Source organism: Miscanthus floridulus, chromosome 8 (genome assembly GCF_019320115.1).
Source record: "Miscanthus floridulus cultivar M001 chromosome 8, ASM1932011v1, whole genome shotgun sequence".
NCBI lineage: Eukaryota > Viridiplantae > Streptophyta > Magnoliopsida > Poales > Poaceae > Miscanthus > Miscanthus floridulus.
This window is the reverse complement of record NC_089587.1, coordinates 146,848,807-146,920,895: the sequence shown is the minus strand read 5'-3', so window position 1 is coordinate 146,920,895 and position 72,089 is coordinate 146,848,807. Positions and strand designations below refer to the sequence as shown.

General features: G+C 44.2%; 1 protein-coding gene and 1 non-coding gene across 14 annotated transcripts; one reads left to right on the top strand and one right to left on the bottom strand.

Moving 5' to 3' along the window:
* Nucleotides 1-28,638: 28,638 nt before the first annotated feature.
* Nucleotides 28,639-32,853, top strand: LOC136473632 (wings apart-like protein 1). Of its 13 annotated transcripts, none has more exons than XM_066471293.1 (11): nucleotides 28,639-28,914; nucleotides 29,014-29,057; nucleotides 29,156-29,208; nucleotides 29,777-29,856; nucleotides 30,320-30,348; nucleotides 30,778-30,869; nucleotides 30,955-31,022; nucleotides 31,089-31,196; nucleotides 31,286-31,445; nucleotides 32,328-32,362; nucleotides 32,455-32,853. In XM_066471293.1, the coding sequence occupies exons 1-6, from the start codon at nucleotides 28,728-28,730 to the stop codon at nucleotides 30,823-30,825; spliced, it is 441 nt and encodes a 146-aa protein (XP_066327390.1). In that variant the 5' UTR covers nucleotides 28,639-28,727; the 3' UTR covers nucleotides 30,826-30,869; nucleotides 30,955-31,022; nucleotides 31,089-31,196; nucleotides 31,286-31,445; nucleotides 32,328-32,362; nucleotides 32,455-32,853. The 13 variants fall into 13 exon arrangements, with proteins under 13 accessions (XP_066327390.1, XP_066327388.1, XP_066327381.1 ...); XM_066471291.1 differs by having other exon boundaries at nucleotides 30,952-31,022; XM_066471284.1 differs by having other exon boundaries at nucleotides 30,249-30,348.
* A 5,525-nt stretch (nucleotides 32,854-38,378) lies between these two features.
* On the bottom strand, nucleotides 38,379-38,485 carry LOC136478623 (small nucleolar RNA R71). The gene has a single exon (XR_010764344.1). It is a non-coding gene; the product is annotated as a small nucleolar RNA R71 (small nucleolar RNA).
* Between the last annotated feature and the right edge of the window lie 33,604 nt (nucleotides 38,486-72,089).

Genomic DNA, 72,089 nt, shown 5'->3' with positions numbered 1-72,089 from the left:
CTCTTTTAGATCTTTTTTATTAGCTTCTTAAACATGCACACCGTAGTCGGAAGATGGATATAAATTACGGCGCGGCACACCTACATGACAATATTAAAGCTCCATGCTACATTTCTATCTTTAACCCTATAATATGTAGCAGAACCGTCTAAAATAACACACTTATAGAGGCGCTTGTCTTTCACTAGACACTGAGCACTCCGAAGGTGAGCTACAGCAGGCAGTTCTGTCGAGCACACCCCATGGAAGAACTCAAAAATTCACATTTTTTCAACAGGATCATAAATGGGAGAATAAAGCTTACAATATTTTAGCCATTTCTTACATCACTTTCTATGCAACACCAGAGTATAATATTTATTGTTTATAACAGCAGAATATAACCATGTTATTAGAGTTTTAGCGAAAATAAAATCATTTAATGACAAGTTAAACATTAACATGAAGATCTGTTATATATACCATAACAGGTTATAAATTTTTCCATTATAAAACATTTTGGGTGGAAGTTTCAAATAAACTCTGCCCGCAATATTAAGGAAATCCTCGCTGAGCCCGCCAGGAGGTTTCCACACATAAGTGTCAGCTCCACAAGGTCCTGGCACCTGCAACAGGGTAGAACAAACCCTGAGTACTCAATTATACTCCGCAAGACTGACCCGTTAGGAGGAAAGAAAAGACTCCAAGGATATACAAGGCTATCTGGCTTATGGTTATTGCATCTGCAGGAAGCATTACTAAACGTGCGTCCTTATATTCAATTTCATTAGCAGTCATCATTAGTTCATTAACTAACCATTTTATATAAGCACATGTGCTACTTTCAAGCAGGTAGTAAGCAATCAGAATCATTTTTTCATCTTTCATATTCCAGTTCTTACTACGGTGCTAGATCGTAGCCAAGTCGTACCGTATTATACAATGATTCATGAACCAATGTATCATAGCTGGGTAACTTGAAACACACACCCCATTTGTACCCCAAGCACAAGCAAGACCACCCACCACTCTCTTGTCAAGGGATCCAGGTCCTCGTCAAAACTTAGACTCCAAGCCCCCACACCTGAGTCCCGGACTTAGTGTGGTGCTTAGACCCTCACCATCCCCGTCTCCAATTAGTCGATCCGAAAAGAGCCAAAACCCACGACAAGAGAGCAATGAGCCTTCCCGCTCCCATAAGCAAGTATGTGCTCAGAATAATAAGTTTGTGACCTAACTAGAATCTACAGCAACGGATGGTCCTCAATCAACACAGGCGGAACAAGTGCAATCCGAGCCTCGCTCGAATGCCTAACCAAGTCTAGATCCAAATTACCATTCCGCCCGGTCTCTAATTATCATTCATATATATTCCATTTGATAGTAATATAATAACAACAATAATATCTTTTTTATCTCTCACAAGTGATAGGTAATCGCTCGACTTCTACCGCATCATATAGCATAGCAATCTACATGATCCTATCATACTAGTAAAACTCATAGAAAAAGGATACATATATGCGAGTGGGTTTCATTTAACTTCTTAAACTTAAAGCACAAGCATAAAATTAAAGTGCAGAATAATAGGGGTTATGCACCGGGGCTTGCCTGAGTAAAATATAACCAAGTTAGCTTTTCATCATGGTGGCATAATCATCAAGTCACCATCTACTTCTGCTACTCCAGACAACTCCGCAATCCAATATCGCTCCTATCATGAAATACATGGATGCAACGTCGGGACGTAAATAATCAACGACAACCGCAACTCTAAAATACGATTACGTCTCACAAGCTAACGAGCTAGCTCTAATGACTAACATACTAAGTCATGTATCCACATTGTCAAGTGTGGCTCGTTTCCGGAAAATGTTTTCGTTCTACAAACACCCAATTATTTTGATATTTGATTGATTAAATATATATTTTTGTAGTAGGGGTTATTTAGTCATCTTAACAAACTAATTCCTATGGAGCTACAAAAATTACAGTTAGCACCTAATAATGTTAGAAATCTTCTGTAAAAATTTTAGAGCCAACACTACTACCAATTTATCACAACAATTCTTATAAGTTTATATTTCATAATATTAGGCATCCCAAATTAATTAGATAACTCTTGGAAATATTACAAAACTATGTAAAAAATATACTAGCAGATAGATCATGACTTTAGGAACCTAACAAAATTGGTTTCACAATTTTTAGTTAACTACACAATTTTATATTGAATTTACAAATTTACCTTAGAAGCTAAATTAGAAAATGTTTAGAAAAGAAAAAGGGCCGGTGGCGACCATTTTGGCCCGGCAGCCCAGCGCGGCACAGCTGCGCGCGCATCGCGGTGGCCCAGCAAAGGCCTAAGGCCGGGGCACCCGCGCGCGTTCGCGTTTTGCAAAAGAGGGCTCAGGCTTTTGGATAATCATGAGGAGCAACGGAACACTATTACTATAAACTCACGCTTTGTATTAAAGACCCTAGAATGTGTTGCCTTGGCAACGGGCGGTCCTCGGCAACTAGGCTCGCTACGACGGAAGTAAGGGGCCAACCACTATATATAGCTAATCGCGCAAGGATGGGCGGCGGTTAGGAAATCAGAGACGCGCTGGCGTGAGCTGCAGCGGCGAGCGGCTATCTACGGTAGCGGCGCGACTGTTCCGGCGAGCCTACACCCTCATGGCAAGGTAGAGATGGCAGAGAAGCATCCATAACTCACCGTGGTGTATGCACTACTGACAGTTGAAGCTATGAAGCACCGTGGTGGTCTGGCCATGTGCGACCGAGCGGGGCAGCGACGCTCTACGATGGACACCGGTGCGTCACCATGTCGTCGACGAGTTCCCTAGCTAAAATAGTGTGAGCACCGGATAGAGTTAGTCAAGGCGAGCTCAGGGTTACATGCCTCACCCCTAACCCTCTGGTCACGACAGTGCACATGACCGGCAGTGAGGAGAAACCCAAATTGATTGGAAACGGAGCTTGGATGAGGCTTGGGGCGGGTGGCTAAGCTAAATAACTCTATGGTGGAGCTATAAGTGTGATGAATCGAGCTCTAATGAACTAAGGCGCACGCATTTTGAATCCTTTATGGGAGGGGACGTCGGCCTGTTATCCATGATGGCGGTGATGGCTTGCGACGAGTCCCATCGATGCGGTGGTCTCAATAAATGGGCACATAGGGAGGGCAGAGCGCTGGTAGGGAAACATGTTTAATGCTCATGTGAAGCCCTTGGGGTACCTGTGCAGCCATGCATACGCTATAGCGCAATGTCACAATGCGGTAGGAGGCGGCATGAGCAGGAGCGGGGTTGGTGAGGTAAGCGGCTGCGAACATGTGCTATAGGGCGAGGCAAGGTGATAGAGAAGGCAGAGTGCAGTCCTATGTGTGACTTCGCTGTATGTGCACGTGGCACGGAGCAGTGGCGGCCAAGCTTGGTCTGGCATACAGTCGGTGGCCACACGCTGGCTACTGACGTGATCCGCATGCCATAGTGCCATAAATGGCAAGGCAACGGCAACATGGCCTCATGAACATGGCATCAAAGCGGGCCAATGAAGCAGCGTGGTGTAGCGGCAGGCGCGGAGCATGGTGATGCGATGGTAGCAGTAGCGGCATCGATGTGGCGTGGGCGTGGAGGCAGCAGCAGTGCCAATGGCACGGCAGCTGAGCGATGCACGCGATGAATAGTGTAGGCTACGACAAAGGGAGGGAGGGAGAGAGAGAGAGCAATGCAGCAGTGGCGACAACAGTAGCGGCACAGAGCATTGCAGCGTGGCAACAGCAGCGGCGGTCAGCCGGGCTAGAGCCGGCCAACGCCATGGCACGACGACCAGGCTGGCCAAGCACGACAGTGCACGTGCGCACGCAAAGCGCACCAATGCCACGACGGTGCGCCCCCGTGGCCTGGTGACCGTACCCAGCCTAGAGGGCTAGCCCGAGATCTTAAAGCAACGACTACCACTAAACCATTGCCTTTAAACCAAAACTAACTTCTCTACAATCAAACTGATACATGAGGATGCTCAGCTAAGCTAAAACACCGCATCACCCTCTAACCCAATCTCTCTAAATAAATTGCTAAACTTGGTAATGTCCAGTTGTACACAAGCTTGAAATTTTTCTAAGTTTTTTTGAGTTGAACTCTATTTCAAATTGCATTTTTAAGCTATTGAAAATATTACGAAGCAATATTATTTTTCAAAGTATTTCATTGTCATCTACAAAGTTCGCACTTCTAATTTTATTTAAGTATCACACACATATTCTATAGTATTTTTTCTTGATAAAAATTGGTTTTAAACCCTACTTGATATACATGAGTTATTGCATCAACATTGATTTAACATTTTTATTGATTATTTTAGGCTACAATAAATTTATCAACACCTTCTATCACATGCATTATTACATAAACACGATGCTCATGACATAATTTAGTAGTTGGTTTAGGGCGTAACACCGAGGGTGTTACAGTTCTACCCCCATTAAACAAAATCTCATCCTGAGATTTTGAAACACGAATCATAAGGGAAAAAATACGATTACACTTCACAGATATGAAATTACATGAAAGATCACAATATGTCGAACACTAAACTATACAGGGATTTAGAGATACACGGTTAAGAGCAACCTAGTACAACCAAGGCTTAATCCAGAAGTTGAGATAGACGAGGACAACGGAGAAACAACAAGAAAATGATTATCCAAAACATGGCATATGTCCAACAGATCTAGAAATAGGAGACTGAGAACTCAAACATCATGAACCCTAAGACCAAACTAACCAAAAGTAGACTTGAACTTCTTTGACATAAACCAGAGCCCTTCTTCTTCTCAAATCACATAGTCACCTCTGACCGATGAACCTAGTTCTTTGAATGACGACTAGATCTTGTAGCTCTGCTTTGATTGCAAGGGGGATGGGGATGAAGAAGGAGAGCAAGGACACCTTATAATGGCAAACGAAGGTGAGGCGTAATGCATCAAAAGTGGAGATGGCGCGGATGGGAGACACTAATGGTTCATGCTATGGGGATAAAGTCAGCTATGGTGCGCTCCCTGTGCAAGCTCGAGCGGAGGGAGGATAAGGGAGAGGGGAGGGGATTTGCTTGCTGGGGGAGGCGTGCGAGCGGCCGTGTCCCCAACAAGAAGAAAAGGATTGAAGAGGGGGAAGGGGTCCGGTACGGAGATGAGGGCATAGGATCGAGAACCGATAGGGTGTCAAGAAAAAGGAGAAACACATAGTACACGAGGATGGCGAGTGCGGCACGATGTCGTGGCCACGCGATAACGGGGTGCTAATGGGCCCGACACAGACGACGTCTGTAGGGCACGCAGTGAAATGACACGACATGCATAGTGCGGTCAAGCTAGATGCAGGGCTTGGGATATGACGTCCACTTAAGCTTTTCTAATCACTCTGAGTACACGAGGACTAACTCTTCTGTTTTGCTCTTCTTTTTCTTTCCCTTCTTTGACCTTAATAGGCGCTAGTCTTTTGTGTGAACTGAGATCACGACATACATGCTTTCTCCAAAATCACATTCTCTTATTTTCTTTAGGTGAACACTATTTCATCAACCCGTTGTGGATTTCCTGTTTGAACACCAGAACATTTTCTAAGGAGAACAATTTATAGCAAGAGTGGTATAGTGGTGTAACTTGGCAAAGGTACTGGTTAACAACCTCGATACCAACGCGTGCTAAGCAACGTCACCCTATGGCAGCTATTCTACTGGGGCCCTTGGTTTCATCGTGACACCATAAGCTATTAACCAGGCCACTTTACCAACTTACACATAGTGAAAAACAGTGGGGTCGTTGACCATAGAAATAAAGGAGTATTGCAGGGGAAGATTTAGACAACAAGGGTTCCTTTCACTACAAGGGACAAGGAATTCAAATCCAACAACAGATTTGATTTAAAAATATTCAAGTGTTCTACTGGGACATCCATAATTAGTCAATACAGTGTCCTATGTTATTCAATCACGGCTGGTCTGCTAGCATCTGAATGGTAACTTCTCTTGTAACCCACTTAACATCACCCTTGAAAACCCTAAGCACATCTAACGAGACTTAAGGATAGATGGACGCAATAAACACAGAGAAATAAATAAAATGCACATTCCAAACGTCCTTATGTCGGTACAACATACAGGCACTCACTCTCCCATTCTCGACACATCATTCACCTTCCCTATGATAGGACGACCTCAACAACTATGGACAAAATACAACAGAAAGATTATAATACTAGAGGACAACGACGAAAGACACTACTAACTATAGGTACATCATCCCAAGGCAATTAATATACTTTGTTAGACCACGCATCTCCATTCCTGGGCTCGGTGAATTCTTCTACCGCCCTGGCTATGGATCTGCCTCTACTCTGGGCAGTGGCTGAGTGAGGAGAAGCAATGGTTCTACTTCTGACACTTTCGATGGTGGAGGTGCTGGCGGTATTACAACACTAGTTCTCCTTCTTCCCGGTGGGTGGACAGGGATTCCTTCCACGATCAAGGGATCCTGCCATTCAGCAGCCAACGTCCTCCACTTGGCCCTAGTGACAAGGTAGGCCTCTCCCAACTGATGGACATGTTGATCTTTAGCCTTCTTCAGAGCTTCTGATATGGCAGTCTCCCGACTCTCTACGGCTGTCGCACTAGCATGCACTTCAGCAAGCTACACCTAGAGCATCCTAGAGAAGATCTCAGCTTCCTTGGCTCGCTAGAGGCACTTCCTCAGCTCCAAGGCTTGCCGATCATACTGCTCATCCAGATCAAGCAGGTACGTGGTCAAATGCACCATGGTTGGACTATCTTCTTACACATCCCGCCCTTGCAAAGCCTCCATGCGAGCCCTCCATGCCCGTTGATTCTTTTCCAAAGGTGGAAAGAACCTTATGGGGGTATGAGCAATGGGCTCTTCATAGATCTAGCAAAGATACCACAAGGCTTTACGGGCCACAACTTGGTAGGTGTCGACGAAGAGTGTAACACCTTTGTGTTAAGCATCACAATTTGCACTTGCATTTCATGAGCATAAGTATCATCCAAGCATTCATGAACATGAGCATATAAAATTTCATCTCATTCTTATACTTTGTCACATGAAATGTTGATTCATATATATATGCTAATGCTTACATATGCTAGGATTTACATGTGACCAATATATAAAATGTTTGTGGGACCTTAGGAGTACCTTAAATATGTTTAGAATATCACATGGAACAACTTTGGTATTCATGACTTTGACCCATTTGGCCTCTAAGTCATGGTTATAGTGTAGGCTTTCATTTTCAAGTTGTATATTTGACCTAAGTTGAACTATAGCATAGAGTGTCTGCATGGCAGTGCACCCTTAAGGAAAGTTGTAGTACTTGACTAGGGTAACAACTTTTATTTTTGGGTCAAGGTCTAATTCAGTGCATAGCATGCTCAAAAGCAGCTCACAAGTTTCAACAAATGTTGTTTTGGACTTGCAAAATTTTTCTGTCTAAAATGAGGATTTTAGTTTTAAGTGCAGCACTTTAGGGCTTTGTAGATTTCAAAGTATTGAGAATTTGGGGATTCTTCCTAAATAAAAGTTAGAGATCTCATGTATCTCTACAACTTTCATTAAGGAAGTTTTTGCTAATTTGCAACAGCACCAATTCACACTATCATTCGACAAAGGCAGCGCCAGAACCGCGCCCGCGCACCCGACAGTGGCCGACCGGCCACAGGCCACGACCGCCACCGTTGGCCTAGCTGATTAAGCCAACATGCACCCTTAAGTACCACACACCCACCACACTCATTCACTCTCGCTCTCTCGCCCTCTCTGTGCCTCGCCTTCGCCGTGCCCATGCGGAACTGTAGTGCCGCCATCGCCACCGAGCTCGCGTGCCACCGCCACCACACCACCATCCAATCCATCTCACTCATAGCTCTAACACCACCTCCTCCACCTTGCTGACCCACTTGCACCACCATTCGAGCAAGGGTAAGGCCGCATTTCACCTCACCGTAGCCGCCATTGTCATAGTAGCGCCGCTGCGCTCATGGCTCATCGTGGCTCCGTCGTTCGGTAGCACCACATGCCTTCATTTTCTTTGGTCCAGCACCGTGCTAGAGTCTAGCAGCTTAGGTCAGAGTTAGGGATGATGCTACCACATGATGGCGCCAGAACGAGTCACCGCCCCATGTGCGCCCGCCATGGCTGCCGTGGCGCTTGAGCTCACCGCCATCGAGTTGGTTCACCGTCTCCCTTCTTTCTCGTGCACCTTAGGTCGAGTAACCCTAGGCCTCGCTAGTGGCATGACAAAGACCCACCTTTCATCGATGTTTAGTCAAAATAACATGAGCACTGCCGTGCTCCATGCACCGCCGCACGACCATGCATGTGGCCGAGCTCACCGGTGCCACCTCATGCCCTCACCTGCACCGTGTAGCTTTGCTAGGTCACCAGGATGGAGTAGCCATCCTCGCCTGAGTGTGCCATAGCTGGAGATGGCTGGCGTACCACCGTTGAGCTCTACCGTCCACCATGGCCGCCATCAAGCTTACTTCAGTGAGTCTCTGGACCAACTAAGTGCACCCATCGATGTGGGACGTCGAGGTGAAGCCATCGGTGGTGACCTCACCGCTGGTGACCTCGCCGGTGATGAGTAGTGGCTGGCCAATCATCGTGCTCTGCTCTGTGTGACTATCATGTGGGGCCAGATTGACTCAGGGTCGCGCTGTCAGCCTCTGGGTACACTGGAGTCAGGTGCGTCTAGCATTTAGGATTAGTTTGATTTTTTTATTTCTTTCACAGATTTGAATGCATGTTTTGAAAATTCATATCCCAAGCTAGGTGTGTCCAATTTTGGTGAACCTAATTTTCTTAGTTTCATATTGAAGTGTACTATTTGATAAAAATATGAGATATACTATTTATGGTATTTTCCTAGGAGAATAAAATGTAGCTAGATAAATGTTTTTTTAATTTTTTCTATCTTGTAAATTGCATAACTTGAGCTAAAAAAATGATAAAATTGTGATTCCAATTTTGCTAGTATTTTGTTGGCATGCTCTAGCTAGGAAAAATATTAAACCTACAGTAAACATATTTTAATATGGTCTTCATATTTAATCCTAATTAATTGCTAGTTTTTAGTGAAATTAATTGAGGTAAAGATAAATAACATATGATCATGCAAAATTTTACACAGTATTCTTATGCTTGGAGAAATGTAAGAAAAATATTAAATCTATTATTTGACATTTTCACTATGCTAAACTATTTTTGCTAAAATTAGCCTATGTAACTTGTCATTTTTGTAGAGGTAGTTGTACTTATCCAAATGATATGAAATTTATACAGTGGACTATTGAGGTCATTTTTAGGCTACTATAAGTTTATTAGAATTTATTAAGCAATGGAATTATTTATCCTTTAAATCACCCTATTATTTAAGGAAAATAATAAATGGATTTAAATAAGTTAGTTATGTTTGACCATGATGTTTTCTAGGGTACTTGTGATACATATGATCTGTATATTATTAATAAGGCTTAAAAGCAATTGGTTGTATGCAACTAGTTAATTATTGCTTTATAATTCAACTAGATGGCTGCCTGTATAGTTTTGGTTGAGTTGATAATTACATACTTCTAATTGTCTTTTCTATAAAACTTGTTAATAACAAAGTTGTAGATAACTTTCTGATCTACCTTGTGTTTAATTTTCATAGTCATTGGCCTTATGGTTTAAGAATTATGGCTGTTAGAAATCTGTTGTCAGAAATGCTTGCTCTCTATATAGATTTGAATGATTGAATTGTTTGACCTAGATAACTGCTGAATCATATTAAGATGATTAAAAGAAAGTTGTTGGAAATTTTGTAGTCTTTCCATAATGTCCACAACCATATTATTTTGATGTGTATAACTCTAGTTATGGTCAAAACAAGTGGCTGCTGTGTTGTAGTCTAGAAAATGATTTACATAAGTGTTTACTTAAGTAGTAGAGAAAAGATATGCGCCTACTCAGTAAAATAAGATACAACTTGTTATTACTTTAATGCAATGCTATTGAAAACACTTATGAGGATGCATTCATCACATGATATCATTTTATACATGTCATTATATATGCATTCGTAATATCTTGTTCCATGCTCATGCATATAGGATTGTCCGAAGAGATAACTCTCCTAGAGTTCAACGAGAAAGCAGAGGAGGATTAGCAGGAGACGTCTTAGGCCACAGCTCTAGGAGAAGAGGAGCAGACTCTTGAAGATCTTCCTGAGTGCTTGGATCACCGACCAACCTCTTTTCTCAAAGGCAAGCCCTAGAGCATTCTAAGTCTCCCATGTTTTACCAAATATTACTTGAGTCCTTTATGTTTGATGCATTAGGTTATAAGAGTTGATTAGAAACACTTGATGCATAGAACTACCTTGTCCAATTACATATACCTTTAACCCTATGTAGGTCCAGGAACGAATATATGCTTAGCCATGCTTAGACTGGTAGAAGTCGGGTGATTTCCTGTCACCTACGAGATATAGGTGGATACTAAAGCATGATTGACTATATTTGCTATCGTGGAAAAAAACTATGAGGTAATGAAAATGGAGGCCAGGCATAGTCTATTTTGTAGGTGGACTCATGTGATTCCATCTGCGCCGATTAAGGTCCGTACTGTTGTTGGCACTTCTGACAAGATTAAACACATGCCTCTCACTTAGCTGGCCGAATAACTCGTTTTGACCATGAAGCTGAGTAGCTCAACTCAGGCCAGGCCCCACTCTATTAGAGTGCGCACTCTGGATGGTAGTAAGGATGTACGGGGATCCAGCCATGAGCCCAAGGGCAGGGTAGTCCTAATCATCCTAGCAGCTAGTTGTCTCTAATTGTGCGGCACTAGGAGAAACCCATGAAATGTGTACCTAAGTTGTACCAAAGGTGACCTATGGTGACCGTTGATCTGGTCTGCCTGGGTTTGTGTTTGGAATAAATTCCCAGCTAGTTGAAATCGATTCGAATCGCCGTCTCTCCTAGATAGTGAAAAACTTGGCTTGCCCCAACATCGTAGTAATTGTGTTATGTAATGTGATGGTTCGGTTGGACATGGAATTACTACACTAGCTATGGTTACTATTGTATGCTACTAAATGATATACTACATGTTTGACACAGGTTAGTCGCTAATCTAGAGATACTTGATGACCAAATTATAATTGTACCATTGAGTTAGTCGCTTTTTATGCACATTGTTGTCAAGCTACCACCACTTATAAAGCCTTGCATAATCCTTGGAGTCACCTTATTTTTGGTTTATGATGGGTAAGTCTAGCTGAGTACCTTCTCATACTCAGGGTTTTATTCCCATTATTGTAGATGGTATAGTTTTATCACGACTATTGCATGAACTGCTTCTGTCCCATTGTGGACGAGGAGTGAGCTCTGGGCGGGCATCTCTTATTAATCCTTCTTATATGCTTTTTTGGGAGTTTGATCATGAATTGACACTATGTATTTGAACAATGTTGGTAGATGTTAGTTTCAAATTTTAATTTGCTTCCGCTAGTATTTACTAAACTTGGTTTGTAATAACCTTAATTCATACTCTGATGAATGAACTGTATTTATGAACTTTATGTAACATATGACATGTATGTTGAATCATATACGATCTTGGTTGTATGTAGATGGTTAATCGAGACCTGTTGTGGTACTCGATGGACTACTAGGTTTATATGGGCTCAAGTATGACAGTATGACCGCTTGCGGACTACCATTGTACTTGTGCTCTTATAAATTGGTTGGTTCTGCTACAGCTGGTATCAGAGCAAAATTTAACATTAATTGCCACATGTGTATTTAAAACAAAGGTTTTGTTTTCCAAAACTAGTTTCAAGAAACTAATAGCTATATATAGGTGTTTAAAACCTAGAGTTTGAATCTAAAGTGTGCCATGATCACTTCCTTTATACCCAGTTAAGGACTTCAGGTGGCTAATTAAGTACTAACTTAGGGGTTTTCATTTTTGTCGTTCATACGGCGTGCTATTGTTTGGATGCCATTCACTTGAGTAGTAATGTATGGATCAAATGCCTTTACGCCCAAGGTAAGGTGCCAATCATCATCATAGTGGCATGACCGTAAGTTGTGAGCATGCGGTCTAATGGGAAGAGTTAGCTTTGATGCTAAAGTATATATATGCCTCATATATATGTGGAGGTATTTAATTGTGGGTTAGCTTTGATACGACTGTGTATGCATATTTATATGTATATATAGGACGTATTTACTTTCGGGTAGTTTTGATATGGAAGTATATATATATGGGTATATATATATGAAAGTATTTAGATTGCAACTTAGAGCCCATATTTACATTCTGCATATATAATTGTGGGGTTGGGCTGAAATAAAATTCTTGTACAGGTATACTAATAGTGAAATGTGTAGCCTAACTAGTTATGCTATATGTGAGAGAACGTATGTATGCTACCGTGTATGCCGTAGAAGTTTTATTTTTTCTAAGTTTGTGAGAATGTATGAAACATGCATGCATCATGATAAATCATTATTTCATACTTGCATTGTTCCTCCCCTTATAAATCTCTTACTTAGTTATGTAACTCTTATCCATTATGACTTTGTCTCATGAGAGTTACACACGTTGTTGGTACAGATGGCAGCACCAGTTAGAAGTGAGAATTTCCTATTGATGTTTGGAACTCCTACCCTACTTTGGAGAGTCTTGCATTATGCGGGGTGTTATGAACCGCCCCTCTATTACTAGAATGAAGTATACCTAGAGGGACAACCATGGTATGAAGTACAACTAACCATACTAGCTCGTAACCAAGCACCCTTTTGGCAGGAATGCAAGGTGGAATTCAAGGAAGAACTCCTTGGGAGGCTACCCAAGTAGTAGCCTTTAAGGTACTGAGTTAGATTTGTTAGTAGCACGGGGATGAGCTTACCGGTAGTGCCACTAGTACTTTTTCTCAGGTGGATCCATCCACAATAGTATGGGCACAGCACAACAGCAATGCATTGATCTAAGATCAGGATGAGTGGGCAAACAGTTCAAGTCCCGCCATGAGCGTCATGTTTGTAGTAATGAAGATGTTCTACACTCATCGGGACACCAGGGACTTCTGGCAGGAGTCCTATACCACTTGCATGGATAAGCTCAAGAGAGCCTAAGCTGCACAATGTAAGCTAAAGAAGCATGTGCGCAAGCACAAAAAAGGCAGCAAGTGAGGCTCGATGGGAAACTAATCAAGCTTATGTAGCTTTGGGAAATCTCCACACCCAAATGGAGCAAGTTGATCAACAGTGAGCTACTGCCCAAGAGGCAAGAGCAGATGATCAGACAGTGTTAGTAGGACTACAGGAGTAGCTAGAGGCAGCTCGTGCGAGGCGTTCATAGCTACGCACCAGTAGATCCTAGCAAACAACCGTGTAGCTATGGCAGAAGCAAAATGAGACAGGACCCAAGCCTTGAGTGTACAACAAGACTATGTCGAGAGGGACTGGCATCAGTAAATTACACAGACCTAGAACATGGTGGTTGATCTTCAGCTTGAGGTGCATTTCTTGAACAACCAACTGCACCCAATCCTTAATGAGGAAGAAGAAGATCTAGAGATGTTGATCGAGGATGATGGTTGGGAGGAAGAGGAAGTAGAGCTAGATGGTGAGGATGATCCTATCTCTGACATCGACAACAAGCACATGGAAGATTAGCATCGCCTAGTGACTAGTTAAAGCGCTAGATGTATTCCTATTATTTGTGTAATGGACTTGCAGCTTGGAGTTTGGTATCCGTGATTTGACTTCTGTGTAATATTAGCACTCTGCATGTTTTTTTGCCATGGGTTGAACTTTAATGAAATTCTAGTTTCGTTTTACTAGTGATTATGACATGCATGTCAATGCGCTATGAGCCCGATAAGTGATCAAATTGGTGATGTCATGTTGTGAGAATGAATTATTATGCCTCTATTTTATTGTGTGAATTTAAGATTCTCTCCAGTAATTTTAGTTTAGCATGATTATATAATTCATCTGCAATCTCCTGATATCATCCAATAATCACTTATTGTTGCAACTTTGTAGATGACTCGCACTCGTGTCGGAGCCAACAATAGCCAAGGTGGCAACGACGATGACTTATCACCACCACCACCACCATCTATGAATGAATTCTTTGCATAGTTCTTGGGTAGTCAGAGAACAATGGAGGAAACCTTGCACCTCATTGCGTAGAATACTGCTCGCGCTCGTCAGCAACAACAGGGGCCTAAGCCAAATCAATACAGCTCTTTTAAGGATTTCCTAGTCACCAAGCCTCCTATCTTCAAGGTGGCTGAAGAACCACTTCAGGCAGATGAATGTCTTGACACAATTGAGCAAAAGTTCTGTCTATTGAGAGTTACGGAGCATCAGAAAGGCAGAATATGCGTCCCATCAGCTATAGGGATCGGTCAGGATATGGTGGACCCATTTCCTATCCTCTTTACCTGCCAACGCATAGGTCACATGGAGCAATTTAAGTTAGACTTTAGGGGACATCACATTCCCTTGGGGCTAATGCGCATGAAAGCAGCCGAGTTCAAGCGACTCACACAAGGGACCAAGACCCTTATGGAGTACATGCATGGATTCAACAATTTATCTCATTATGCCCTAGGGTTCGTCGATACAGAAGAAAAGAAGATTGAAAGCTTCAAGAGAGGCCTTAGCACAAAGCTAATGAAAACGATGGCCAACTCGAGGTGCACCACATACAATGAGTTCATCAGTGATGCCTTAACTCAAGAGAACCAGAACAATCTGCATGCGGCAGTAAAAGGCCACAAGAGAGCAGCTGAGGCAAGCGCCTTTGGGTCTTCCTAGTCCAGAGCTCCAATGGCGGCTAGGCCACAGTTTCGACCACCAGCGCCCAAATTCAGGCCTCTCCCACCAAAAGCCTAGGCCAACTGACCTCAGAAGGTGTTTCATAAGGCATTCACCATTGCCCTACCTATGGGAAACGGAGGGCAAGGAAGCTCAGTAGGACCCAGGAGCAATCAGCCATGCTTCAACTATAATCAGTTGGGCCATTGGTCCAAAGAGTGCCCCCATCCTAAGAAGAACAACAATCAAAACTAGGGAAATCAGAGGTAGGCAAATCCTAAAGCATGTCCTAGATCCATGCATTACACCGCTGTTGAAGAAGTTCCTACAGGAGAGGTTATCACAGCTGGTATGTTTCTTGTTAACAAACATCCCACCTTTGTTTTATTTGATTCTGGAGCTTCTCATTCATTTATGAGCCAAGCATTTGCATCTAAGTATGGTTAGAAAGTAATTGAGGTAAATAAGGGTGGTTATAATATAAGTTTGGCTGGGGCTACTATCTCTATAAAGAAGATAGTCAAAGATGTGCTCATCTCTATCCAAGAGAGGGAGTATATGATGGATCTAATAGTATTGCCCAAATTAGCCATAGATGTGATCTTAGGCATGAGTTGGATGAGTGACCATGGTGTTCTCATTGACACCTCCACTCGGACAATTATGTTGAGAGAACCAAAGGGAGGTAATGCTTTTCTAGTACCACTTTCTTAAATTTTTTATCTCCAAAACTTGTCTTGTGCTATCCAAGCCACTACCCTTTGTGATATTCTAGTGGTTTGTGACTTTCCTAATGTATTTCTAGATGAGTTATCAGGTTTACCGCCTAATAGGGATGTTGAATTTAAGATTGAGTTAGTGCCAGGTATGACACCTATCTCAAGAAGACCCTGTAGCATGCCACCAAATGAGTTAGCTGAACTTAAAATTTAGTTACAAGAACTATTGGACAAAGGTCTCATTCAACCTAGTTCATCTCCATGGGGATGTCTAGCTTTGTTTGTAAAGAAGAAGGACAAGTCTTTGAGAATGTGTGTGGATTATAGGACACTTAATGCTGTGACCATTAAGAACAAGTATCCTTTGCCTCGTATCGATATCTTGTTCGATCATTTGGCAAAAGCAAAGGTATTCTCCAAGATCGACTTGAGGTCAGGCTATCATCAGATTAAGATCAGGCCAGAGGATATACCTAAAACAACATTCTCCACTAGGTATGGCTTGTATGAGTATTTGGTCATGTCTTTTGGATTGACGAATGCTCCTGCCTACTTCAGGTACTTAATGAATTCGGTATTCATGCCCGAGCTTAACAAGTTTGTGGTTGTGTTTATCGATGATATTTTAATTTATTTGGAGAATGAGGCAGATCATGTAGAGCATCTAAGAATTGTTTTGTCCACATTGAGAGAACATAAGTTATATGCCAAGTTTAGCAAGTGTGAATTCTGGTTGAGCAAAGTACCTTTCTTGGGTCACATTTTATCTAGAGATGTTATATCTATAGACCCATATAAAGTACAAGAGGTCATGGATTAGAAGGCCCCGAGTTTGGTTCATGAAGTTCGGAGTTTTCTAGGGTTTACAGGCTACTATCACTGTTTCATTCCTGATTTCTCCAAGATAGCTAAACCCATGACTAGACTACTTCAGAAAGATGAAAAGTTTAGTTGGACGCTAGAGTGTGAAGCAGCTTTTCACACCCTACGGACCTTATTAACTACAACTCCTATGCTAGCAGAACCAGACATTAAAAAGCCTTTCGATGTGTTCTATGATGCATTAGGTATAGGTTTGGGGTGTGTGCTCATGCAAGAAGGAAGAGTTATTGCCTATGCTTCTCGGTAGTTGAGAAAGCATGAAGTCAATTACCCTATGCATGATTTAGAGCTTGCAGTAGTTGTTCATGCGTTGAAGATATGGAGACACTACTTGTTGGGAAAAGTATGCCACATATATACTGACCACACAAGTCTCAAATATATCTTCACTCAACCTGAGCTGAACATGAGGCAGCGAAGATGGTTAGAGCTGGTCAAGGACTACAATTTGGAAGTGAACTATCATCCAGGAAAAGCCAATATTGTAGCAGATGCACTTAGTCAGAAATCTCATTGCAACACTTTGGAAGCATTGTTGGAAGATGGATTTAATTTGTTACATCCTGTTGTGCTGCACAATATCACTGTCAGTTGCTCACTTGAGAGCAAAATCATAGAAATAGAAACCAAGCATTTTAGGTTAGATGAAAGAGGGGTGCTATGGTTTGACGACCGACTTGTGGTATCGAAAGACCGTGAGCTTAGAAATTAAATTTTAGATGAAGCTCATTCATCCAAGTTGTCTATCCACCCGGGTAGTAGCAAAATGTATCAAGATTTGAAAACCTATTTTTGGTGGACCAAGATGAAGAAAGAGATCGCTGCCTATGTCGCTAGATATGATAATTACAGTAGAGTAAAGGCCGTTCATTTGAAATCTGCTAGATTACTTCAGCCTTTGCCTATTCCAGGCTAGAAATGGGAGGAAATAAGTATGGACTTTATTACAAGCCTTTCGATGACACAATAAGGTCATGATTCCATATGGGTCATTATAGATCGTCTCACCAAGTCAGCACATTTTATACCATTGAACGCAAGGTATCACGTGGGGAAGTACGCTGAGCTGTACGTTTCTCAGATAGTGAGGCTACATGGAGTACCTAGGACGATAATCTCAGATCGGGGACCATAGTTTATAGCTCGTTTATGGGAACACTTGCACCAACCTTTGGGAACTAAATTGATCAGAAGTTCAGCATACTATCCATAAACTTCTAGATAGACCGAGCGAGTAAACCAGATCTTAGAAGATATGTTGAGAGCCTATGTTATATCTTCTAAGGGTTCATGGGAGAAATGGCTACCTTTAGCCGAGTTCTCCTACAACAACAGTTATCAAGCGAGCATCAAGATGGCTCCTTTTGAAGCCTTGTATGGTTGGAAATGTAGAACTCCTTTGAATTAGATTGAGCCCGATGAAAGAAGATACTTTGGCATTGACTTTGTCACTGAAGCTGAAGAGCAGGTACGCATTATCCAACAACATATGAAAGCAGCTCAATCAAGACAAAAGAGTTATGCTGATAAAAGAAGACCACTAACTTTTGAAGTGGGAGACTATGTATACTTAAAAGTGTCACCCATGAAAGGAGTATAGAGGTTTGGAGTAAAAAGAAAGCTTGCGCCTAGATATGTAGGGCCATACAAGATTATTGAACGAAAAGGAAATGTTGCTTACTAGTTACAACTTCCTCTAGAGATGAGTGCTATATTCGATGTCTTCCATGTTTCTCAGTTAAAAAGATGTCTTTGTATACCTGAGGAAGCCATTGCGCCCACCAACATTAAGCCCCAATCGGATTTGACGTATGAAGAGAAACCAATCTATGTGCTAGAAGGAATGGAAAGAGTGACACGGAGCAAGGTCATTAAGTTGTACAAGGTGGTGTGGAATAACCATAGTGAATAAGATGCCATGTGGGAACGGGAGGATTACTTACGTGAGGTTTATCCCACGTTTTACGAAGAATGGTAGGTCTTTCAAATCTCAGGATGAGATTTCTATAAGAGGGAGGGGTTGTAACACCTCTGTGTTAAGCATCACAATTTGCACTTGCATTTCATGAGAATAAGCATCATCCAAGCATTCATGAACATGAGCATATGAAATTTCATCTCATTCTTATACTTTGTCACATGAAATCTTGATTCATATGTATATGCTAATGCTTACATATGCTAGGATTTACATGTGACCAATGTATAAAATGTTTGTGGGACCTTAGGAATACCTAAAACATGTTCAGAATATCACATGAAACAACTTTAGTATTCATGACTTGGACCCATTTGGCCTCTAAGTCATGGTTATGGTGTAGGCTTTCATTTTCAAGTTCTATGTTTGACCTAAGTTGAACTATAGCATAGACTATTTGTATGGCAGTGCACCCTTAAGCAATGTTGTAGTACTTGACTAGGGTAACAACTTTTATTTTTGGGTCAAGGTCTAATTCAGTGCATAGCATGCTAAAAAATAGCTCACAAGTTTCAACAAAATGCTGTTCCGGACCTGCAATTTTTTTCTGTCTAAAACAAGGATTTTAGTTTTAAGTGCAGCACATTAGGGCTTTATAGATTTCAAACTATTGATAATTTGGGGATTCTTCATAAAGCAAAGTTGGAGATCTCATGTAGATCTACAACTTTCATTAAGGAAGTTTTTGCTAATTTACAACGGATTAGGAGTAATTGGATCACCAATTTACGCTGTGAGTCGGTGAAGGCAGCGCCTAAACCATGCCCGCGCGCCCGGCAGTGGCCGACTAGCCATAGGCTGTGGCCGCTGCGTGGCGGCCATATGTAGGCATTGGCCTGGTCGATCAGGTCAACACGCGCCCTTAAGTGTCGCGCACCCACCGTGCTCATTCACTCTTGCTTTCTCGACCTCTCTATGCCTCGCCTTTGCCACGCCCGTGCGGAATCACAGCACCACCATCACCACCGCACCTCCACCGAGCTCGTGCGCAACCTCCACCGCACCACCATCCAATCCATCTTGCTCACAGCTCTACCACCACCTCCTCCACCTTGCCGACCCACTTGCTCCACCATTCGATCAAGGGTAAGGCCGCATTTTGCCTCACCACAGCCACCATTGTCACCGGAGCACCGCTGCGCTCGTGGCTCATCGTGGCTCTGCCGTTCTGCTGCACCGCATGCCTTTGTTTTCTTTCATCTAGCACCATGCTAGAGTCTAGTAGCTTAGGCTGGAGTTAGGGATGATGTTACCGTGTGATGGCGTCGAAATGAGCTCACCGCCGTCGAGTTGGTTCACCATCTCCCTCGTTTCTCATGCACCTTAGGTCGAGTAACCCTAGGCCTCGCTAATGGCATGACAGAGACGCACCTTTTGCCCCTATTTAGCTAGAATAGCGTGAGCACCGCCATGCTCCGTGCACCGCCGCACGGCCATGCACGTGGCCGAGCTCACCAGAGCCACCTCGTGCCCTCACCTGCACCATGTAGCTTTGCTAGGTCACCAGGATGGAGTAGCCATCCTCGCCTAAGTGTGCCATAGCCAGAGATGGTCGATGTACCACTGCTGACCTTCGCCATCTGCCATGACCACCGTCGAGCTTACTTCGGCGTGTCTCTAGACCAACCAAGTGCATCCATCGATGTAGGACGTCGAGGCGAAGCCGTCGGTGGTGACCTCACCGCTGGTGACCTCACCAACGACGAGCAATGGCTGGGCAATCACTGTGCTCTACTATGTGTGACTAACATGTGGGGCTAGATTCACTCAGGGTCCCGCTGTCAGCCTCTGGGTACACTGGAGTCGGGTGTGTCTAGCATTTAGGTTTAGTTTGATTTTTGATTTGTTTCATAGATTGGAATGCATGTTTCAAAAATTCATATCTCAAGCTAGGAGTCTCCAATTTTGATGAACCAAATTTTGTTAATTTCATATTGAAGTGTAGTATTTGATAAAAATATGAGATGCACTATTTCTGGTATGTTCCTAGGAGAATAAAATGTAGCTATATAAATGCTTTTTAAATGGTTTCTATTTTGTAAATTGCATAACTTGAGCTAGAAAAGTGATAAACTTGTGATTCTAATTTTGCTGGTCTTTTGTTGGCATGCTCTAGCTAGGAAAAATATTAAACCTATAGTAAACATACTTTTAATATGGTCTTCATATTTAATCCTAATTAATTGCTAGTTTCTAGTGAAATTAATTGAGGTAAAATACATAACATATGATCATGCAAATTTTTACACAATATTCTTATGCTTGGAGGAATGTAAGAAAAATATTAAATCTATTGTTTAAAACCTTTCACTATGCTAAACTATTTTTGCTAAAATCAGCCTATGTAGCTTGTCATTTTTGTAGAGTTAGTTGTACTTATCCAAATGGCATGAAATTGCTACAGTGGACTATTGAGATCATTTGTAGGCTACTGTAATTTTATTAGAATTTATTAAGCACTAGAATTATTTATTCTTTAAATCACCCTATTATTTAAGGAAAATAATAAATGGATATAAATAAGTTAGTTATGTTTGACCATGATGTTTTCTAGGGTACTTGTGATACATATGAGTTGTTTATATTATTAATAAGGCTTAAAAGCAATTGGTTGCATGCAACTAGTTAATTATTGCTTTATAATTCAACTAGATGGTTGCATGTATAGTTTTAGTTGAGTTGATAATTTCATGCTGATAATGGTCTTTTCTGTAAAACTTGTTAATAATAAATTTGTAGATAAATTACTTATCTACCTTGTGTTTAATTTTCATAGTCATAGGCCTTATGGTTTAAGAATTATGGCTGTTAGAAGTCTGTTGTTAGAAATGCTTGCTCTTTGTGCAGATTTGAATGATCAAATTGTTTGACCTAGGTAACTACTAAATCACATTAATATTATTAAAATAAAGTTGTAGGAAATTTTATAAGCTTTCCATAATGTCCACAACCATATTATTTTGATATGTATAACACCAGTTATGGTCCAAACAAGTGGTGGCTGTCTTGTAGTCCAGAAAATAATTTACATAAGTGTTTGCTTAAGTAGTAGAGAAAAGATATGCGCCTACTCAGTAAAATAAGATACAACTTGTTATTACTTTAATGCAATGCTGTGGAAAACACTTATGAAGATGCATTCATCACATCATATCATATTATACATGTCATTATATATGCATTCGTAATATCTTATTCCATGCTCATGCATATAGGATCGTCCGAAGAGATAACTCTCCTAGAGTTCAACGAGGAAGTAGAGGAGAATCAGCAGGAGACATCATAGGCCATAGCTCTAGGAGAAGAGGAGCAGACTCTTGAAGATCTCCTTAAGTGCCCGGATCACCGGCCAACCTCTTTCCTCAAAGGCAAGCCCTGGTGCATTCTAAGTCTCCCATATTTTACAAAATATTACTTGAGTTCTTTATGTTTGATGCATTAGGTTATAAGAGTTGATTGGAAACACTTGATGCATAGAACTACCTTGTCCAGTTACATATACCTTTAACCCTGTGTAGGTCCAGGATTGAATATATGCTTAGCCATGCTTAGACCGGTAGAAATCGGGTGATTTCTTGTCCGTGCGAGATATAGGTGGATACCAAAGTACGGTTGTCTATATTTACTATCATGGAAAAGAACCATGAGGTAATGAAAATGGAGGTCGGGCAGAGTCTATGTGTAGGTGGACTCATGTGATTCCATCTATGCCAATTAAGGACCATACTGTTGTTGGCACTTCTGACAAGATTAAACGCATGCCTCTCACTTAGCTGGCCAGATAACTCATTCTCACTGTAAAGCTGAGTAGCTCAACTCAGTCCAGGCCCTGCTCTATCAGAGTGTACACTTTGGATGGTAGTAAGGATGTGTGGGGAGCCAGCCATGAGGCCAAGGGCAGGGTAGTCCTGATCATCCTAGCAGCTGGTTGTCTCTGATTGTGCGGCGCTGGGCAAACCCATGAAATGTGTACCTGAGTTGTACCAAAGGTGACCTAAGGTGACCGTTGATCTGGTCTGCTTGGGTTTGTGTTAGGAATAAATTCCCAGCTGGTTAAAATCGATTCTAATCACCGTCTTTCCTAGACAGTGAGAAGCTTGGCTAGCCCCAACATCATAGTAATTATATTATGAAATATGATGGTTCGGATGGACATGGAATTACTAAACTGGCTATGGTTACTATTGTATGCTACTAAATGATATACTACATGTTTGGCATAGGTTAGTCGCTAATCTAGAGATGAATAGCTATAATTAACATGATGACAGAATTATAATTGTACCATTGAGTTAGTCGCTTTTTATGCACATTGTTGTCAAGCTACCTCCACTTATAAAGCGTTGCATAATCCTTAGAGTCACCTTATTTTTGGTTTATGACAGGTAAGTCTAGCTGAGTACCTTCTCGTACTCAGGGTTTTATTCCCATTGTTGCAGATGATATAGTTTATCACGGCTATTGCAAGAATAGCTTCTGTCCCACCATGGACGAGGAGTGAGCCCTTGGCAGGCATCTCTTATTAATCCTTCTTATATGCTTTTGTGGGAGTTTGATCATGAACTGACACTATGTATTTGAACTATGTTGGCAGATGTTAGTTCGAAACTTTAATTTGCTTCTGCTAGTATTTACTGAACTTGGTTTGTAATAACCTTAATTCGTACTCTGATGAATGAACTGTATTTGTGAACTTTATGTAACATATGTCATGTATATTGAATCATGTACGATCTTGGTTGTATGTTGATAGTTAATCTAGACCCGTCGTGGTACTCGATGGACTACCGGGTTTATATGGGCTAAAGTATGATAGTGCGACTGCTTACGGGCTGCCATTGTACTTGTGCTCTTATAAATTGGTTGGTTCTGCTACAAAGCAAAACTCATTTGTGGTCACATTCTAGACTTCTGTGATGTCAAGAAACTCCTCACTCTTCCCAATGTAGATGGTAACTTCACACTGCTCAGTGCTTTTTTTTCATACTCATGACCCTCATACTCGGGACAATCTTTGACTCTGAGCTTTTGTAGGGTGGCATACAAGATTTTGGGAAAACCCTCAATATTCAGGCAGTAACTACTAACCTAGGCTCCTGCCATTCCGAGTGGGTGGTTGCAAGAAATGTTTGAGCATAAAGCTTGCTCAAAAGGAAAAGCTAGGCGAGCAGGAGTGCACCGGGTAGTGGTGCCAATGGCTAGGCTCGGCCCTGCTTATAATGGCAGAGCGGTCAGTGGTCCTAGCATGGTCCACCAGGGTTCCTACGCGGCATCACTACAAATGAGTCGACCAATTTTTTCGCGTGTTCAAGGCGAGCGATGTCCGAGGCCATTACTGACTAGTACAATTGCAGGGAAAGGGTGCAACAAGAGCATAGAAAAGAGTACAAGGAGACATGGGTCATGATAGGCGTGAACCACAGGCGAACACAGAGCACGAAGCCATAATTCAGTAGTAACTCCTGAATAGGGACGAGTTAGTCGTGCACAATACGACACGCGTGGCATCTATGAAGGGCACATCTACCAGCCATACAGTGACGATGACTAAGGCAGTACTAGCATGACTGACTTGAAGATTGTATACTACGTGAGAGTTAGTCCACCAGAGAGAACCTAGTTAAACCTATTCCGGATACTTAACAATAACAATAGGGCTACTTATATACTTCGTATGCAAATGCCCTAACTTTCCACAAAATAGGTTATCAAATTTTAGTTTAGAAAAGGGTTTCGAAGCTTTATTTCCTCATTTATGCTCTGATACCACCTATGGTAGAACCGCCCAAAATAACATACTTATGGAGGCGCTTGTTTTCCACTAGACATTACGCACCTTGAAGGTGAGCTACATCAGACAGTTCTGTCGAGCAGACCCCATGGGAGAACACAAAAATCCACATTTTCAATAGGATCATAAATGGGAGAATAAAGCTTACAACATTTTAGCCATTTCTTACATCACATTCCATGCAACACTAGAGTATAATATTTATTATTTATAATAGCGAAATATAACCATGTTATCAGAGTTTTAGCGGAAATGAAATCATTTAATGACAAGTTAAGCATTAACATGATGATCTGTTATATACATCATAACAGGTTATAAGTTTTTCCATTGTAAAACATTTTGGGTGGAAGTTTTAAATAAACTCTATGCCCTCAACATTAAGGAAATTATCGCTGAGCCCACGAGGAGGTTTCCACACACAAGTGTCAGCTCCACAAGTTCTTGGCACCTACAAGGTAGAACAAACCCTGAGTACTCAATTGTACTCCGTAAGACTTACCCGTTAGGAGAAAAAAAAGACTCTAAGGATATACAAGGCTATCTGGCTTGTGATTATTGCATCTACAGGAAGCATTACTAAATGTGCATCCTTATATTCAATTTCATTAGTAGTCATCATTAGTTCATTAACTAACCATTCTATGTAAGCACCTGTGCCACTTTCAAGCAGGTGGTAAGCAATCAGAATTATTTTTCCATCTTTTATATTCCAGTTCTTACTACGGTGCTAGATCATAGCCAAGCCATATCGTATTACACGACAATTCGCAAACCAATGTATCCTAGCTGGGTACCCCAAAACACATGCACCGCTTGTACCGTAGACACAAGCAGGACCAACCCACCACTCTCCTGTCAAGGGATCTAGGTCCCCATCCAAACTTGGACTGCAAGCCCCCACACTTGAGTCCTAGACTTAGTGTGGTGCTTAGACCTCCACCATCCCCGCCTCCAATCAGTCGGTCCAGAAAGAGCCGAAACCCACGACAAGAGAGCAACGAGCCTTTCGGCTCCCATAAGCAAGTATGCTCTCAGGATAATAAGTCTATGACCTAACTAGAATCCACAGCAATAGACGGTCCTCAATCGACATAGGTGGAACAAGTGCAATTTGAGCCTCCCTCGAATGCCTAACCAAATCTAGATCCAAAGTACCATTCCGCCTGGTCTTCAATTATCATTCATATATATTCCATGTGATAGTAATATAATAACAACAATAATATCTTTCCTATCTCTCGCGAGTGATAGGTAATCGCTCAACTTCTACCGCATCCTATAGCATAGCAATCTACACGATCCTGTCATACTAGTAAGACTCATAGGAAAAGGATACATATATGTGAGTGGGTTTCATTCAACTCCTTAAACTTAATGCCCAAGTGTAAAATTAAAGTGTAGAATAATAGGGGTTATGTACCGGGGCTTGCCTGGGTAAAATATAACTAAGTTAGCTTTTTATCATGGTGGCATGATCATCAAGTCACCATCTACTTCCGCTACTCCAGACGACTCCGCAATCCAACATCGCTCCTATCATGAAATACGTGGATGCAACGTAGGGACGTAAATAATCAATGACAACCGCAACTCTAAAATACGATTACATCTCACAAGCTAACGAGCTAGCTCTAATAACTAACATACTAAGTCATGTATCCACATTGTCAAGTGAGGCTCGTTTTCAGAAAATGTTTTCGTTCTACAAACCCCCAATTATTTTGACATTTGATTGATTAAATATATATTTTTGTAGTAGGGCTCATTTAGTTACCTTAACAAACTAATTCCTATGGAGCTACAAAAATTACAGTTAGCACCTAATAATGTTAGAAATCTACTGTAAAAATTTTAGAGCAAACACTACTACCAATTTATCACAACAATTCCTACAAGTTTATATTTCACAATATTTAGCATCCCAAATTAATTAGATAACTCCTAGAAATATTATAAAACTAGGTGAACAAAATATACTAGCAGATAGATCATGATTTTAGAATCCTAACAAAATTAGTTTCACAATTTTTGGTCAACTACACAATTTTATACTGAATTTACAAATTTACCTTAGAAGATAAATTAGAAAATGCTTAGAAAAGGAAAAGGGCCGGTGGCGACCATTTTGGTCTGGCAGCCCAGTGCGGCGCAGCTGCGCGCGTGTCACGGTGACCCAAGGCCGGGGTGCCCGCGCACTCTCGTGTTTTGCAAAAGGGGGCTCGGGCTTTTGGATAATCACGTGGAGCAACATAACACTCTTACTACAGACTCAGGCTTTGCATTAAAGACCCTGGAATGTGTTGCCTTTGCAATGGGGCGGTCCTCGGTGTGCCCGCACGTGGTGATGCGGCACACCGGTGGCAACGGCGGTTACACCAGGCCAACTAGGCTCGCTACGACGGAAGTAATGAGATGACCACCATCTACAGCTAATAGTGCAAGGATGGGTGGTGGTTAGGAACTCGGAGACGCGCTAGCATGAGTTGCAGCAGCAAGGGCTATCCGTGGCAGCGGCGCGACTGTTCTGGCAAGCCTACGCTCTCATAACAAGGTAGAGATGGCGAAGAAGCATCTGTAGCTCATCGTGGTGTACGCACTACTGACGGTTGAAGCTGGAAAGCACTGTGGCGGTCTGGCCATGTACGACCGAGCGGGACGGCGGCGCTCTACGGTGGACACCGGCGCATCACCATGTCGTCGACGAGTTCCCTGGCCAAAATAGTGCGAGCACCGAATAGAGGGAGTCAAGGCGAGCTCAGGGTTATGAGCAATGAAACTGCTACCACTCCTATATGCCTTACCCCTAACCCTCTGGTCACGGCGGCGCACATGACCGGCGGCGAGGAGAAACCGAAATTGGTCGGCAACGGAGCTTGAATGCGGCTCAAGGCGGGTGGCTCAGCTAAACAACTCTATGGTAGCGACAGCGGTGTCGACATGGCGTGGGCGCGGAGGCAGCAGCAGCACCAGCGGCACGGCCCTAAGGCCATGGCATGATAGCATAGCGATGCGCGCGACGAACATCGTAGGCTACGGCGAAGGGAGGGGAGAGAGAGAGAGCAGCGCAGCAGCGCCGTGGTGACAACAGCGGTAGTGGCACAGAGCGCAGCAGCGTGGCAGTAGCAGCGCCAGAGGCATAGCCCCAAGGTCGTGGCACGACAGCACAACAATGCGCGTGACCAACAGCGCAGGCTACGCCGAAGGGAGGGAGGGTGGGAGAGAGAGAGAGAGCAGCGTAGCAGCGCCATAGTGGCGACAGTGGCAGCAACATAGAGTGCTGCAACGTGGCAGCAACAGCGGCGGTCAGTCGGACTAGAGCCGGCCAACGCCACGGCTCGGGCGACTAGGCCGGCCAAGCGCGGCAGCGCGTGTGCGCACGCAGAGCACGCCAACGCCACGACGGCACGCCCTCACGGCCTGGTGACCACGCCTAGGCTAGAGGGCTAGCCTGAGAACGCGCTGTGCATGGATTTTAAAGCAGCGACTATCACTAAACCATTGCCTCTGAACCGAAATCGACTTCACCATGATCAAACTGATACATGAGGCTGCTCAGCCGAGCTCAAACACCGCATCACCCTCTAACCCAATCTCTCTAAATAAATTCCTAAACTTGCCAATGTCCAGCTGTACCCAAGCTTGAAATTTTTCAAAGTTTTTTGAGTTGAACTCTATTTCAAATTGCATTTCTAAGCTATTGAAAATATTAATAAGCAATATTATTTTTCAACAGCAAGTATTTCATTGTCATCTATAAAGTTTGCACTTTCAATTTTATTTTAGTATCACACACATGTTCTATAGTATTTTTGCTTAATAAAAATTGGTTTTAAACCCTACTTGATATACAGTAGTTATTACATCAACATTGATTTAACATTTTTATTGATTATTTTAGGCTACGAGAAGTTTATCAACACCTTCTATCGCATGCATTATTACATAAACACGATACTCATGACATGATTTAGTAGTTGGTTTATGGCGTAACACCGAGGGTGTTACATAATACACCACTTCAAATTATCCTAAAACCACCGAACAAATACCACGTCTACAGTCATAAACTAAACTACGTCCACCCCATAAAACACACACAAATAGACCCTACTTAAAAATATACACGTCAGATTAACTCTCACGCATTCTCTCTCCAATCTCAACACGTCCGGCGGTCCTCCTTCTTTGATGTGCAGTGCCCCTCAGGATCGCATCGCAGCCCCCCTCACACTCGCGACCCTCTCATGCACGCCGCATGCCGCGAGGACCGCCCCACGCCTCATGCCACGTGACTACCTCACGCTCGCGACCCCATCACGCCCCTCATGCTGCGTGACTACCTCACGCTCGCGACCCCGTAACGCCGCACGCCGCGAGATTGCCGAGAGCGGCGGGCGCGTGACCACCTCAGGACGGCGCGACAGAGACCGCCTGCCCGCCTTAGCGTCCCCATCCCTCCTGTTGTACCTGCGGATATATGCGGCATCTGTGTGGGGTGCTACCGTTGGGGCACCGCCGCCGGGGGCGCTACCTACCCCACCCTCCGTGCCGTCGTGATCTTGGGACCCGATGCGCTCGCGACGGCAACGGCATCGCCGGCCCAGCAGCCACCGCTTGGCCGGTATCCTATGGGCGAGGTTCATGGCCACCACCTTCACGTACATGTGAGTACTCCTTGGCCCAGATCGGTTCAGACTCGTGTGATTCGTGATTATCCATTTTGATGGATTCGTTTCCTTCGTGTGATTCACTTTCCAATCCAGATCAATCTGCGCAGGAAGCCCCATGTGAATGTTGGCACCATTGGGTTGGCAAAACCACTTTCACAATTTCTCTGATTATGCGCTTTTGTTTAGAAATATCTTTTTTATTACTAATCTTGCTAATTGTTTTGATTTCGTGTAGGTCAATATGCAAATTTATTCAGGGAACAGGCCTTTGCTTCTGGGAGTATTCCAGTACACTTTCATCAGCTGATCCACGATGCTATAATTTGCTCCTCCCTTGCTGCTTCATTTAGTTATGGGCTTATGGCTCTATGCCTGTATGGTTTTTTAATGAGAGGATCCTACTAATGAATATGATCTATTATTTTTTTTGCTGGTGCAACTCTACATGTTTCTTGTAGGAACTAATTACAGCTTTCAAATAATTCTGTTTTATATGAAAACAAAATGCTTAATGAAACATTTTCTTTCATTGTTGAACTGTACTTTGGGTACCATATTTGTATAGATCCCATAGCATCACTTTGCTTGCATTTTTTATCTGTTATCTTTGTCCTTTGGCTATGCTAATGGGTTATCTTTTCTGATGTCGGTTCTTTCTGTTGGGTTATCCATCATATTGTTGTTAGCGGATGCGGCGGGCCAGCCTGCTCGCGCTGCTCGGGATCTATGCCTCCGCCGAGCGCCGCCGCATGCTCGCATTTTTTTTATCTGTTATCTTTGTCCTTTGGCTGTGCTAACGGGTCATCTTTTCTGATGTCGGTTCTTTCTGTTGGGTTATCCATCATATTGTTGTTAGCGGATGCGCCGGGCCAGCCTGCTCACGCTGCTCGGGATCTACGCCTCCGCCAAGCGCCACTGCGTGCTCCGGTCCCAAGGGTGAGTTCATCAAAGGCGCCTCTTTTTCTGACAGTTATGCCCCGGCACGGGATCTGCTTGAGCTGAAATGTGTCATTGGTTTACTCTTACATTGACAGTTATGCCAACACTGATGCTGTACTTCACTTTAAGTTAAAAGACAAAGTACCTTGGTTAGAATGAGATGAAGGTGTGGGATATCTGTTGTTCTGTCTGAACTGGGCTTGAATTCTTGGAGCAAGCTCTAATGGCAATTCATTTCTCCAAGTCCATCAGAATAGTTAGATTATTATTGAATTTGAGAACTTGTCCAGTTCTAAAGATATTAGCATTTAATAAACACAGTATTGGATTTGGCACCATCTTCCATTTTAATACTTATACAAATGCCTTCCTTTTCTTATATCCTTTAGATTGGTACAACAAATTATCAATGCTATTTTGGTTCTGGACATTGATGATCCTCCCTGCACTATTGCTGCAGGAGCTCTTTTATTTGTTTTGGCAAGTGATGTGAGTACCTCTTAATCTCAGTCTAAATCTTACATGCTGTTATGCTTATTAAATACCTCTCATCTCGAAGTCGCCTTCGCCTAGATGATTACAAGGTGGAGAAAAGCTATTAATTCCCATTGTGTTTTGTCTCTTAGCTGCAACCATTTCTTTCGCACTACAATGCCACTTGTTTTCACATTACGAGGCTGGCATGTCCTATGAGAAACGTTTGAGCTATTCTATTATCAGGTAGTTCACTGTGTTGTTTCTGAAACAACATTTTTCAGTAACAGCAAAGACAAGTAGCACTCTTTTCTGTTCTTTCTGTTAGATTACCTGTCTGGTTTTTGTTTAATCCTTTTTGGTGTTTTGGGAGCAGTTCGATTTGCAATATGCTACTATTCCATTTCTATTTCAGAATCAACAACAACAGCTGTATTTTTCTAGCGTTTCAGGTTCAGTTCAGTAATGCAGTCTCCTCCTTCAACCCGTTAGGCTGACTAAAAGTTTTGATTCATCGTCTTTCTTCAATGGTTTAAGTTTAGTTTTTCTGCAACAAATTGTTTTGGTCGATTGCGCTTTTCATTGTCGTATGCAATAGCCTGTTCGTAAATTCATTAGCAGCTTATCTCAGTGGACGTCAATCAATAGCAGAAGGACCCTAGCAGAAGCATATGACCAACAGGTAGCAAGTAAGTGGCAAGGTTCAGTTTTCGTCCTGTCATCTATTGCTTTCTTGCTTCACTGACCTGCCGAAGATGAATCCAAGGAAAAGACATTGAAGATGGCGATAGCTTTGGAACAAGAAGCCAAGGTGGTGGCGGCCGCATCAAAGGAGGAGAAGGTGTAGCAAGACGAACCGAAAGGTGAGAGGATTTCATTTCCCAGATCGACTTGCTTCTACTGTCTGATTGTTGGTGGACAGCTTTTTTATGCTGATTTTGTTATCATGTAGCTGCTATCTCGGATGTGAAATGTGATGAGCCAAAGGAGGAGAAGGTGCAGCAAGAGGAACAAAAAGTTGAGGATTTCACTTCCCCAATTGCTTTGGTTCTACTATTCTATTTTTTTGGAAGGAGACAACAAAGAGGAAGAACTGGAGGAGGGTGAGGAAGGTGAAATCTATTTTTGCGCTCTATCTGTTATCCTGAAAGTTTCAAAGTTACTTGTTTGCTCTGTAATTTGTAATTTACTGTTAGCATGGGCAAATCACAAGTTTCCATAGCCACCGGCTTCTTTGTCCATAAAAAATTAAAGAAGACCACCAGATGGCATTGTCAAGCAGATGGCGGTCCTCTGATAAAATAATAGGAGAGTGAATCTAGAGCTAAGTTCCTTCACTGTTGGAGGACGACGATGATGAATAGTTGTAAAACATAACATTACTATTCCTCTAATGTTTATGATTTTTTTCCATAGACACGGGAATCTTAATGAATCAGCCTGTTCGCTTGCTCGTAAACGATCGTAAATTTCCAGCCGGGAACAGTGTTTTTCTCTCACACCAAACCAGCCAGCAGTAAATAATCCACGATCGTTTACGGTCTCCCGAACAGGCCGCTTATTGTTCGTTGTATGGTAATTAGTGGAGTTGCAATGTAATTGTTCAAAAAGAAAAACATCGGAATATAATTTGAGAGATTACCAGTTTGTGAAATACTTTTTTTTTGTAGCGAGGCATAACAATCTTCTTTTTTTGTTTTTGAAGATAATTAAGTCAATGTCACTAAGAAGGATTTCCCAAATCATACGATTGGTTTGCATTGCGATGTGTTGAGCTATAATGGCCAAGTCTTACGCAGGGAACCATCTTTTGGTTGTTTTAGTTTGCATATATTTTAGTTCTAATTTGTAAGTGGTCTAAAATACCAGATACTTCCATTAGATTAGAATTTTTGTTACATGCTTTACATGTCAATTTCCAAATGCCGTGTGAAGCACAGTGATTGTTCGTGTGCTTTTTATGTTAAAATGTCACTGTCCTTCGTTTTTGCCAGGTTTCACTCTCTCTGCTGGTCTGCATTTAAAATAGGTAATGAAAAACTGTCATTCTTCACTTAGACCCTACAATATAAGCAGCATGAACACATCACTGATGGTGTGAGAAAATATTGTCAACGACAGTACTGCTCTGGTTTTCACAGGCTTCAAAACATATGAGAAATGTGAGGACAACATTGACAGTATGGTGGGCGACGCGTGCACCATTCTTCTGCACTTTGGTTCTGCCAAGAAATCGTCTAGCCAGAAACAGACGTGGGTGGGCGGAACTTGCAGATGGCCAGTTGCTTTGTTTAGTGATATTATCTCCAGCTCAAGCTGTTTCTGGCTTTCATTGACCTGAATTTTTATTCTGTATTCTTAAGATGATGTTTTAGAATTGCCTAGCGGCCCATATGCCAGTCTTGGACTCTTTTCCTCAAGGTAGTCGATGTACAATATGAAACTGTACATTTTTTTCTTTCTCCTCGGAGAGGTTCTCTTCCCACATATATTGTTTGGCATATGAATGATGGATGCATCTTGCAATAAGGCTTTGTTTAGTTTCTCTCTCAAAACTTTACACTCTATCCCATCGAATGTTTGAACATATACATGGAGTATTAAATATAGACTAAAAAATAACTAATTGCACATATTGCAACTACTTTGCAAGACAAATCTTTTAAGCCTAATTGGTCTATGATTTGACAATGTAGTGCTACAGTAACACATGTGCTAATAATGGATTAATTAGGCTTACTAAATTCATCTCGTGGTTTACTGATGGATTCTGTAATTTGTTTTTTTATTAGTATCCGAACACCCCATGCGACACCCCATGCGACACTCAATGTGACACCCCAAAGCTTTACACACTGGATTTAAACAAGCCCTGAGTTCCTGGATGGTGGGTGCATTCTTGAACAAGTATTTGTTGCAAAAGTTATGTCTAGTAATAACCCCCGGCCAGCAAAAGCTAACATTTCAGACAAAATTTTGGACTTGCAGGTCAGCTTTTTTCTTTTTTTGCCTAAGTGTCGTGCCACAAGTTATTTGTTAGCACATTTATACGCTGATTACGTTATTAGTTGATTTATATTTTAGTTTTATGACTTATTTGTGCACATTTATACGCTGATTACGTCATCAGTATTTATATTTTAGTTTTATGACTTTTTTTTTAATGTCACCATAACATTAGCACGGCTAATATACTAGTTTATGATAGGAGGCTTGTTATAGTGGTTAAAAAGTATCACCGGTACTTTTAGGTACTTTTCTTTTTTATTTTTATTTACATTAATTTAAGAAAGATAATTAGTAAAATTGGATTTATGTACTTAAGGATATAATGGTAAATTGTCCAAATTCGTCTTCATATCCTAACTAACAACCGAACAGAACACAGAGTCAACGGAAGTTCGGAACTTAGCGCCACTGCCCTGCTCGGGCGCTCCTCCGAGATTGTGACGACCCCTCCTTCCTCCACCTTCTAGCCTTCATCTCCTCCGCTCTTGCCATTGCTCGTCTTCCTTGACTGTGTTGAGATTGGTGCCATGGCCGCCATCGTCAGCATCTATCGTACCGCTCGAAAAGTGAGCCACTTGTGGACGGGATGCTGCTCGGAGACGATCGGACAAACCGCTCATGGACGGGATGCTGCAAGGTCGCAAGGAGAGAAGCCGCTGCTCCCATTGCATTTCATATCCAAGCCGTTGTAGAGGAAATGTACTGTAATGGATATGGCATGCTAAATTTTGTCCACTAGTCGCATAATCATGGAAGTGCAGGAGCTGTCAGCAACTCTCAGAACCTTATTATGTACTGAATGTTAATGAATGACTGAATGAAAGCAGTTCAGTTTTTATCAATTCATTTGTAAGCAAGGAACAAGCTGCAGGTTCCACCGAAGGAAAGACCTTGAAGGTCCATGGGGCAGCACTGAGGGGAAGACGACGATTTAGAGGCAGAAGGAGAGGAGAGTCATCGCTGGAGGAGGAGCCCTCAGGGCTAAGGCGACTGCAAGCGGAAGGACGGCCTCAGCCCGGTGCCGTCCACACGGCCTCTCCCAGCAGAGCCCGCATGGCGGAGCTATGGCAGAGCACACACCAGGAGCACCTAGACCGGAAGGCTGGCCAGAGAATCCCAGCAGAAGGATGAAGTGCTGAACCCCAGGGCCAGCCGGCGGGGGAGCCGCAGGAGCGCCACGGGAGCTCAGCGAAATTACCAATTTACCTTTCATTTGACACCAAAAATTTACCTTTCATTTCAATAGAATCTGAAAAAAAAAACATTGGTACTGGTCTCACGTATTTTAGTACTTATCTTATTTATTTGGTACTTTTCAGTACTTTTTTGTCGGTACCTCCTACTTCTTCACCATTCGATCTCTCATGATGGACGGTTCATATCTCTCTCCACCACCGTAAAACTTGTATTATGATATACACATAGGAAAAAAATACAAAACAAAATTATAGGATAGTAAAAGAGAATCGGAGAAGATGATGTACTAAAATTACCTAGCCATATTGAGCCCTTTGCCACTGTATGCACAATTGGTGCTGTCTGTTAATGTGAGCCTCCAAGTAAGCTAGTACTCCTTCCGTCTCAAAACATAGGCCGTATAAAGATTCGAAACGTTACTCAAATTACTTGCATGCTTAGTATAATAGTATATATAAATTATATATATTAACAGATTCACATTTAGTGTATTAACAGTTTAATATAAATTGGTCTAGACTGTCAAAGCATATTTTTAGAAAATTTTCATAGTCCTAGTATACCTTATAAAAAACATATGAAGTATTTTCTTGGACAAATTGAGTATAAAAAGACATGAAAGTCAATTGCGGGTTTTATTTTTCTAAATGCAATACGATGCTCACACGCATACATTTTTTTTTTTGAACCAACCACATGCATAAATATGCACGCATCCTATCCTATGAACGCCTGCCTAGAGGAGAGAGTGAGACGGCAAAACTTAATCAAGACATCATTACAAACGCTTTGTTGTTGCTGGGCATATTGCCTACCACACGGAAAAAAAAAATTAGTTAAACAAATACCCGTGTTGAGTTAGACACTCACACAAGTGGATTGATTCTCCACCATAAATGTAACCAGCCGAGCTATTTCGTAGCATACACATTATGCACAAGACATGGCATGTGTGAATTTACAGATTCCTTATCACGGTTTTTATGGTTGTGCTATCATGAACAACAGGAGCCTGCTTGTTCTATGTTACTATTGTTAATTGGAGGTCCTAAAGAACGCTCCGCGTTTAATCGTCATGAGATGAGATGCGCTAGAAAAAGAGCCAAATCCTATAAATTCTTGCGACAGTTACGAACACTATTCCATAAGTCTTTGAACTTTTTATTGTTGATACTAATATAGTTGTTGGTTATATTCCGCTTCTAAAATTTTATGTTGTCTTTATGAAAAAAATATAGAGTAACTCCTAGCTCTACATTTAATTAGACATTGTCATTATAAAAGATAATCAAGTGACCTCTAAATTTACATCTAAACTAGCCACCATTTCCATCATAATCTATAATGACCCTTAAAGTTTGTCTAAATTATCCATTTTCGAAAAAAAATCCCACAATCCAATATTCTCATCCAAAATGGGCTAGATTTTATAGGGATTTTAACTCACACATTTATAGAATCTCAAAATCCAATAGAACTGTTGGGATTTTTTTTATCCGGATTCTCAAAATCCATTAGGATCCGTACCAAAGTCAGGATGTCCATGTGGCTCCGCTACTTTGGGCCCCACCCGAGCGCTGCCGAGGTTGGGTGGGCACGCTTTCTATTCCCACAATCTGAGATGACGAAGGCCGTCCCTGTGAAGCCCTGTACATAACAGGAAGGTGGGACACGCCTCAGTGACCTCAAGATATGAAGAGATGCAATTGGTAGATGATGGAGAGAGAAGACACATGGTTGCATAAAATTTTATTTTGAAGAAACTATCCATTAGTAGTTGTTGACGGTAGTTATCATCCAACATAAACCATCAATATAACCTGTAGAAATGCATGAAAATGGTCACCAACATAGGTTTAAGGGTTTAAACTGACAAATTCTATGAGTTTTGGTGAATCTATGTTTTCAGCAGGGTTTATTCAGAAATCCATCAAGGTGGACCTAATTGTCAGATTTAATCACGCTTATCCGCGGCGAAAACAACTCCAGAAGGTTATAGAAGATACCAAAGGGCAACCCACCGAAGAAGACCGTGAAAGGATGCCAGATGGGGTCAGCTGGCCCTACCTACAGGCCGGCCGGCCCAGGGGCCCACCTATCACCCCCTCCTTCCTACGTTGGTTCTCCACCGCCTTAGGGTTTGCATCTAAGCCGTTTTTTCAAGTCGGTTTGATCCGAGGGCTCAGGATTGACGCTACCCCCTATATATACCAGCCCCTACCACCCCTCGGGCATAACCCTGATCTACAATTAGAAGTCAAGAAGGATTAGAAGTTAGGGTTTCTAGAGAGAATAGAATAGATCTCCAATTCCTAAAAGTTCTAGTATAGGCTAGCTAGCAAGATTTAAGTAGAGTTGGGCTATTGCTCAGGATTCTGGATTCACCGTCTAGAGGCTAGTAAAGCCATTGTATCTCTATTATTCATGACTTTGTGCTATTTCAATACTATGTTTCTGTTTATTATGTTCCTATTTTGCTCTAGTAGTATGGTTGATATAGTCATATTTGATACTGAATTTATGCATAAGATCGTAAAGCGCTTAGCTCAGTACTCAAGTGTGTTAAGTGGTCAACATTATGTAAGCGTGGTGCTTAAATATTGTTTACCTGCGGATGCACCCTACATTCTAGACCATGTGGTAGATCGCGAGTGTGACACTCTCGTTGAGTCCTTTGTAGTCCACTCCCCGTTTATAGGACACAAGTAGAACCTGGTTGCGAAGGAAATCAAGATCTGTTCTTGATCTTCCTTAGTAATGTTCCTTATGCTTAGATACAGAGTTAATTATGCTATAGATGAAAGTACATATAGTAGGGTGTATGAAAGACTTAGTAAATAAGAAATAACTTATGAATCTTTTATCTTAATTAAACTCCTGCCTAGCCATACTACATTTATGAGTATCTATTTCTACCTCTGGATTATTATCAATGCCTCACACTTATTATTTATTTATCATTTGGCTTACCCTTGTTAGAGCACATGTGTAGTTAATGGTTCCATCATAAGTATACATATTTGTCAATATCTCTGGCCACCGCTCGTTCTTATGGTAAAATATAAATAACGATACCTGGAATACTCTTAGGTAAAATGCTACAATGGTATTTTCTGTGCGCTTACAGAATCCTTAATATATATAATCTTCTTTTATAAGTGTTACTAATAAATACCAACAAACATTTTTGGCATTATTGCTAGGGATGACAACATAGTAAAAGGTGGTGTTAAGAAATGTCAACAAGCATTTTTGGCGCCATTGTCGGGGAAGGGCACAAGGCTAAAAGAGAATTGATCAAATAAATACTTATTGATGAAATCATAACTATGCACCTCTGCTTTAGCAGGCTTACCCTTATTTTTCTTTGTTCATATCTTATATAGGTTATTGTAGGATTGGTTCTGATCCACCAACAAATTCCATCAATCATAATCAAACCAATCAAGAGGTAGCTCAACACCAGTTTCTAAAGCTATGGCTGACAAGACTGCGTGAATTCTCTGCTCCAAGCACCGAGAACATTCGCATTGGACCAACACTCAAAACCAACATTCTTGAGTTTGAACTCTAGCCAAGCCTCATCAACATGGTGCAAGCTACGCCATTCAGCGGAAAGGCATATGAAGATGCTAGTGCTCATCTCTAGAATTTTCTAGACATTAGCAGCACAATTGTCATCAAGGATGTTGCTCAAGACATCATACTACTCCGCTTATTTCCACTCTCGTTAGTGGGAAGGGCAAAGCAGTGGTTCTACACCAATAAAGATAACATCAACACATGGGCAAGATGTTCGAGGGCCTTTCTAGCAAAGTTTTTCCTATAGGCAAGACCAATGCCTTAAGAGGAAAAATTTCCAACTTCCAGCAGCAAAAAGGAGTAACCATTCCAGAAGCATGGCAACGTTTTCAAGAATACATTTCAGATTGTCCTCATCATGGAATGGAAGATTGGTTGCTCATGCAAGGTTTCTACCATGGATTAATTCGGAAAGCTCATGAAGAACTTGATGCTATTGCTGGAGGAGCATTTATGTCACTCACCCTCGGAAAAGCTAAAACTCTTATGGAAAAGATAGCCTCTAATCAAGGCTGGTCCCAAGGAAGTATTCAAATATGCAATAAGAGCGAAGAAGCACAGGAAGAGGTGTGTGCACTTTCAACCAAGATGGACATACTATTGAATTGGCTCAAACAGCGAGCCAATTACAAGAAAGATCATCAAGCTATTCAAGATGCTTATAATGCCCAAAACACATGTGGAGAATATTTGGGGATTGATTTCCCCGAGTATCAAGAAGATGTAAACATTGTCGTCAACAACTCTGGTCCACAACAACAAAGACAAGGATGGGGGAAACAACAACAACAACGGTCAAATTACCAAGGCAAGTACCCAGGTAATTACTATAATTTTTCTAATCCTAAACAACCATCCTTGAGAGATTTGATCTTAGAACAAGCCAAGATTAATGAGAGTATTTCTAAAAAGTTTGCTTCTAATGATAAAGTTTTAGAAAATATAAACACTAAAATGTATAGTTTTTCTTCTGTCGTAAAAGACCAACTTAGCTATAATAAAAAGATAGAATCACAAATAGCCCAGTTGGCCGCTGCTATGCCTTTTGCCACTAACCTTGAAAAGGTCAATGCTATAACCACAAGAGGTGGCAAGTCTACTCATGATCCTCCATATCCGACAAAGACAAGTAAAACACTAGCAACAGTACAAGAGGAGAAGAAGAATGATGAAGTTGAAGAAGTTGAGCCACCAGAACAGGAAATGCAACAAGATTTCCATGACAGCAACATCCTACCGTTTCCACGTAGGAATCGAAAAGCCAAAGTGGATGAGCAGTTTGGTAAGTTTGTAGAGGTAATTCAAAAGTTATATATCAATATCCCCCTGCTAGGTGCCATACAAGTACCTACCTATGCGAAGTACCTCAGAGACATTCTGAACAACAAGAGACCTTTGCCCACCACTGAGGTAATTAAGTTAACGGAGGAGTGTAGTGCAGCCATCCTAAACACATCGCCTATAAAGAAGAAGGATCCAGGATACCCCACTATTGATTGTTCAATCGGAAACCAGAATTTTGAGCATGCGCTATGTGACCTTGGCGCCAGCGTTAGTGTCATGCCCAAGACAATTTTCGACAAACTCAACTATTCAACACTCACGCCAACATCAATGTGCCAGCAACTAGCCGACTAATCGGTCCGCTGCCCTATAGGAATCGCCAAAAATATTCCGGTAAAAATAAGAAACTTCTTTATGCCAGTCAATTTTGTAGTACTTGATATGTAGGAAGACATGAAGACACCCTTCATACTTGGGAGACCCTTCCTGAGCACTAAAAATGCACACATTGATGTCGGAGCTGAGAAATTTGATTCCACATCAATGGGAAGGAAGAGCGATTCGCCTTCAAGCCAAGGCCGGAACAATGCTCTAAATTGGAGTGGCAAGAGAAACAGGTGCAACCATCAAGGTCTCCATCTCTGGGAGCGACTGATGCACCCAAAGAATGAAGGACTTCTCCGATCAAGTCTAATTCGGTGGACTCAAAATTCTAAACCCTCGCCGGGAGGTAAAATCGATAATTATCCATATTTACTTTTTATGTTGCACTTGGGAATTTTTACTTTTCAACACTTGCATTAGAAAATAAAATTAAAATTTTCATCATTGCACCATAAAATAGTTTTCAAGCCCCATGTAAATAATTTTTATGGTGTGTAAAAACTCGCAAGGATATTTATCGTGGAGGCATAAAAATTTAAAAATACCATCCATTCATCTAGAAATAATGCATAGTATCATAAAATATTTTTGCATAGCATATATACATATGTATACAGAGGAAATATATGCATACGAACCCATAGACACCCGGGACCCACCACCGTCACCTCCATCACTCTCCACCAGCCATTTTGGGTGCAAGTGCACCGACGGACATAAACATTTGCTTAGCTTCGAAGCAAGCCTTCAGTTGGTGGAAAGTGAGGCCATGTGGGCCCTGTGGGGGGCAGCCGGCCCCACCTCTTGGCTGGCCGGCCTATGCCTGCACCGCCAATAAATGGCCACTCTCTAGCTGCCTTTCCTCCTCACACACACACAATCCAGCCCTCAAGTTTGAAATTTCAAACTCTAGTTTTGAGATTAGTAGTAATATATGCGTGTTTGCTGGGGCATTCTTTAGCAATATGTCCCATGCCCTTGTAGTGGTGGCACACAACTTTAGAAGATCTGCTAGAGGAAGGTGTAGCAGATCCACTGGAAGGAGGTGTGATAGAAGAACTCTTCTTTACAGGCACTGGTGGTGTCTGCATATTAGAAAATTTACTCACCTCAGTTGGACGTGAAGGAATGGATGGAGTCACGGATGGAGTCGTGGATCACCTAGGTTGTCATCCCTATACTTCCCTTTCATCTTTAATAGCATAATGATATAATTGGGAAAATCTAGTCCGTTCTTTAGAGTCAAGAACATCCTGTATTTCACGACGCAAACCTCCAAAAAATCTAGAACACTTATTCATATCATCCTCTTGTATGTTACTACGTTCTAGACCAATTAAAAGCTCCTGATAATATTCCTCAATAGTTTTACTACCTTGATTTAAACGTTGTAGTTTTAATCGTAGATCACACTGATAGTATGGAGGAACAAATCTCGATTTCATTCGTCGTTTAAGTACAGTCCAGGTTTGAGGTATTTGAGCTTAGCATTAGCATTATTGCAAATATCATTCCACTAGAAAAGAGCAAAACTAGTAAACTCACTAGTAGCAAGTCTAACTCTATATTCTTCTGGTCCTTGATAAGAGCTAAATTTTTTATCTACAGCCATCTTCCAATCTAAATATGCTTTAGGATCAGCAGAACCAGAAAAAGGAGATATCTTAAACTTGGTTTTAGAGAAATGATCATTATTACCTTGGCTGTTACCTCCCATACCGCGTCGGTTAAAGTTCAACCGATTATAGTTATGTGCATCCTTAGCACGTCGTTAAGCTTTGGCTTCAGCCTCCATGTCGCCATTGTCCTCCTTAGAGAGATCATCATCTTCTTCTTCAGAACGTGGTTCAGGATGTCGTTGTTCAACATCTTCAATCCTCTTAGCCAAATTGGTGATTTGTTGAAGAATCTCATTAAACTTGTCATCAAGAACGGCACGAAGCTCATTCTTAGAAACACAGTCATTGAAATCTATAGGTGCGTCCTCATTTCCTTGGCCGCTGCCTTCGGCTTTTCCTAACATGGTTAGTAGAAAGGAAAAGACAACACAAATAGTATTATCCCTACCAACTACTTAGTTTGTGGACAAGAAAAAATAAGGCACTCAACTCTCAAGCGTCTTACCATGGTCTTACAAGTGTTCTTACCAAAGCAACAGGCGGTGCAATCGGTCGGTGACTGTGATACTGTTGTAGCTTGAGTGTAACAGTTGCAAGGCGAACCTGTACTTGGTTAGAAGAAAGTGGAGCTTGGACAGGCATAATATAGTAGCAAGGAATAGAAAAATTCGCAACTGAATAGCAAAGCTGAATAAGTATCCCAAGTACTTGTCTTAGATGCTGGCCTACTCATGTTCCAAGTATCAGATGTATCAAGTGATGTGAATAGCAAGAATATGATTAGGAACAAGGCAGAAATTAACACACGCAAACACAGCTCAAATGGCGCTCTCTATGGGCTCCTCTAGATATTGTTCCACTTTTGCCCGTCTTTTTTCACTATTTTTGGGCTATCGTTTTTTTGGGATTCTTTAACTTTTCTTTTTATTTTTTGATATTTTTTCTTCACTTAGGAGCACAAAAGAAGTAATCATAGAAAATATGAGCTTAAACAAGTGAAAGACGTGGCCTGTGGAATTTTCAGAAGACGTGCTCGAAATCGACAAAGACCTTGTGACCACGAAAAGAGCATCTTGTGACCACTTTTTAACCAAAATAAAAATCTCTGAACCTAGCAAAGCCAGGGATGGACAAATCCGAAATTTTTTTCTGATCGATTTTGATATATGGAACGTTAAAATCTGAGTTCGTATGCGAAAACTATACTAGTTTTACGAACGCATTCCGAATTAGAGGACAAAACAGGAACAATGCGCGCAAAATTAGTCATGACAGCAAGGATTTAATGGAAATAGTGAAGACAAGTATAACAAAAAAAAAGATGGCATGGACTAAGATTTGATGAATACACAGGAATCACAGCAAGACTTGAAGGTGTTCACGGATTATGATGAAAAACAAAGAAAAAAACACAAACTGGACTAAAAACGAACTAAAACCAACAACCAGAACTTGACATAGGGCACAAACTCAACAACACGAAATAGAGATGAAATTGCATGGCACAATGAGGCTATAGGACAAGAAATATGTGGCGGTGTATTTTTTTTTTGCTTTTTGTGGACTATAGGTAATGCAAAAACAGTAACAATCTAAAGGGGAAACAAAGTTATACCTAACGGGCAACAAGGTCTCTGATACCACTTGATATAGACTAGGCCTGATCTTCCGATAGGTATGATAGCGTTGATTGGTAGAGACTCGACGTTCACGATCTAGGCTTTGAACCAAGACTGATTCGGACCCCCGCAACCGTTACACCACTGCTCCATTGGTTATCAACCACGCGAACGCGATTGACCTCACCGAGAAGGCTTTCCTGCAAGCGAATCAAGAACACAAGCAAAGAATGAGATGAACGCAATCTAAAATTGCAAATAAATATGAGGCTTATAATAATGAGAAGGAGTTCAAGTCTTTATTCGAAAGGACTAATCGCCACAGGCGAACAAGATCAAGAACTGGGGCCCTGGTTCACAGCAAGTGGCCTTGGCGGCGACAGTTGCAGCAAAACAACGTCTGTTTCATAAGGAAATCAAGAACTAAACAAAACCCAAACCCTAAGGAGAGCGACGGCTGCTATTTATAGAGTCTTGGGTGTCACCCCCCTGGACGCGCCCCCCTAATGGGCCCAAACATGATACACGGTCCAACGGACCAAAAGACGGTGTCGCAGCACCCTGACAGATTCTAGACGCTGACTTGTTTCGACGATTCCCATTGATTCCAAAGATCTTTTGACGTGAAACCACATGGATTGGCTTCCTTATAAAATTAGCTTTCCAACCATATGTGGATCGTTAAAAACGGAGTCCGGATGCGTCCTGGGTGTCCAGTTTAAGGCAGACTGGTCCTGAAGCCTAAGATGGGCTCCAACTTCAGTTGGACTGGGCCTCCACCATGAGAAAGATGCATTGGACGCCCATGTTGGTCCTCCTCCTCTCCTTGGCTTGTATGTGATGAAGATGTGATATCCTCATCAGGTAGCATATGCTTGATCTAAGTCTAGGTAATTGATGGATATGATATGAGAAAGTTTGAGCTACTGTTTATCTTGTTCCAAGTAATACTAGAATTCTGGGGATTTATCTTTTGAAAGACATAATAATGCTACATGATGAGTTCCTATATGACAAAGCTTCAATTCCTACCAGAGCTAAACATGCTATTTTAGGCTAGGAGAACTTCCACTCATATGCTACTTATTTTGCATTGAGTTTACTCAAGCTTTGTTGATCCTTATGAGAGGTTTGTGATGCTCTTAAAATCAAGATCACATATACACCACCCACATATGCACTACTCCTACACTGGGGGTAGGCGTAAAAACATGCTCTCCATCTAGATCCACCCTAAAATGTTCTACTCCTACATTGGGAGTAGAAGTAGACACCAAAAATATGTTTGATAGGTTTTTCATCCACCAAAAAATGCTCCAAGTTCTTATTGCTATTTCTCAAAATGTTTTGTTGTAGAAGAGAAGCATGGTCTATGCAAAAGTTATTCAGAAAAAAAGAGAAAAAAGAGAAAGGGAGAATTGAAAAAATGGACAAAGTGTCCGAGATATTTAAAATAATGGGTACTCAGATGCCCGCCTAAAAAAAAGAAATGAATAAGATAGCTCATGTTTTCTTGCAAATATTTTCAAGTTTCAAAAGAGAGATAAGTTTTCAAGGAGCATAGTAGAATTATGGTAGCCATATATATATACATCCACCACATTCCACACACATGCACATCTTGATTTGATTGTATGACTCAACTCTCTTTGGATCCAAGGTTTGACTTTATAATATATGCATTGCAAGAATGCACTTTCATGCTTTCTCCACTCCTATGAGCCCCACATAAGCCTTAGTTATAGGAACAGAAAGGCATAACATCATTATTGCGTTGGACCCAATTGTCAGATTTAATCACGATTATCCACAGTGAAAACAACTCTAGAAGGTTCTAGAAGACACCAGAGGGCAACCCACCAAAGAAGACCACGAGAGGATGCCAGGTGGGGCCAGATGGCCTCACCTATAGGCCGGCCAGCCCAGGGGGCCCACCTGTCACCCCCTCCATTCTACGTCGGTTCTCCACTGCCTTAGGGTTTGTATCTATGCTGTTCTTTCAAGTCGGTTTGACCCCGAGGGCTCATGATTGATGCTACCCCTTTATATACCAGCCCCTGCCACCCCCCGGGCATAACCCTGATCTATAATCAGAAGTCAAGAAGGATCAGAAGTTAGGGTTTCCAGAGAGAATAGAATAGATCTCCAATTCCTCAAAGTTCTAGTATAGACTAGCTAGCAAGATTTAAGTAAAGTTGGGCTATTGCTCAGGATTCTAGATTCATCGTCTGGAGGCTGGTAAAGCCATTATATCTCTATTATTCATGACTTTGTGCTATTTCAATACTATGTTTCTGTTTATTATGTTCCTAGTTTGCTCTAGTAGTATGCTTGATATAGTCATATTTGATACTGAATTTATGCATAAGATAGCAAAGCGCTTAGCTCAGTACTCGAGTGAGTTAAGTGGTCGACATTATGTAAGCATGGTGCTTAAATATTGTTTATCTGTGAATGCACCCTACATTCTGGGCCATGTGGTAGATCACGAGTGTGACACTCTCGTTGAGTCCTTTGTAGTCCACTTCCCGTTTGTAGGACAAGTAGAACCTGGTTGCGAAGGAAATCAAGCTTTGTTCTTGATCTTCCTTAGTAATGTTCCTTATGCTTAGATACAAAGTTAATTATGCTATAGATGAAAGTATATATAATATTAGGGTGTATGAAAGACTTAGTAAATAAGAAATAACTTAGGAATCTTTTCTCTTAATTAATCTCCTGCCTAGTCATACTACATTTATGAGTATCTATTTCTATCTCTGGATTATTATTAATGCCTTACACTTATCATTTATTTGTCATTTGACTTACCCCTATTAGAGCACATGTGTAGTTAATGGTTCCATCATAAGTATACATATTTGTCAATATCTCTAGCCACCACTCTTCCCTATGATAAAATATAAATAACGATACCTGATATACTCCTAGGTAAAATGCTACAATGGTATTTTCTGTGCGCTTACAAAATCCTTAATATATATATAATCTTCTTTTACAGGTGTTACTAATAAATACCAATAAATATTTCTGGCATCATTGCTAGGGATGACAACCTAGTAAAAGGCGGTGCTAAGAAATGTCAACAGTAGTGCAGTTCCTATGTATAGTGTGTACATGGTTTGACAAATATAGAAACTACATAGTGTATGGGTTGGGATTGCCCTAGGCAAAGTAGGGGTTTTCTGATCGCTGCATTGCTGACGCCGACCAATTAACTCATATTAGCTCCTAAATTAAAGTGCAAATTCACAACATATGTACACAATGACTATTTATTTGAGATGGGTCAATCTTTTTTTAATTTTTTATACGGTGTTAATCTTTTATTCCACTAGAATTTATTATGGGTCTTAGATTTAACGTTGGGCCAAGCCTAACTAAATATAACAATAATAGCTACCTCTATAAGCACCACGCAATAAACTATACGTCTTGTTGCAATGCACATGTATATTGCTAGTAAGCCTAAGAGCTTCTCCAAGAGTCTTTCTTAAAATTATATTCTGTATAAATAAATTATCATTTGGAGAACCATTTAAATTTAAATTGCTCTCTATATATTTCCTTTCTCTAACAACTTTTCTATATTTTGTGTCATCTTTTGTATTTAGTTAGTGAAAAGTTTTGAATAGAGCATGATAAATTTAGAGATCTAGTTAAAAAAGTTGGAGGATATTTCTCACTAAATTTCTATTTCTACCTAATAATATAAAATATTGTAACAGAAATATTCAGACACGGGTGTTCGTCCACTCGCGTCGGTTTGGACGCGACTTCCACTCCGTCTCGCACATCTCTCTATCTCTATGCTCCGTCTCGCCCTCCACATCTCCAGGTCTCTCTCGTGTCCGTTGGCAGCAGCTGAGCCCCACGCTACCACCGTTGCTTCCTTCCTCCAACCAAGGCATCCATGTCGTCTCCTCCCTCAGTTCACGCAGTGCCTCCCCAGCCTCTTCCCCAACCCAGCGTTGTCAGGATGTGTCACCGCCACCGCAGCCCCTGTTGATGGCGGCTAGGCACAGGTGTGGGGCGCCTTAGGTCATCTCTAGTCGAGCCAAGGGGCACCCACGAGCACGGTCAGTGCTGGTGGTGCTCGCACGCCGCCGGCTCCCACCCTGAGGGCCATAATCGACCGGCCTCATTCTCTTCCCCCTATGTTGCAAACGTATGTTTCAATTATTGTAGATGTTTCAAGGGTATGTTTCAAGTGTGAAAGGTCCTTGTTTGGTTTTGGTAATTGAGTGACAACCTAGGTGGACTAATGTGTTTAAATATGAGATACACAGGTAATTAGTGCATTGGTATACTTGTGTGAGCAACACATGCCATAGAGGTGAAATGGCTTGGATTTGTTGCAAGGCTCACACTTGTGATGAAGGAGCTCATTGCATATGAGACAAGACATGGAGTCATGCGACTAAGGTGGAGAAGATCAAGACAAGATTTGGCTTGATGGACTGGTTGCAAGTGTGAAGGGCAAGTTGAGTGATGACTTGTGCCCTGTTCACTTAGCTTATAAGTCAACTTTTTTAGCCAACGAACAGTATTTTTCTCTCACAACAAATCAGCCAATAGTACTTTCAGCTATGGCTTATCAGTCAAGCGAATAGGGCATTGATGCCGATGGACCGAAGCAACGGTGAAAAGCAAGTGAGGTCAAGATCGATGAGCCAATATAGTCATGTGATGATATGAAGTGGATCATATCATTTGTGATATGGTTGGTGCATGTATTGCATCTACATTGGATGAGATGGAATGGAATGCGCAAGGCAAAGATATTTTTGTAGGGCATTTTATTTCACCGGTCATAGGTGTGTAGAGAAGTTTATAACCGAGTTTAGGATAGATGGCCATACTATCAAAAGAGGTAGACTTGTTTACATATCGGTCATCTAGTGCTACTCGAGTGATCTAACTTTACATCATTGCTATGATCGAGTTGCGTGGTGAATTGAGTGACTAATCATTTGAAAAATGTTTGTGAAAATGCTAACACACATTCACATGGTGGTGTTGGCACATTTGCAAAGAAGAAGAAGTAGGAGTTGATTTGGATCAACTTGGTGAAGAAACGATGGCGAGGAGAAGGTGTCTGGGGTGACCGAACTATCAGTGCAGGGCCCTAGGGGTACCTCACGAGGAAGGGAGAAGATCTAGTCCGACTAGGATTTCCCACATATAATTCTAGTAACATTGCTATCATGTAATCGTACTAGGACTCTTACATTATAACCGACTAGGAGACTTACCTCCTGGGATATATAAAGGAGGGAAAGGCTCCCTAGATCGGCAAGAGGAACAAACCTCACTGTTTAAAACCAAAAGCGCAGGGCGCAATATTCTATTCACCTCAGACTAGACGTAGGACGCTATTCTGGTGGACCAAACCAGTATAAATTGTTGTCTCTGCGTTCACTGTCGAGCTCCGCATACGCCGAAACCCACCAACCATCGTCCCGAGTAACACCCGCGACGAGTTGCCGATCATCAAACACCAACATGGATGCTATCCTTGAGAGGACCGGACGCATCCGATGCTACACCCTAGATTCGGCCTGCCAAGCTAAGATGATCGGATGCTAGCTTTGACGTGACCGGACTCTGGTCGACCACGTCCGGTCAGGTTGCAGCAGAGGTGCCGCTGAGCCATGTGGTGATCGGACGCTGGACAGGGGGCATGACCGAACTCGCCCCTAGCACTGTTCCTTGGCCGGCACAGCGTGTAGTTGTGAGCGAACGCGTCCAATCATGTTTTGGCAGCTCTGGGAGCTCTCTATTCGTGACCGGACTCTAGTGAGTCACGTGTCCGGTCATGGGAGCGGTGCGTACGGTCTGTGCAGTTAGACGCGCGTGGGCGAGTTAGCCGTTGGCAGCAACGGCTAGTTCAAATGGTTGGGACACGTGATTGTAGCATTCGATCAGTTCAGCAGAGTCCGGTCGATGCGTAGTGAATCCAGTGAAGGGGTATAACGGCTCTATTTTCGTGAGGCTATATAACCAAGCATTGGCCGGTCTTGGGCTGGTTGCTGAGCACCCTCATGCCTTGGTGGCTTGTGTAGGTGTGCTTGGGAGCCCTCTAACTCACATACGCTTGATAGTGATCGTTCGATTGAGTGTGAGTATGATTCTAGTGCGATTGCATTGTGAGGTTGCATCGAGTGACACTAGCTGATCGAGTTGCAAGCCGGTGGTACTTTTTACTCTTGAAGGTTACCACCTCCTAGATGGCTTGGTGGTGGTCTCCGTCGAAGCACGCAAAGAATATTGTGCGGTGCTCCAGAGAAGTGATTGTGAGGGGTATTGTGCTCACCTCGTGGGAGACGCGAAGAGCAACTCTAGCAGAGCGTGTCATTAAGCTACCCTCACTTCAGGTAGGTTCTTGTGGCGCCCAACATGTGGGCTTAGCGTGGTGCCAATATGCTCGTGAATTACCAAGTGTGCAGTCGACACAACGGGTCTAGCGTGTTGGCAAATATGTGAACCTCAGGATAAAATCACCGTGCCATCCTTGTCTTCCCGTTGGTTTGCATCCCCTTACAAAAGCTTGTATTTACTTTCATATATATTGTGCTTGTGTACTTGTTCTTGTAATTAGTTAGCTTGTGTAGCTTGCTAGTTACCTTCTTGCTTGTGTAGCATAGAAATAGCTCTCTTGTGTGGCTAATTTGGTTTGAGTAACCTTGTTAGTCACATTGCTTAGTTTGTGTAGCTAAGTAATTTACACTCTCTAATTTGGCTTGTGTAGCCTTGTTATTGAGCATTGCTAGTGAGCATAGGAGCTTTGTGCTTTTGCTTACTAGATTGTATAGGAGCTCCCTGTTTGCTTAAAGTACTAGTTACATAGGGTTGTATGACCTTGCAAGCTAGAATTATTTAGTTGAGCTCTAGCTAGCCCGATACCTTAGTTGCCTAATTAAGACCTTTGTAAGGTGCTTGAGAACATAGATAGAGGGTGTAGTCTTGACTAGACCGATAATTTTAATTCCGCATTTGTTTCGGTTAGTCGACACGATTATTTTTTAGAAAGTACTATTCACCCCATCTACTCCGCCATCTCGACTCTACAAAGTGTTTTATATAGATATTGCAAAAGTAGATCAAGATATTGCATATGTTGCAATGGCTATACACGTATGTTGCAAGCGTCTGTTTTAAATGTTTCGTATATTTTTCAGACATATGTTGCAAGTATTTTTATCAGGATGTTGATTATATTTCACATATATGTTTGCAAGTGTTTTTGTCAAGATGTTACATATGTTTTGCAATGGCTTTTCAAGTGTTTCTAGATATTTTTGTAAGTGTTTTAGATGCATGTTTCAAGTGTTTCATCTTTCTTCAGACGTATGTTGCAAAAATTTCATCTGAAATTTTGGATGTTTTAAAAGTAGATTGGGTATTGTACATGTTGCAATGTGACTCACCTGCCACAACCACCTGCTGCAGCTGCTGGGGCGCCTTGCGTGCGTATGGGAAGCGAAGGGATGGAGCATTGCGCGGTTGCGGGCGGTCCCTACCTGGCGTGGGCGTGCAGCAGCCGCGGGCGTCTGTTCGGACATCTGAATGCTAGTAATGCTCATATTGTAAAGAATATAAAAATATTTTTTGAGTTGGTCAAGACGAAAATCCATAGCTCCGGTCCGTGTTTACGAGAAAATCCAAAAACGGAGATCGCATGGGTAACGTGAGGATCCCTTCTACAAGGAAATAGTGGCGAAGGCCCAATCGCCCAAAGGCCAACTCGTGGAGCCACCTTACCGGTCCGGCCTCCTCTTCGGGATATCCCCAGTTCGGCGGCTCGCCTAGTCACGCTTGCAAATTGACCAGCGCCGCCGTTCGCCGCCAACGCCCGTCGTCCATTCGCTGACTTGGATCCCCTCCATCCCCGCTCAGCCGCGGCCATACATCACGCTCAAGGCCGGCCTGACTTCTACTTTTCCGCTCCCCCACCTGTTTGGACTCGCAGGTACGTACATGAAAGTTTCTTCCATCGATTCAGGTTCGGACACCAGCAGAGAAACGGGCTTTCATCCTAGGCCAAAAAGTATTTAGTCCCGGTTTAAAAATTGCAACCGTGGCTAAAGGAAGGACTGGACCTTTAGTCTCGGTTTGTAATACAAACTGGGACTAATTCTACCCTTTAGTCCCGGTTGTAACGGTTACCGAGGTGTGTCAGAGGCACGTCAGTGCGAGATTCTTTAGTCCCGGTTTGAGACATGAACCCGGACTAAAAGTGTGACTTTTAGTTTCGATTTGAGACACGAACCTGGACTAAAGGTACTGTTAGTCGCGGTTTATATCTCAAACCCGGACTAAAGGTGTCTCCAAATTGAATTTAAAAGGAAAGCGTATCTTATCTAAGTTAGATGTATGGTGGTAGGTGAGATGGTAACGCGTGCAAGAGCTGAAGTGGGAACTTTTTTTTACCCAATAAACACCTCTGCTCCCGATTGGAAGAACCGGGACTAAAAATCAAGACATTTAGTCCCGATTACATAGTTCCGGTTCCAAAACCGGGATTAAATGGGTTGAGAACCGGAACTACAGCTATACAGCTAGGTTCTCTAGTGGGACGAATTTAGATTTCTATATATCTTTCGATTTATATAGTGTTTATTTACACGCTTGGGATACGAATTGCAGTGGGACTACTAGGATCGGTGGCGATAGGGATTGATCGATCGATTGTGCTTCGAACACGAATTGCGCAGGTCTCCATCCAATCCAAGGACGATATAGCACGGAGCCACGGAGCCGAGGGGTTAGCCAAATAAACGGCGAATTGGCAAAAGGACGAAAGATGCCGAAGAAGCGGCCGGCCGATGAGCGCGACGGCGCCCGTGCCAGTGCCTCCAAGCTCCCCAGCCGCCAGCGGAACCACCACCTGTACCTCGTCCAGGATGACTGGGAGAAGGGATACAGCATCCGCAAGTTCGACCTGTCGTCGGACTCCGACTCCGACTCCGACGGTGACCACTGCCCGGCGGCCAGCAGCCTGACAGAGCGGCGGCTGCCGCCGTCGGTGTTCCGGCTGGAGGCTCTGAACGCGCACTCCGGCCTGTTCGCGGCCTTCGGCAACAAGATCGTCGCGACGCACCACACTCCTAGGCGCAGCGCCCTCATGTTCGACGTCCGCACGCGGGCTCTCACCTTCGGCCCTCGCCACAGGTACGAGCCCAACTGCTACGGCAACGCCTACGTCCAGGTGGATGGCAACCTCTTCGTGCTCGACGTCGATGGCAACTTGGAGATGCTTGAACCACCTCCACCGACACTAAGCGACGAGCATGCAAACGTCGAGATTGTCTGGAAGTGGGAGAAGCTTCCAAAGCCACCGTTCTTCGACAACATCGTCTCCCACGCGGTGCATCCTGAAGAGCGCACGATCTTCTTCAGCACCGAGAAGCTCACCACCAAAGTGGCCACGTTCTCCTGCGATACGGTGAGCTGCAAGTGGACTCGCCGTGGTGACTGTGGCTGCTGCCGTTCAAAGGCCGTGGCTACTTTGACCCTGAGCTGGACGCCTGGATAGGGCTCTCTGGCGACCCGGACAACCTTGGCTACCTCTGCGCCTGTGAGATTGTACCTGCTGGTGATGAGTCTAATGGTGGGAAGCCACCGCTGTTGAAGCTTGGCATAGATAAGATGTTCTGCGTCGACCCTGCCGAGAAGCACATCGGCGCCACCCTGGTGTATATGGGGGGAAGAAGCAAGTTCTGCCTCGTGGAGTGCCTGTCCATAGACGATCGCAGGGAGGACATCTGGGGGGAGTTCCTGTCGGAACGCCTTCGCTATTTTCTCCGGGTAACTACATTTTTCCTGAAGTACGACAAGAACGGTGATCTGCGTACTGCGGTCCATCATCAACGGGTTCGATCCTATCGACTGCCCAAAATGGCAACTGGTTACTGTGATCACCTAGAAAAGCCTGTTGCGTTCTGGATGTAATAAGGCATGAGCACGACATGGATTATATATGATATTAGTTTCTGAATAGTTTGTCGATTGTTCAATTTATTACTTGTTGATGCGTTTCGTTTTCCATCTCTGTTGGGTGTTATTCAAGTCAAACATGTTTGAGCACAGAACACGTCCCAGCTTATCTACTATCTACTATTTTCCTACGATTTCTTGAAGCCACGTCATCCAGGGTCCCACCACCGCATGTCCCTTACGGAGCAGCCGAACCATCCCCTTCGATCCCCATTCACAGCTCTGCACCTGTATGCTTCCCTTCCTCCGCCAATTGAAACCACATCATGTCTCTTTGCTTCTCCCCACATTAATTCTTCTATACAAGTTCACATCTCGTGGTAAAAACACATCCGCTCCACTGTCTTGCCAGTAATGGCTAATAATGCAAGAAAACGATGAGTCTCCATCTACATGGACTCTATAAGGGCACTCCCAATGCAGTACTAGAGTAGTTTCTGTAGGAATTAAATGACCCTGTCACGTAAGCAAAAATCTGATGTGGCAACTGTTTTAACGAGGAAAGAGAAGAAAATGAGAAGAAACGACGTCTACGCGAGCATCGAGAGCCGAAGAAACGACGGGAACCACGTTGGGGACGACGGCTTCGTTTCTATCCACTTCGTCCAGATCCGGTGCACCCGACGCCGCGGAGGACGTGGTCGTCGTTGCGCTCGTACTCGTAGCCGTCGTCGTTGCGCTTGTACTCGTAACCGGTAGCAGGGCGGCGCACCAGGAACCCACAGACATCGCACGCGGTGAAGAAATCCACCTCCGCCGTAGTGCCCACGCCGTCGGCGACAATACCTGCCCGCCACCGCATCTCCTGGACTTGTGCACACGCACACAACAGATCGCAAGATTCAGTCTTTCTCTCCCAAGATCCAATCCCAATACGAAGGAAGACGTCAAGGCCGTGCAGCAAGTCTTCCTTGCAGGATCCAAGAGTTTCCGACGAAGTACCTGAGTGCGCCACTCTCGTTGTCCAGGCTCGGCCGCGCCGACGAGCAACAAATCGTCGATAAAGTGGCAGCTCGGATCCCAAATTGGAAGGGCGAACTCCTGACGAACGCAGGGAGGGCAACTGTTACTCAGACAACACTATCTGCTATCCCAGTCCATGTCTCAATTTGCTGCAACCTGTCAGCGTGGGCTATTAGACAGATTGCCAAGAGGCGACGAGCGTTTCTTTGGGCGGGTACAGAGTCTGTCTCGGGCGGACGGTGCAGGGTTGCCTAGCCCATAGTGTGCTCGCCCAAGGAACATGGAGGGCTGGGGCTGCCCGACCTCTGGGTGCTTGGCTTTGTGCTTCGCCTTAGATGGGAGTGGCTGCGACGGACACGGCCTGATGCGGCCTAGACACAGCTACCTTCAAAGCCAGAACGCGCCGTCGCCGCAATTTCAGTGCTTCTGTTACTATCCAGGTTGGAGACGGCACCACCGCGCGCTTCTGGATGGATTCCTGGCTTCCGGACGGCGCAATTTGTACTTTCACGCCAAATCTCTTCCGAGCGGTCGGGTCTCGCCGGCGCAATCGCACAATCAGCGATGCTGAACCACCAATGGGCAAGGGATATTACCGGCGCGCATACTGCTCCGGTACTCTATGAATACATTCAACTGTGGGAAAAGCTCGAAGTGATCCAGCTAACACCACTGGACTCCGATCGTTTTATTTGGAAATGGACAGGGAGTGGAGCTTACACCGCCTCATCGGTGTACAGGGCTTACTTCACGGGGTTGACAACCTTGTTTGGCGCGAAGCAAGTTTTGAGATCGGCAGTGCCGCTCAAGGTCAAATTCTTCTTCTGGCTTGCTCTTCATTGGGCGCCTGTGGACAGCTGAGCGTCGCAAGTGTCACGGCCTTCAGCAAGACGCGGTCCGTGTGCTCTGTGACCAGCAAGACGAGAACACGGATCACTTGTTGGCCTCCAGCGTGTTTAGTGAGGTATGGCACAGATTGCTGTCAAGGATGGGGATGCAACACTTGGCGCCGTTTGATGGTTCTGGTCTGTCGGACTGGTGGCAGAACACAAGAACAACCATTCCGAAGCACTTCAGGCGTAGCTTCGACTCGCTTGTGCTGCTAGTCTCCTGGAAGGTCCAGAAGGAACGCAATCAGAGAACATTTGACAACAACACGAGGACGCCGTCTCAGCTGTACGCGCTTATTCTGGAGGAGGTGGACGCCTTGATCGCCGCGGGCTTTTGCTGCCTCACGTCGCTGATCGTCTTTGCTAACTAGTGGCCGCTGTCTGCTTTTCTCTCTTTCATTAGTCGCACAGTTAGTGTCGTGGGGTCGGAACCGTGGCGAGCATAGTTGTTCGAGTCGGTGTCAGAGTACGGGTCTCCGGTGGCTCGGATGGACTCAAGAACACAAGAATCACAGAGAGGACGCAACGGTTTATCCTAGTTTGGGCCAATCGATGTCCTACATCTAGCAGCTGATGATCTATATACTCAAGAGCACCTAAAATCGGGGGACTACAACAGAGTGTTAAGAGAGATTTGGTAGGGGGTTAGCTCGGTGCTAATCCTAAGTTTGCCTCGCCGCCAGTGGAGCCTTCCCCTCGTCGGAGAGGTGGAAGACGATGAGATGAGGTGGAGGAGCCCTCAGTGCCCCTCTCTGGGTTGCCCTGCTCTCGGCGCTGAGCAGGAGCGGATGGAATGGAATGTCTTGGATTCTCCTCTTCTTGTCTTCTTCTTCTCTTCTCCTCCTCTTCTTCTCTTCTCCTCTTCCTCTCCTTCTAGGTCCGACCTTATCCCTTCTATAATGAGATAGGTCGGGTATATTGCGGTTTGGGGAGATAAGTCTATGGTCTACATGCACCGGAGTCTAGGAGGGTCTTGCAGTGGCGCTCTATAGACTGTGGCGGTGTCATGGAGCCGAAGAAGCCTTGGACATCGTCCGACTGCTCTGTTCTGACACTCTGCGTGTCAGGCTATGTCGGCTTGAACCAGCCTCCCCTAGGTGGACCTTCTAGAGCCTTCTTAGTGGCGAAGGAGGTCATCTCCAGGGGCTGACAAGCAGACCCGAGGGCCACTCAGACACTGGAGGCCGTGGAAAGCTTGTCTTCTTGTGTCACGCCCTGTGCGTGACCCTATCACAAATGTGGCCGGCAAGGCCATGCCCAAAGTGCGGCGTCTGGGAGCCTTCGAGCCTCGATGGCTCGGGGCTTGTCTTCTTGCGCTCGGGCCTCAGCTGGCGTCATGAGCCGGGCAGGAGCCAAGGCCCAAGCTCGAGCGTGTTGCCGATCAGGAGCCCTGAGCGTGGGCTACTGAAAGGTCCTAATATGGCTAGAGGGGGTGAATAGCCTATTTAAAAATCTATAAATCAACTAGAGCAATTTGATTAGTTTGATAAATAGTGAAAAACAAACTTGCTCTAGCTCTATAAGGGTTGCAAGTCACCTATCCAACAATTCTAGTTACTATTTTCACTAGACACACAATTTACTAAGTCAGTACTCACAAAGAGCTCTCACACTTGTTACACTAAAGAGCTTCACTAGATGAACTTAAGTTATAAAGCAAGCTCTCAATTCTAGCTACACTAAAGAGCTTACTACAACTAGTTTGCGGATATGTAAATGAGTAAGTAAGGTGATTATACCGTTGCGTAGAGGAGTGAACCAATCATAAGATGAATACTAACTTAATCACCAGGAGAATACCAAAAGGCAAGAGATAACCAATTTTCTCCCGAGGCTCACGTGCTTGCCAACACGCTACGTCCCTATTGTGTCGACCAACACTTGATGGTTCGGTGGCTAAGTGGTGTTGCACGAACCTCGTCCACACAATTGGACACCGCAAGAACCTACCCACAAGTTAAGTAACTCAATGACATGAGCAATCCACTAGGGTTACCTTTTGGTGCTCCACCGGGGAAAGCACAAGTCCCCTCACAATCATTGGAGATGGCCACGAACAATTACCAACTTGTGTCAATCCTCCTCCGCTGCACCAAATCATCTAGGTGGTGGCAACCACCAAGAGCAACAAGCAAATCCCACAGTAAAATACGGACACCAAGTGCCTCTAGATGCAATCACTCAAGCAATGCACTTGGATTCTCTCCTAATCTCACAAAGATGATAAATCAATGATGGAGATGAGTGGGAGGGCTTTGGCTAAGCTCACAAGGTTGCTATGTCAATGCAAATGGCCAAGAGAGTGAGCTTGAGCTAGCCATGGGGCTTAAATAGAGAGCCCCCATGAATAGAGCCGTTGGGTCTCTGTTCACTGAAAAGTCGGGGCGACTGGACACATCGGTCAGATTGATCGGACGCAGGACCCCAACATTCGGTTACGCGATGCACGCCACGTGTACCCTGCTTCAAACGTTGATCGCATAACCACAATGGTCATCAGTACATTTAAGTTGTGCGCTGCTCAAAGTGACCGGACGCAGGACCCCAGCGTCCAGTCATTTCCAGTAAGGTTCCATTCACGACCGGACGCATCCGGTCATGCTCGACCGGACTCACCAGTGTCCGATCACTCACCGTCTCCTCTGTGCGCCGCCACATTAGCAGGACCGGACGCTAAACAGTGTTTAGCCAGAGTCCGGTCACCTACGTTCGATCAAGAGATCGAGGGCGGCCTTCACTGCGCACCACTGACCGAACGCAGGACCCCAGCGTCTGGTCACTGCGTGACCAGCGTCCGGTTCACTCTGTGAAACCCTGTCTTTTCTGTATAGGGCACCGATGAAGTTTTAAACCCTTGCTCCGAAGTGCTAAACACAATGTGTATCACCTTTGTGCATGTGTGAGAGCATATTTTCACAAACATTTTCAAGAGTGTTAGCACTCCACTAGATTCTAAATGCATATGCAATGAGTTAGAGCATCTAGTGACAGTTTGATAACCGCATTTCGATACGAGTTTCACCCCTCTTAATAGTATGGCTATCGATCCTAAATGTGATCACACTCTCTAAGTGTCTCGATCACTAAACCAAAAAGCTCCTATCAATTTCACCTTTGCCTTGAGCCTTTTGTTTTTCTTTCTCCTTTTCCAAGTTAAAGCATTTGATCATCACCATGCCATCACCATAATCATGTCATGATCTTCACATGCTTAATCACTTGGAGTAGTGCTACCTATCTCATAATCACTTTGATAAAATAGGTTAGCACTTAGGGTTTCATCAATTCACCAAAACCAAACTAGAGCTTTCAGCTATGCCATGCCCAGGCTCAGTTAGGTTTCTTTGTTGGAGGGTGTGCGCGAGCGTACCTGATGGGTATAGCCTAGAGCCCCCGAGCGATCCTGGAGGGGTCGGTCGAGGGGTCCCTTCGGTCGGAAACCATTGATCCCGAGGCTTAACATACCCATATGTTAGGATCTAGTCAGGAGCCCCCGAGCCCTTTGTGGCCTCACTTGGCTTGATTCATGATGGTGACGAAGGGTTGAATTCAATCTTCTGGTGATCGAACTAGCCATGGTGGGGACGGTTTCTACTAACGGGAGTGTGTTGCCCTGTGCGGGGCCATTTCCTTTAATGTGATAGGGGCGCTTGACTATTGGGGCCAAGTGGTAGTGGTGCTAACCCCTTCTTTGCTCCATGTCGCATAGGTCTGTGACCCAAGCGAGGGTTCGGTGAACTCGTCTGGGAGTTACTAACTTCAGGCATGGGGCACTCTTCCTTTTGGTCAGGACCTATCATGGGTCGGGTGATCGAGAGCATCTAGGCTCTAGCTCGAGGCCACCTGATCACCCGACACGACATGCCCTTCTAAGGGCTTCGATAGTAGGCTCCAATCCTCTTGGGATGGCCTTCTTGGGCTAACCTTTTGCAGCCATAGGTCGGGGTGCGGGAAGCGCGTCGAGCTTGGGCGGGGGACCCTCGTTGGGTCCATCACTCAGCGGCTCCCGACCCAACTCTAGGGAATTGGTTGGCTCTTTGGGGGTGTGCCACCCGAGCGCCCGTCAATCGAGGGGTCGATTTGCTCCATCTGGGGAGCTAGTGCAGCCCTAGAGGCCATTGTGGGGCCTCCTTGTCAGTGGGTGTGGTGGCTTCTAGGCATGTCCCATTTGTTGATGTTTTGTGCAGGCGGTTTGAGGGCGTCTGGGCCGTTGTGCCTTACTGAGGAGTTAAGGCGTGCACTTCCGCGCCGTCCCACTTCATTTGGGAGATGGGACATTGGGCCGTGTGGAGCGGATCTAGCGGAGGAGCTGTAGCACTTGGTGTGTGAAGATCTGGGCCGTTGATGGCAGCTGGTGGGCCCGAGGGGAGTCGGATCCCCTTAAGTCCTGTGAGGAGGCATGCGTGGAGTGGGCAGCGCGCTTAGTGGAAAGTGGAGCAGGGACTTGACTCATTGTCAATGCCCTCCTAACTCTACCTTTACTGCGTGGCCACCATCATGCAACTGCTCTGAGGCGTGTTGTGGGGATTGAAGGGACGCCTAGCCAGTACCCCGAGGCCTCTTTAGTCGTCAATGGCTGATCGGAGGGCCTGGAGCTGCTCTTAGCGTGTTGATTGGGGCTATAAAGAGGGGCCCTAGGATGACGTGGCACCTTCTATCCCTCCTCTAGCTCTTTCTCTTCTTCCTCTTAGATCCAACTCCTGACGGTCATGGCGACAATGAAGTGCGATGCTTCCCTCCGAGTGAGCCTAGTTTCCTCCACCAGGCGATCGCTCCCATGAGGGTGGAAGGATTCCAGCGAAGGGAAGGCGACGACATCGTGTGGTGGGGGGTGAGGGTCGGCACTGAGGGACGCTGTCCATTCCTCATGCACCACCACCCTCTACACTTCCCTAACCATTCATGCCGCTGTGCTTCTTCCCCTCCATCTTCCTCTAGAGGACGGAAGAATCCTAGCAATATGGATCACTAGGGCTTCCCTCCTTTATCAGAGGAAGAGCACCTCGGCCACCTTAGGGGCGACTATCTGGCCTAGAGCTAGAGCCCAATGGTGGAGTGGATGGGGACGGTACAGGGTTCTACCGCTCTGCTTCGCCCTTCGTCGTCACTACTGCTACAGAGCCGCTCCCGCCCCCTGGGTCAGGGGAGCACCGCCCTAGTCTCTCCACGCTTGTCAATGAACTGCGTGACCCCGACCGTAGATTGGTAAGGGTTGGGTAGGCCAGCGCGGTTGCTGCCACCACATGGGTGGTTTATGGGGCAGCGTTTTTTGTCGCTGTATATTGTAATCGGGTCATTCCCAATTAATGAAATAAAATTACTTTCCTTTGTAATCTCACTGGTTGTGAGTCATGCTCGGAGACTTAGGTCCCTTGTTGGGATGGGCTATTACAATGATGGCCTCGGTGGCCAAGATTGCCGTGCTAGTGCTACTAACGGGTAAGTCCGTGAGAACCCCGAGTTTACGATCGTTCCGTGCCTCGGTCATGTCCCCCAGAGAGGATATCCTTGGCTTCTAGGCTGAGCCACTCATATAGTTCCTGAGCCCATCTATCGATGCTCGAGGGCTCACTGCTTCCCTCGGTGAGTCACCACAAGTGGCTCTAGGTTGGTGCATAGACATCGCGTGGTGGTCGGCCGGCTTTGCTTCTAAACATCAGGCTAAGGCCTCTAGTGCCCGACCATCGGCGTCTCTCACATCAGGCTAAGGCCTTGAAGCCCCTTGGGATGGCCTTAGAACCCTTAGCGACACCCCTTCTGAGGGGTCCCGTGCCAGCTTGTGGTTGGCTGGCATGATTTGATGAAGTATCGGGAGACAGAGATAGCTGCAAATGAACGAAATGAACGCAAGAGAAGGGATAGGGGACATAGCTGGTAATGCGGCGGCCGAAGCCATTCTATTAGCGCCTGGTCGACCTCTCGCTCGCATCTCCTGCTCCATTCGTCCGTCCTTGCCTCACTCGGGGGAGCTAAGCTGTGGTCCACCTTCATAGAGGGTAATAGGTGGTTAGCTCAGTCGACCCTTTGGGCATAATCGAGCCACTACTAGAGTCGCTCGGGTTTAAGGAGACGACTATGAAGTCAAGCGAAGCAAGAAGGTCGGGAGATGGTGCTTCTGAGCGGATGTCTCAGCGATGGGCTTCCCTCATGGGGAAAGGTTGGAACTCACCTCGATTAGGTCAACCCCTTCTAGGGGCTGAGAGCCTAAATGGAGGGGCCAGCCAAGCCATCACTGTCGCCAGAAGTCTTGGCCGCCTCACTGATGCTTGGTCAGTCGAGCACCAATGCCGCCTTGGCTACTCCTTCCATCGACGCCCTTCCTACACCATGGCTAGGGCCATCAAGGGTGTAGGGGGCAATGAGTGCGTCCGCTTGGGCGACGCAGTCCTGCTCATAGTAGTATGCTTGATTGAAGCTGCCCTCGACGATGATGACCCCCTCCGGTCGGGCATCTTGAGCTCTAGGTAGGTGTAGTTGGGGATAGCCATGAACTTAGCGAAGCATGGCTGGCCTAGGAGGGCATGGTAGATGCTGGGGAAGTCAACCACCTCGAAGGTGAGTGGCTCCTTACGGAAGTTATCTAGCTGGCCGAAGGTGATGTTGAGCCGGATGTGCCCAAGGGGCATGGCCTCCTTCCCTGGGATGATCCCATAGAACAATGCCTTGCAGGGGCACAGGCTGCTTCGCGAGATGCCCATCTTTTTGAGGGTGCTGGCATAGAGTATGTTGAGGCCATTGTCCCCGTCCATCAGTACCTTGGTGAGGCACGTGGTGCCCACAATTGGGCTAACCTCAAGCGGGTAGCACCCCAGGTGAGAAACATGATCGAGGTGGTCACCCTGGTCGAAGGAGATGGCCATCTAGGACCATCAGAGTCATGTTGGGGTGACGAGGGTGTGGACGGCATTCACCTCTTGATCGGTGATGCGGCACTGCCGGTGGGATTCATATGCCTAGGAGGCCCTAAAGATCATGAGGCAATGGTCATCCTTAGGAAACTCGGCATCGTCCTCCGAGGCGGCGTCCGCTGGCTCGCCAGCCTTGGGGGTAGGCTTCTAGGCCTTGCCCTACTAGCCGAGGGTGATGCAGATGTAGCCCCTAATGGTGGCATAGCCTTTGAGGAGGTGCTTCGCTTGTCCCCCATGGAACCGGGCATAGGCCTCAAGCGGCTTCTCAAAGTGCTCAGGGCATGCGCCGCACCCATAGAGCTGAGGCCTGGCGGCGCGGTCGGCCACGACTACCATCTCCTCCCCATGGCACTTTTGGTCCTTGTTCCTCTTGTTGCGGTGGTGCTAGGATGAGGCGGGGTCGTTGCCACCATCTCCACCACTAAGGTGGCCGGCGACCTTGGTTTTGCTGCTAAAGTTGGCCTGGATAGCCTCCTCATCGGTGGCGTACTAGGTGGCGACGTCGAGGAGTTCCCACGTCATGAACAGGGTCTCACGGCCGATCATGTGGATGAGCGCCTCGAAGGTCATGCCGCAGATGAAGGCGTTGATCATGTCAGCGTCGATGATGTTGGGGAGCTCATTGCGCTTCTTGGAGAAGCGCTGGATGTACTCCCAAAGGGTCTCATCGACCCTCTGCCTGTAGTTACGGAGGTCCCATGAGTTCTCAAGCCAAGTGTATGTAACACCCAGGTGTTAGTCACAAGTTAAGCAGTGAGTTTAGACTCAAGTAAGTTATGTCAAGTAGTGATAATGAGCTTTGGTTCATGATCTCAGAAGTGGTGATGGAAGTGCTGAGGTCAAATCTATGAAATTGAGTCCCAACTTAATTGGGACAACACACCTTTGCTTACATGTGGACCCTTGTTAAGATTAGGCATAAGTAATGTTAAACATGCTTATTTGATGTACATTACATTAACATGCATCCATAGTGAACTTTGGAAAAGTTTTATGAAGTTTGGAATAAAAAAGTCACATTAAATGATAAGTTATAACCTTTCTTGAATTGCTTCATCATGTGAATGGGAATATGGGATGTCGACCAAACCTTGATACCTTACCCAAATAACTCTAATTGAACTCTACAGCAAAAGTCATGAAGGGTTCGTGTTGAGCAAATATCAAGAAAATGCCTTAATCGGTCTAAGACTCTAATTTAGGCTTTATCGTGATGCTACTTTGACCCAAGTAAAGCTTTGACTTCTGTACTAGTTCTAAGGTTTGACCTTAAATCAAAGTTGAAGTTTGAGTGAAGTACAACAAACTTTATTTTTGGACCAAGACCTGATTGAACTTCTAAGTGGCTGAAACAGTGTCCTCAACTTTGAATCCAGTGCTGTTTTGGGTTACACCATAAATTCTCTCGACCTTAATCGGCAGCAGTGAGTTGACATGTTTGCGACATTTTATCTTCCAAATTCATATGGTAGCTTGATTGTATTCCTTAATATGAGTTGAAGTACACTTTGTGAAGGAAACAACAAAATAAGTCTCAGCAAATTTGGAGCTCATTTGGTCATTCAAAGGTTCTCTTCAAAATGGCAAGTTTACTGAATTCGGTCACACTTTGCTGAAACTCTAAAATCTGAATTTCAGTTTCATCTACCTATCTTTGGAGATTTTTAGCTTCCTAACCGAGCTGAACTAGTCCATGATCCTTTAAGCAAAGTTGTAGAGCAAGATGTGTACAACAAACTTTGTTCAAAGACTCAATCCTAAATCACCATCAAAGTTTGTCAAACAGAGGCTCGAAGATTGAATCTATGGCTGTTTTCTGACTTAGAAATATTCCAAGTCCGGGATTAGTAACCACTTAATTGACATGCCGTGTTCTCGTGTTTTTATTAAGCAACTCAAGTTGAGCCAAATATAAAAGTTGGACTATATGTTTTGGGGAAGAGCATGCAAAAAGATGGCATCAGTTTGACTTCGTTTTGACCATCAATTTGGATTTTTGCTCATCGTTGTCAATGCGCTGACATTATCAAGTTGGGGCACTAACTACCCACTAATCTGTTACTCTAATGGTCGAGCATCCTAAATATGAGTTGGAGAGCATCAGGAAAGGAGCAATTTTGCTTTAAGGCCCGAGGCCTAGGTCGGACGGTAAGCAGCCCAAAATCACGCCCCAAGCCAGTCACTTCGTCGCCCGCCACCTGTTCGTTGAAATGGGCGTGTGGCCACCATGCAGGGTAGCAGTGCCCCACCTCCTTGCCACATGGTCGCGCCCCTGCCTTCTCCTCGTGTCGGTGAGAATGCCGAGCCCCAACGCCATGACCCAGGCTCCCAGACGCCCCCTCCTCACTCGCCTCGCCCTCCCCATCCCCTTCTTCGCTCTTCGGTGCCTACACACATGCACAGAGCGTAGACACCACCATGGCCGCCATCTACGCTGGGGCTCATGTGAATAGTTCCTAGAATGATCATTTCTCTAGAATCTGCTTTCATGAAAGTTTGGGGTCCTCAGTGCAAATGTGTTTTTCTTTTATGGCTAAAAATTTGAAAAATCATAGTAAATCATAGAAAAAATATTAAAATAGCAAATGAACATGTTTTGGAATCCTTGTGAGTAGATCTATGCAGTAGAGTCATAATATGATATATGTTAGTAGAAAGTTTCTACTTTTTTATTTATTCTTGTAAAATGCTTTTAAGTTGGACAGATGCATATCTTGTGTTATAGAAGTCCAAAAATGATAATTCCAGTTGTGTTCATCTTGTGATGACATGCTCTAGCTAATAAAAATATTAAACATGCTAGTTGTGCACTGTTTTTCTAATGTTTTGACTTAATCTTGTTAGATAGGCAATTTTAGCTTATTTTGCTTGTTATTCTCATACCTAAAGTGTGGTGCTCCAATTGCTATGAAATCTTTATGGTAGGCTACTAATGTCATAAGTGCGCTGCAGTAAAAATTTCAGGTTTATTCGTGCATGTGTAACTGAGTTATTGATTTAACTTGTTTAGTGCTTGATAAATAATTTTAAATAAGTTATAATTTTATGAAGGTGTAAAAATGGAAAATGTTGTTCCTCAACCTTTGAATGATGTTGTGCTACCTTGATAACATATAATATGGCCATGTGTTTACAGAAAATAGTGTGTTTTAGATTTATCTGGCTCTCGCATGTTTTCTTGCATTAGCAATTTGTCTTTTTTGTAATAATTAATCTATAAAACTTGAGCATGTAAGATTTATACAGTAATCATGTTTCGTCGTCATCTATCTCTCATAAAAATTTAAGATCCAAATAAGATATTTACAATATCACCTATAATTAATATATAGGTTTTTATATATAGAAAAGCTAATGAAAGTTTGTTAGTAGATGCTTGTGTTTATGCCATGTAATACTTCTAATAATTAGTGCTAGGTAATGTGATTGCTTGGTTATAGTTAGAAGTTGCATGGAGCTGCATATATAGCAGCAAAATGTTAATTGTTAACAACATAAATGGTAAATGCATATAGTTGTATCTCTGATGTTATGGCTGCATATCTAGTTTCTGTGGTGGTGATATTTTCGTGATGCAAACAATGTTTTATATATATATGTTGAATACAAAAGTTGTATATAATTTCCTTATATTTTTTGTCCTAAAATTTCATGATTTTAGGCCTGCTGGTTTAGGAGTTATAGATTTTACAAGTTTGCTATCGGCTTTTGCATGTGCTCTGAATAGATCTGAATCATTGTATTGTTTGGCTTATTTAAACATGGAGTCATGTATTGGTAATAATAGGAGAGTTGTAGTGCTTTTCCTAAGCTTTCTAAAATGTCTAAGATCACTGCTTTTGATGGTCCAGAACTCAAGTTATTGTTGTTCAAAGTGGAATGACAGGTTTTGTTCAAATCTGGACAAAGATATCTTCATTGGATTGTTTAACCTTGTTAGCTGTAGAATCATCTTAAGATGGTAATAATAAAGTTATAGGTAACTTAATAAGCTTTCCATAAAGTTAAGAATCATGCTTGTTGGATTATTAGAATTCCAGTTATGCATTTTAGAAGTTCATGTCAGTTTTCTGCCCTAGTTGGTGCAGATCTGCTTGTTTGTATTTTTCAATATTATTAACCTTTGAATTAGTTCTAGATATAAATAATAAAGTTGTTGAAAAGTTCCTAAGTTTTCCACAAAGTCTAGGATCACCTTTGTTTGATGCCTATAGCTCCAGTTATGGTTGAAACAAGTGGCTATTGTGCTGTTGCCCAGAATCTGAGCATGTACCTAAAGTTGTTTGCTTCACTTTTCATTGCTTTGTATGCTTGTTAGTGTTAGCTCATGACCCTACTAGAGTTAAATTGATCTACCTGAGGTATCTTATAAATGTATTATATAATGTTGGTTAAGCACATAACTAATAAATGGTCATGTATGCATTTGCCACAAAATGATCTTGATGCATGTTTTGCTAGAGCTTTAATTATGTTGGTGTCGTTCACCACAGCCCTAGTTCTTATGTGATGCTAGGCTTAATTAGTTCTTGATTGTTAAATACTTATAATAGTTTGACTTGAGTTAACTGGTGTGCCATGCTTGTTATGCTTGCTACCCCTATACTAGACTTGAGTGATAGTTAGTTAAATGACTTGCTCTCTAAGTGGATATGTCTTGAGGTGTAGCCTTATACTTATCTTGAATGCTTTTATACGATGCATCTCATGTTACCATTCTTCGCATTCATGCACTGGCATTGTTGCATCTCATCTTGGTATGCTAGATGCACAATGCGTGGACGTGAAGCACGTGATAATGGAGTTGAACCAGAAGACGATGTTGGTGGACCTATCCCAAAGATGGAAGGACCCCTGGAGTGCTTGCCTAGAGGGAAGATGTTCCCCAAGATGGTGCAAGCTAACTAAACTAACTTTGTGTTGGATCCCAGGCAAGCCCCGGAGCATTCTAAGCCTCGTATGTTTTTATAAATATCACTTGCATCATTTATGTTTGATGCATTAGGTTATAGGAGTTGATTGAAAACACTTGATGAATATAACTTCCTTGTCTAGAAATATACCTTAAACTCTGTGTAGGTCTAGGATTGAGTATATGCTTAGCCATGCTTAGCTCGGTAGAAGTTGAGTGATTTCTTGTCACCTACGAGATATAGGTGGATATCGGAGAACGGTTGTCTATATTTGCTATAGTGGAAAAGAACCATGGGATAATGTAACTGGAGGCCGGGCAGAGTCTATGTGTAGGCTGACTCATGTGATTTCGTCTATGTCGATTAAGGACCGTACCATTGTTGGCACTTCTGTCGAGATTGAACGCATGCCTCTCACTTAACTGGCCAGATAACTCGTTCCGATCGTGAAGCCGAATAGCTCAACTCAGTCCAGGCCTCATTCTATTAGAGTGCGCACTCTGGATGGTAGTAAGGATGTGCGGGGAGTCAAACATGAACCTAAGGGCAGGCCGGGCCTAAACGTCCTGGCAACTGGTTGTCCCTGGTTGTGCGGCGCTGATCAAACCTGTGAAATGTGGACCTGAGTTGTACCAAAGGTGACCCGACGTGATGCCGACGAGGAAGTGTGGGTTTATGTTAGGAATAACTATCCAGCTAGTTGCAACCGATTCGAATCACCGTCTCTCCCAGATAGTGAGAAATTCGACTAGTCCCAGCATCGTAGCAACTGGACTATGGAATTTGATGGTCATATTGGACATGGGAATGCTACACTTGCTATGGTTATTATTGTGATTCTACATAATGATATATCACATGTTTGGCACAGGTTAGATGCTAATCTAGAGATGAATAGCTACAATTAACTTGGAATCAAATTATAAAATGTATAGCTCATCTAGTGGCTTTTTATACAAAATGTTGTCAAGCCAGCTCCACTTATAAAGCCTTGCATGATCATTGGTGTCACTTTATTTTAGGTTTATGATGGGTAATTCTAGCTGAGTACATTTGAGTACTCAGGGTTTATCCCACCATGTTGCAGGTGAGGTTATCGGCCTGCTAAAGATGGTGGCTAACCACCGGTGGGCTCGGCGTCTCTATATAGTGTTCTTATCTATATGCTTTTGTCAGAGGATGTCACATATGCTAGCAATGTATTTGGAACTTATATTATTGTAATCATTTGAAAACTATGTTGTTTTTACTAATCAGTTTTGAAACCCAAACTTGTACTATTATTTGTGAACCCATTTGTAATATTATTTCTATGGCAACTCTGTGTATGTGATGTGTATTTACTTAATCATACGATATTGATTGTGAGGTTGATTTACCGAGGTCCTTCGTGACACTCGGTGGACTACCGGGTTTATATAAGCGAAAGTATGTGCATGCCAACATGTTAAATGGGGATAGCCGTACTTGATCTTGTATAAATTAGGTGGTTCTATCATAGTGTACGTACCCTAGAAGTGCCAGACGAAGACAAAGTGGATGTCTCCCCAGCAACGGATGCAGCCGGGCTCGAGTTGCTCGAGCTAAGCCCTAGTGGAGCTTTACAGGAGCAGGGGAAGGTACTGGATGGCGAAGTCGTCATTGGACCCCCCCAGCCCTCATGGTGATGCAGTAGTCCTCGAGCCAATGGTCTGGGTTGGTCTCACCATCATACTTGGAGTTGTGCGTTGGAGGCCGAAATCACCTGGGGTAGGGGACCACTCGAATCGCCGCCCCGAACGCCTAGGGGCCGAAGTGATCCACGGTGGCACCCCCGCCCCTTCGCTTAGGAGTGCGGGACTATGCTTGAGTGTGGTGCCTAGCCTCGATGGTGTCATGGACATCGCGGTCATCATCGGCCAGATGGTGCACGGGAGGATGCCGAGGGGAAGGCTCACGCCTTCGCTCCTATTGAAGCTTGGCGCCCCTAGTCCATGGATGGCCAGAGCTGCTGTCGGAGGAGTTGCCACTATTTCTGCCCATTGGTAGGGCATGCACGTCAGAGCGGTCCCTGTTGGCGGTGGTTGTCGGCTGGGATGGCCTAGAAAGCATGGCACGACACCGGGAGGCAAAACTCTCGGCCTGCTGCTCGAGGGCGACGCGAAGAAGCCACTTTGCCTCGTGCAAGCGCTCGTTGGTCTTTAGGTCTGGTGTGTCGGAGATGTCCTACAGCCGGCAGGTGGCGGCCGCCAAGTGGTGGCTGCCATGTTGTAGGCTGCACGAGGGAAGTGTAGGGTGTTGGGAGCCCCCGTGCAGGTGTTGTCATCGTTGTCGGGGACGTCCACCCCGCAGCGCTAGTGAGGATGGCGCTTCTTAGCGCATCATGGTAGATGAGATGCTCTAGCTCCAACTGGAAGGATGCCGCCACATTCTGGATCCCAAAGGGTAGGTCCAGGAGGTAGTACCAGAAGTGGTCAGGTAGCAGGAGCGCCTCACCAGTGGCGATCTAGTGGTAGACGTTGGCTAGCATGTAAAACATCAGGTGTCAGTCTAACATGGTGGGGCTCGGACCTAGGCCTCACCGGATCTATTGGGCCTAGACCTCAAGATCCGCTCTCAAAAGTCCTAGCGGAGGTGGTGATGTCGGGAGCTCGTTACTCATTGGCTTGTCCCCATCGAGTGGACGAAGCTCGCCATAGCAGTCGGCGACATAGGCTAGGCTCCCAAAGTTGAGGACCTAGCCTAGGGCGAAGGCGCTGGCTATGATGAAGAACTCACCAAGGAAGAGGGCGTCGCCGTCTGGGGTGGCGTCGCTCGCTCCGACGACGAGGCAGGTGGCTCCAGCCACTGTAGAGCCTTAGTCGCACTTGACGCTACCCCTACCTTGTGCGCTAGCTATTGCAGGGTTGGAACCACGACAAGCATAGTTGTTTGAGTTGGTGTCAGAGTATAGGTCTCTGGTGGCTTGGTTGGACTCAAGAACATAAGAATCATAGAGAGGATGCAATAGTTTATCCTAGTTTGGGCCAATCGATGCCCTACGTCCAGCAGCCAATGATCCTTATACATAAGAGCACCCAAAATCGGGGGGTTACAATAGAGTGTAAAGAGAGATTTAGTAGGGAGTTAGCTCGGTGCTAATCCTAAGGTTGTCTCATCGCCGGTGGAGCCTTCCCCTCATCGTAGAGGTGGAAGACAATGGGATGCAGTGGAGGACCTCTCGGTGCCCCTCTCTGGGTTGCCTTGCTCTCAGTGCTGAGCAGGAGCAGATGGAATGGAATGCCTTGGATTCTCCTCTTCTTATCTTCCTCTTCTCTTGTTCTCTTCTCCTCTCCTCTTCTTCTCTTCTCCTCTTCTTCTCTTCCTCTCCCCCTAGGTCCGACCTTATCCTTTATATAATGAGATAGGTCAGGTAAATAGTGGTTTGGGGAGATGAGTCTACAGTCTACATGCATCGAAGTCTAGGAGGGTCTTGCGGCGAAGCTCTGTGGACCATGGCGGTGTCATGGAGCCAAAGAAGCCTTGGGCATCGTCCGGCTGCTTTGTTCTGACACTCTGTGTGTCAGGCTATGTCGGTTTGAACCGGCCTCCCCCAGGTGGACCTTCTGAAGTCTTCTTGGTGGCGAAGGAGGTCAGCTCCAGGGGATGATGCATAGGCTCGAGGGCCACTTAGCCCTAAAGACCATGGGAAGCTTGTCTTCTTGTGTCATGCCTCATGGGTGACCCTATCGCGAAAGTGGCCGGCAAGGCCACCCCAAAGCATGGTGTTTGGGAGCCCCTAGCCTTGATGGCTCGGGGCTTGTCTTCTTATGCCTAGGCCTTGGCTGGTGTCATGAGCTAGGAATGAGCCAAGGCCCAAGCTCGAGCATGTCGTTGATCGGGAGCCTAAGGCCTTAGCAAGCCCTCGAGCCCTGAGTGGGGGCTATGCCATGCCTAGGCTCGATTAGGTTTCTTCGTCGGAGGGTGTGCACGAGCATACCCGATGGGTATAGCCCCTGAGCCCCTAGGCGATCCTAGAGGGGTTAGTCGGGGGTCCCTTCGGTCGGGAACCATTGATCCCAAGCCTTAACATACCCATATGTTAGGATCTCGTCAGTTAGTACATCTTCGTAGTGCACCATTGTAGCTGGTGATCCGTGTAAGTGTTCCTCTGGTTGCCTGTCTTTGGCATCTCACCGTTTGGCAAGCACCAGACGTACTTTGTATCCCACTTCTCCTTAATGAAGCACGTGCCAATGCACGCTTTCGAAAAAAATCACAATACGAAAGGGAATGCAGCTGATATCTGCCACCACTCACCATGCTATCCATGTCGCCGTCCATGGTAGGTGAGCTCTGCCTAGAACCGATGACAAGCTGGCCTGGGCAGAGCCAAGTCTGGGGAGACATCGTGCGGAGGCCAAGTACACGCTCACGGCAAAGTTTCTTGACGTGGAGCTCATGTGCGGCTACCCAGCACGCGGCGCTACCCACGGAGCTCCCAGTAAGCGATGCCCTGGCTCGCGGCAGAGGACGAGGGAGGGCATTGTGTAGGTCTACGGCCACAGTGGGCTTGCTAGACGTGGTGGTGCGTGCTCCGCGAGTTCTAGGTAACTATCCTGAGTACTCCCTGTCCATGGTGCATGAGCCGTAGTTTTTTATACAGTGTCTAGACTATAGAAACCACTTCTATTTTCTGTGTTGGGAGTGCCCTAAATCACCTCTGTGCAGAGACGTCAAGCTGCCACTACTTGATCCTCATGCCACTACCCGCTGTCCACCATTGATCTTCATTCCGGCCCAACACTAATAGCCAAAACAATTTGCATTCAAGCCACCAATTCTTCACACCTAATTGCCAGCAACAATTCCATCAAGGTATGGCATGGTTACCTCCTTCATAAGATCAACTATTGGTCAATTGGATTGTACTCCCAATTACATGTAATTTTGTAGTGAGCTAGATTGGGGCACCAGCTCCCTATCCCCGACGTCACACACACTAGACCATGCGATCGTGTTGGCCAGGGTTGGCGGCACATATACTGGACACCTACGCATCCTCTCCATGGGGCGTGTTGGCCAAGGTCGCCACTATGCAGGGCTAGGGCGCGGGCATAGTGGTCATGAGTGGCGACGGTGTGAGAAAGGCAGAGCCGATGCATGCGCGTTCTGATGATGGGATACATCAGGAGAGTAAGGGCCGTGGCTTCATGGTCCTTTCATAAGGGTTAGAGCATCTCCAAGAGTTCCCTAAACATCCTCATAATCCTTGTTTTTAGAAAGATGAAAAAAACCCTCTCCAACAACTCCTAACATTTACTCCTAATCTTTTAGGACTTGGGAAATTACTCCCCCTTCCGCATAACTTTACGTGGACAAAGCCACGCGTGGAGGGCGGCGGCGGCACAGGGGTGGGGTCCACCGGCTG

Bases quoted from the DNA above. Each gene is read 5' to 3' on its own strand.
- LOC136473632 (XM_066471284.1), top strand. From the start codon at position 28,728: ATGCGGCATCTGTGTGGGGTGCTACCGTTGGGGCACCGCCGCCGGGGG. The intron at 29,857-30,248 runs GTGAGTTCATCA...TATATCCTTTAG, and splicing joins TGCGTGCTCCGGTCCCAAGG to ATTGGTACAACAAATTATCA. The intron at 30,349-30,777 runs GTGAGTACCTCT...GTATTTTTCTAG, and splicing joins TATTTGTTTTGGCAAGTGAT to CGTTTCAGGTTCAGTTCAGT.